The sequence below is a fragment of the Onychomys torridus genome, chromosome 7 (genome assembly GCF_903995425.1).
Source record: "Onychomys torridus chromosome 7, mOncTor1.1, whole genome shotgun sequence".
NCBI lineage: Eukaryota > Metazoa > Chordata > Mammalia > Rodentia > Cricetidae > Onychomys > Onychomys torridus.
Genome location: NC_050449.1, coordinates 103,483,104 through 103,549,503, shown reverse-complemented (window position 1 = coordinate 103,549,503; position 66,400 = coordinate 103,483,104). Strand labels below are relative to the sequence as shown.

Here is a 66,400-nt window from a genome sequence, read left to right as displayed (position 1 = left end):
AGGCTAGCCTGATCTACAGAGCAAGATCCAGGACAGGCACCAAAACTACACAGAGAAACCCAAGAAAGAAAGAAAGATCTAATCATACTTTAAAAGATATACTTAATAAACAGAAAGGTGTAATAAAGACACCCCCCCCCCCGAAAGATTACACGGTGCTTTATTAACTTTAACTTTTTAAAATGCTAGTGAGAAAGGAACAACAGCTGTGGAGAGACATTGGATAGAAGAAAACTTTGCTGATTTAAAAAATTAGAACAACCTGGGTTGGAGAGATGGCTCAGAGGTTAAGAACACTAGCTGTTATTCCAGAGGTCCTGAGTTCAGTTCCCAGCACCCATATGGTGGCTCATAACATCTGTAATGAGATCTGGCTCCCTCTTCTGGCCTGCATGGATACATGCAAACAGAACACTGTATACATAATAAATAAATAACCCTTAAAAAAATTAAAACAACCTGTATACTTTACAGATGTGTTAACCTCAGAATGGAAACCTGGGTATGTGTTACATTGGGGAAGAAGTTTTGCTTTTGTTTCCATAGGAGAAGAAAAACTATGCATACCATCAAGATTGATAATGATTAGATTTGAACAAGAGAGACTTCTTGATTTGAAAAGATGATAGTTCATCAACTAGCATGACCTTTTGATCTAAACTAATTTATAAGATTAACAAATGCAGGCTTGAAAGATGGCTCAGAGATTAAGAGTGCCGACTGCTCTTCCAAAGGTCCTGAGTTCCATTCCCAGCACCCACATGGTGGCTCACAACCATCTGTAATGAGATCTGGCACCCTCTTCTGTGTACATAATAAATACATACATACATACATACATACATAAATCTATCTTTAAAAAAAAAAAAGATTAACAAATGCTTTTCATTCGATAAGATATGACTTGCCAAAAAGGAAACTCCCCAAAGTTAGGGAGTTGGGGCAGAGTTTTGTTTTTGTCTTTGTAGGAGAATGAAGGCATTTAGCTAAGGAATCTAAAGACCACTGGACAAATGATCAAGAAAAAAATGTCCCAAGAAAAAGAATAAATTAGCCTAATGATATAGCACACTTCCAATTGGATAAAATTTCATGAATCTTCCCAAATGTTTGCTTCTGCTGTTCTCTACAGACATATAAGGCAAATGGTCTTTTTATAGTCCCAATTCAATTAAAAATTAAAACTGGCTTTGGATCTGAAGTGTGGCTCTCTCCTTTAAATCCAAGCATGTTTGTTAAAGAAAAATCCAAAATATCCATCTCATATCAGAAGAGCCACCTGATATGGGAGAAGAAAAACCAAAATGAAGGGACTATTCTATTGCTACTAATCTCATAACCCTTTAGTTTTATTTTGACTCTTTAAGACTTTTCTTAAGGTATAAATATTATCTCAAAATTTATAAGACTATTACATATTTTTTAAATTTCTGTTGTGATATTAATGGTTATATAGAGTACTTACTAACTAATTCTAGAAATAGGCTTCATCTAGCTTCTTGTATGTGATTTTGGACTTGAGTCTGAAGCAGGTAGCAAGGGATTAAGTCCTTTAACCTCTCAGAGATCTGTTGCATATGACATTTATAATGTTTAAGTTCTCTGCAGTGAACCATGACCATTCCTGGCAGTGACCTTTGAGGTGTCTAAGAAGATGATGGGACCTTGCAACAGTGAATCTACCTGGATTGTGCTAACACAGCTAAGCTGATAAACACCGACCAAAGATCAGCTTTGGACTACAAACTGCTCAGGAGAACTTCAAGGCAGTCAGCTAAGATGGTCCGGCCTCACAGACTACTCCAGTCAGGACTTGAGATGAGTCCTACACTTTCCCAAGTGCAGACAACAGCTATCTCTCAGGACCTGACTTTATCTCAGTTTTCTCAGGGTCCCCTAAAGATCACCCACAACAGGAAGTGATTTTAAAAACACGACACTCACATTCCCAAGAGATGGTCTAGGTGGTTTTTGGTCGTTTGTTAGATTATCAATGTTCGTCATCATTTAATGGACGTTGGTTGCAAGTTGTTGTTGGTCATAGTCAGGGAGGAAACTAAACAAAGGAGATTAGATTCAGGGATCTCATTCTGAAAAGAAAAAGAGGGGATATAGGGGTTGGGGGAAAGGGTAGGCTATTGAATCTACTTTTAAACACACAAACAGAAAAAGCAACTAGTGTAGATGTAACTGTCTTGTTAAATAAGAAACACAGAACCAACTGCAGAGTTAAAAGCCATGAGGTCAGAGCAAGAGCGGAAAACCTTACCCTTCACTGCTTCTGCTGTCCTTCCTCTCCCCAAGAGACCTACTACTGTGTGTCCTGTCTTTTTTATTGACTTTCTGTTCTGTTTTCTCATTGGTTGTAAACCCAGCCACATGACCTCCTCGTCACTGCCTGTTTGTACAGACCTCCAGGTCTTCTATGGTTGGTATTGAGATTAAAGGTGTGTGTCTGCCATGCTGGCTGTGTCCTTGAACACACAGAGATCTACCTAGCTCTGCCTCCCAAGTGCTGGGATTAAAGGCGTGCACCACTACCGCCCCGTTTCTGCTCTGGCTTGCTCTGACCTGAAGGCAACTTTATTAACATACAAATAAAATCATATTTCAATACAAAGAAAATATCCCTATAAACTAGTCTTAAATATTTTACATCGGTATGGCTTTTTTATATTGATACAAATTTAAGGTTATTTTTATTGAACTATATGTATGTTTCTACTCTTGTTTAAGGTATTGAACCTATGCAGCTCATTCAACATTGTAATGTAAAGTTCTAGTCCTTGAAAATTATTATTACAAACTATTTAGGATAATTAAGAAGTAAAGGTTAGTAGTTAGTCATCTATAACAATCAAGTTTGTGGCTGTGTTAGGTATATCTTCAAGATATAGTTTAGATAGATAGAGTCCTTCAAACACTTCACAGACCTACAGAATATGTCATTTAAGTTGTTTTAGTAACATAAGGGTTTTCACGACAGTGAGACATGTCTACTCCTGGCAACACCAATTTACTTCACAAAAAAGATGAGGAGATGATATTAGCCCTGGGGAAGATCCAGTCATATCTGGGGATAGTTTGGTTGTCACAGCTGAGGGGTGGCCGGGGGTACAATTCAACACCCTGTAGTGTAGTGTACATAGCAATCCACGAACCTTTGATTCACTCTCAGCAAAACAAGTTCAGGGAAGAAACGTTTATTTCAGTTCACAGTATCAGAAGCCAGGATAAGAAAGTGAAACAGGGTGGCTTCCATCACAGTAACCAGAGAGCAGAGGGAAGGCATCCCTGATTTGGCTGGCTTTCTCCTTTCTTCCCTTTTATTCTGTTGAGGACCACCAGCCTATGCGGTGATACTGCCCACATTCAGGGTGGTTCTCTCCCCCACCATTTGTTAGCCCTCTCTGGAAATGCTCTTCAATGTGTGACTAATCTATTAGGGGCCTCTTTTAATCCAGCCAACAAACTGAAGGTTAAGATTAACCATCATATCCTATAGTAAAAATTTCTCCAGTCCAGAATGTTCATATAGTCATTGTGGGGGTGTAAAAGCCAGCCCTAACCTGATGGCACTGTGTTATTGCCTGCTCTATCCCAGTTAGTGACACTTTCCCCAGAGAGCTCAGATCATATAATAATTTACACATAATTCCCCTGATGACTAAAGGAACTTAATATGTTACTCAGCTTCCCTTAAGGGCTGCTGACCTTTGTCCTGGAATGCCTGTGAGATCCTAGTGGCCTCAAGAGAGATAAGAATAGGATAACGTTTGCTTTCTGCTTTTGTAAACTCTTATTGCTGCAGGACTGGGATGGAAGAGTCTTTTTCTTTATTATTTCTTATTTAAGCAACATTTTTTTCATTTCTTGTACATATCAACTGCAGTTTCCTTTCCCTCCTCTCCTCCCCCACCTCACGCTCCCCATCCATCCCCCTCCCCATCCATTCTGGGGCAGGCCTCCCTTGGGCTTGAGCAAAGCATGGCACATCTAGTTGAGGCAGGACCGAGCTCCTCCCCTTGTATCAAGGCTAGGTGAGGTAATCCAGCATGGAGAACAGGTTCCCAGAGTCAACTAAGTGACAGGGACAGGTCCTGATCTCACTGCTGGGAGCCTTACAAAGAGACCAAGCTACACAGCTGTCACACACATGCAGAAGACCTAGGTCAGTCCCATGCAGGCTCCCTAACTGTTGGTCCAGAGTACATGAATTCCCATGAGCTCAGGTCAGCTGTCTCTGTGGGTTCCCTGTCATGACCCCCTGGCTCATACAATCCCCACTTTCTTCCTTCAGCAAGACTCTGGGAGCTCAGCCCAGTGCTTGGCTGTGGATCTCTGCATCTGCTTCCATCAGTTACTGGACAGAGTATCTCTATGACAATTAGGGTAGTCATCAATCTGATACAATCTGATTACAGTAGATGGCCAGTTCTCCACTATTGCTAGGAGTCTTAACTGGGGTCATACTTATGGATTCCTGGGGGTTTCCCTGGTGCCAGGTTTCTCCCTAACCCCAAAATGTACCCCCACACACACACACACATCAGGACATCTCCCTCCATCCATTCCCCAAGCCTCCTCCCAAACCCTGAAGCGGTCTTTTTATTACTATACAATGGGAAAGAGGAACTGAGGGAGTGAAACAATTTTCTTGCCCAGCCACGGATTCCCTAGATAATTATATTGCACACCTTTGATATCCACCTTTATAAACCCTTCCTTCAGCCCTTGGGCATGACATGCTGTTTTCCTCTAAGGCTGCCTGCCATCCTTCTGCTGTCAGTAAGAATAAAGTCATCTAAATTTGAGTTGTCTAAGTCCTGTGGTCTTCCCATTTGAACACCACAGCTCTGCTGCAGTACCTTCGATTCACTGTAATGTCATGAAGGAGGATTGTAAAGCATGTGATGAAATGGTGCAGATTTCTGCATCTGACTCCAGACTCATGGAATATTCTGGATTCTTTGCACCGCCACAGGTACTTGAACTCTCCCCAAACAGTGTTTTCAACAACATATGCGTGTCTCTCTGTCATGTCTACTACCTTCTTCATGCCACCCTGAGTCCCAGCAGGGGTCAGAATGCCCCTCTCTCAGAACTTCTCAGGGCCATGAGCAGACCTGGTAGCCATGTGTCAGCTGCTCCCTAAAGGCTGAAGCGACTTTAGATCATGGCAGTACTCCTGGTTTTTAGTTTATTGTCTGAGGGGTGTGGTCTCTTACCCCACAGGAATTACAGGGAACTGCATTGGGAATGGTGCATAGTGTTGACACAAATACACAACTCTCACCTCAAAGGGGAGAAGAGATAGTTTATTCTAGTGTCAAATATGAGTGAATGGCCTGGAGCACAGAGTCAGATCACCTCATCCGGTGGTTTGAAGGGGAATGCTCCCATTGGTTCAGGCACTTCAAAACTCGGTCCCTTGCTGTCGATGCTATTGGGGAAGGTTTAGGAAATGCAGCTTTGGGGTGGGGGGAGTGTGCCCCTAAAAAAAAGTCGAGGCATGTCTCTGAAGAGAAGAGAGTGCTAGGAGGCAGCAGAAGCACCAGCAATGTCAAATGCTGCAGAGATGTGAAGCAAGATAAAGGCGGACCAAACAGGCCCTGGCCACGGGTGCCGTCAGAATGCTTGACCATTCAACCCTGTCTGGTTTGTTCTTGCTCATTCATGGCATCAGGGCACAAGGACACAGTCTCCTTCCTCCCACAATGCCCCACCTTCGTCTCCAGAAGACAGGACCAGCCTTGTGGGTTGGAGGTGCTAGCTCACTGGGATGGGAGCTCCTTCCTGGCAGCATCCTTTCCAGTGTGGCTATCGTGTGGCTGAGTCATTTGAGACAAGATGGAGACACAGGCTGTGGATTCTGGGTAGATAGGAGCTAGCTCGAGTCATGCCCTTAGACACTGTTGGGCCTGGGGCAGGAGTGGCAGTACAGGCCCAGAGGAGCTTCAGGGACTATTCCTGGAGGGGGCTGGCAAGAAGCAGCCAAGATCTTCACAGTGCCCAGCTGGCTTACCTGGGCCTGGGCCTGGGCAGGACCCAAGACAGTCATGGAGGCTGCAGAGAAGGCCCCACCAAACCCTTTCCCTACATAATGAAAATGGGTCGCATTTTATTAAAAGGATTCTCTCTCTCTCCCTCCCCTCCCTGTGTGTGTGTGTGTGTGTGTGTGTGTGTGTGTGTGTGTGTGTGTGTGTGTGTTTTACTGGGAATAGAATATAGAGCTTGCCACTGGACTGTATTACCAGCTCCAAAAGAAATATTTTTAAACGAGAATGCTTTGTGTGTTGCTTTTGTGTATGTATGTATGTACATGTTCATATGTACGTATCCATATGTGCATTTTGTGCACATGTTTGTCCATATATGTGGAAGCCAGATGTCAATCTTGTGTGTGGTTCCTCAGGGCACCTTATTTGTTTGAGACAGGATCTCTCACTGACCTGGAACTTCCTGATTCAGCTTGGCTAGCTGGGCAGTGAGAACTCGGAATCTGCCTGTACTACCATGCCTAGATCTTTTTACATGGGTTCTGGGGACTGATGAGGCCATCTCTCCAGACCCCTATGTTGCTTTTGTTAACCTCTGTTCACAGAAGAATCTCTTCTCATTCATGTGAGATATGGTTAGTATTGAACCTGTGTCTGTCCCATCCAACCCATCCCTGTGAGAACTGGAGAGTAACTGACTTGCTAGGAAAGTAAGAAAAGAGGGAGAGCTGGAGAAGTGGGGCTGGGAGGGACTTCTTCATTCCTCTCTGACCTTCTCTGCACTCAGATGACAGTAGCCAAGCAAATGATCAGGTGCAGCAACAGGCAGTGTGGCCTCACAGGACATGTGACTTCCTCTTTTAAATGTGCTCAAGCCCCTGTGGGTTCCCTGGACTTACGACACTGTGGGTTTGGAAAGTTTTCATTTCCATTTCTTGTTACTTTGGGGAAATACAATTTTTAGGAAGTCTAGAGCCCTCCAGGGTCACAGAGAATGCTGTGGGACCTGCCCAAAGGCCCACTTCAGGGCCATTGCATCTGCCTCCCTCAGTCTGTGCTCCAGACAGTGCCACCTCACAGGAGACAGCTAAAGACAACTGCTGGTGTGGGACTTCAGGAACATGGCCTGGTCACCACTCACAGGACAGCCCAGGGACCACCCCAGCTCCACAGCTCATGTAGGGCCAGCTGAGAGTTCGGATGTGACCACATTATGGTCATTTCTCAGGAAGGGCCACCACAAGCCTCGTGTGTAAAAAGACTCCCTAGTCTGGGTACTTTGCGGTAGGACCTTTAGAAGGTAAAACCTAGAGGAAGATTGTGGAGTGGTTGGTGACTGTGTTTGGAGGGAATGTTAGGGTCCCAACCCCATCTTCTCCCCCTTCACCTCCCTGCTAACATTAGGCCACTAGCTTTCTCTGCCATGTGCTCCCACCATGAAGCACTGTCTCATCACAGTCCCAGAGGTGATGGGCTGGGTGACCATGACGGACACTTCTGACAGTCAAAGGAAACTTCATTGCCTCAAATATTGTGTCACAGTGATGGAAAGGTGACTGAGACAATGGCTCTGTTTGCTTTCAGATGCCAAAGCAAGCTTTCCTCAGACCTCTATGTCAGAGATGTATTTCCTTCTCTCCCATAGCCTTAAAGAAAACAAATAACAAATGCTGGTGTGGATGTGAGGAGACAGGAACCTTACACTCCTGGTGTGAATGTAAGCTGGTATAGCCAAGATGGAAATCAGTGTGACAGCAGGCGGGGGCCAGGGGCCAGGGCAGGGCCGGGGGCGGGGCTCAGGGATAGAGCACTTGACCAGCATGTGGGCCTATGCTCAATCTCCAGTAGTGGCAAAAAAATAAACAAAAAACAATATCAGAGTGGAGGTTACTCAAAACAAACATACAAACAAACAAAAACAAAACCCTAAAAATAGAACTACCATGTGACTCAGCTGAGCTACTCTTGGGTAGATACTCAACCGACTATGTCACCAGACCTCAGAGATCCTTGCACAACCACATTTACTGCTGCACTATCCTTGAAGTGCATCTAGGAAGTGGATCCAGTCTAGATGCCCATCAACAGATGAATGGATAAGGAAACTGTGATATATAGGCATGATGGAATTTTATTCAGCCAGCAAAGAAAATGAAACTATTACATCTGCAGGAAAATGAAACAGAAAATCAGAGTGTAAAGTGAACTAAGCCAAACTCTGAAATACAAATCTTGCGTATTTTCTCTCATATGTAGAATCTAGACCTAAATGTGTGTGTGTGTGCGTGTGTGTGTGTGTGTGTGTGTGTGTGTGTGTGTGTGTGTGATATGAGACTAGAAAGGAGGCCATGAGAGGAGAGGAAGAGATCTTAAGGGAAGAACAAGAGAAAGAGAGGGTGATAGAATCCGTGACATGGAGACAGAAAGAGAGACAGCTTGGGGGATAAAGAGGACCAACAAGAAGGGACAGGGAAGGCAGAGCCTTAGGGCTGAGGACAGAGAAGAGCAAAGACAGTGACTCATGTATATGACTGTGTCATAATGAAACACACTATTTTGTATGCCAATCTGAAAAAAAAAAAAAAATCCTATGGCCTGAGTGTGAACAGCTGGAATGCTGGGAATCAACCCCAAATAACAGAGCACTGAAAGTGAAGACCACATGATGGAGAAGTTGGAGTGACCTGAATTTACAGACTACCCCCTTTCCTCAAGAGATTTCAATTTTGCATCGCTATATGACACGAAACATATAGGGTGCCTGCTATCCCCACCCCACTTTCCCATCTAATGAGCAGTGTGTACGCCAGTGAATCGGCCCTTGGTCTGGGAGTGAACTATGAACCACTTAGCCTGCTCACTCACAGGCCAGGTGTCGCCATGTGACTCCAAGGCATCTAGCTGCATAGGGCAGAGACCTCAGGAGGAGGGTGACAGCTGACACCTCCTGGTGAGTCCCACTCACCCTTAGATGCTCCCCACCAGTGGGGGAGCCTTATTGGGAAGCTCTTCCATTCTCCGTTCTCATACAACCAAGCTATGTTTCCCTTTCTGCCAGGATGCTTGGAGCTTAATGCTCAATTGTGTTTATCTTGGTTCTGTTCTTTTGATATTCTCTTATTAGTCTCCTCATTATCTATTTCTATTTTTATAGGTACACTTTCTGTATCATGTGTGTCGGACACGTTTTTGATAATGCAAAGGATGTGCCTAAATCAGAGACATCCACTATCCCAGATTAGTTCAGTCATTGCCCGGGGGCAGTTCATACCTTTTTCCCCCAGCTCGCCTAGGCTTTTCTTCCTATGATCCCCACCTCCAATGTGCCTTTCTCCTCTGCCCTATCCCCACCACTCAAGGCCAGGCAACTGTCTTCATCCCCACTCTCCACATGAAGCAGGGCCTGACCTCACAGTATTTCCCCACTGATCACGCCCCACCTGATCACGCACGCCCCACCCATTCTCACACAGGATCACCTCCCGGGGCTTTCCCTGAGCAGGGTCAGCCATGCCAAATGTCCCAGCACTAACTGCTTCCTTCCGGCTGCTTGCAACACTCTGCTTTCCTCAGGAGGGTTTTCCACAACAGCCAGGCATTCAGCAACACTACTTCCCTGTCCCCCTCTGTTCCCAATGTCCTTGCCTACTGATATCACTCTAGCTCCCATGTTCCCCAAATCAGCTCTAGCACTCTATCCACCAACAAAAATGCATGGCAGAGAAAACAAAGAAAAAACCAACACCCACCACTCACTGTGTTTCCCCTGCAGATCACTAGTCCCGGCCCTGCTTCAGCAGAGAGGCTTTTCACCAGTGCTGGTGTCAGCTGACTTGAGGGTCGGGACTCTGGTGAGTATGGGCACTTTCGTGCTCTGGAAGCCGATATCTACTCAAGAGAACTTATGTCAGAAGCCGCGGGGGCGGGGCGGCACAGCTCAGCTTCTGACATCACCCTCTTATTATCACGGCAAGCAGGCTTGACTTAGCACCCTTATCTGAGGCAGCTTGGAGGACAGCTGGCTAAAAGGTACCTGGAATCAAACATGGGATACTGGGAGAGGGAGAGACGAAAACAACGTCTCAGTTTCTCCGAGGCTGACAGAGGCTCCTGAGAGCGGCTTCAGAACTTCTTTCCAGCTGGCCCTTGAAAGCGGTGCCTGGAAGGGCAGAGGCTCAGAGGGATAAACAGTGCTGCTGTCTCCAGCTCCTCGGGGTCAGGAGCAGCCTGCTCAGAAGGAAGTGGCATTCCTCTGACCCCAGTGTTCCCACAGCCCCCCACCGGATGGTAGATCGTGGGGCTGCGCCCTTCCCCACCCTTGGGAACTCCGTCAAGTGGTAATCTTTATCTTGCCAGTTTGTCCACGTGCTTGACCAGTGGGGTTTCACTTTTGCAAACATTTGTTTATCTCTTGAGAGAAAAATATCAAGCAGCCTGCCCCAAGAACGCTGTTTCGCCTGTTCCAGTTCAAGCCGTGAGCAAGGTAAGGAAATATTTTTAAATAGTTGGGAGGTAGGAGGAACACCAACTTCTCTGGTTGTTTTTAACTCTTTGTTTCCTTAGGTCCTATCTCCTATTAATCGAGCCTTGTTTTAACCAAAAGAATCCAAGCGACTGTAATGTCCCTGGCTCCTTTTGTGCCTGGCAGATCTGTCTCATTACCAGCTCAGTCCCTGGGTGCTTAATGGGTAGACTGAGTAGAGCCACCACTCTGGGGACCGGGGGCATGCTTACTTTCAATCTTTAGCTCTAGGGGAGGGAAACATAATCTTTGGTTTCCCCACAGGGCAGCCGGAGATGGATAATTACACAGCGTCCCCAGAGGATGAGTATGATGTCCTCATAGAGGATGACCTGGACAGCAGTGAGATGGACCCAGTCCTCACCCCCAAGTTCCTCTCTGACCAGCAGGTCCTGCAGATCTGCTGCACTGTGTTTGCGATGGGTCTCCTCACCAACGCGCTGGCTGTGTTTATCCTGGTGAGATACAAAGGATTCAAGAATGTGTGGAACATCTACTTGCTTAACCTGGCGCTTTCCAGTGTGTGTTTCCTGCTTCCCCTGCCATTCTGGGCACACACTGCTGCACACGGGGAAAGCCCTGGCAATGGGACTTGTAAAGTTCTTGTTGGACTTCACTCCACCGGCTTATACAGCGAGACACTTTTCAACATCGTTCTCCTCATGCAAGGGTACAAGGTGTTTTCCCAAGCGAGGCTGGCCTCCATCTTCACGAAGGTGCCCAGTAGTGTTGCTATAAGTGTCCTAGCATGGGTCACAGCTCTTGTACTTGCTTTGCCTGAAGCTGTGTTTTATCAGCTTCAGATGGAAAGTCAGAAGCACAAATGTGCCTTTGGCAAACCTCACTTTTTGCTAATTGAGGAGCCATTCTGGAAGCATTTTCTGACTTTAAAGATGAACATTTTGGTCCTTGGTTTTCCTCTGGTGGTTTTTATATTCTGCTGTGGACAAATGAGGAAAGTGCAGGCCTTCAGGGAGAGGCAGAACGACCTTCGAAAGCTGGCCTTTGTCACGATGGGTGTGTTCCTTTTGATGTGGGCACCCTACAATATTGTGCTCCTCCTGTCCCAGTTCCAGGAACACTTGTCCCTGCAGGATGAGAAGAACAGCTCCCGCCTGGATGCAAGTATTCAAGTCGCACAGCTCGTGGCCGCCACCCACTGCTGCCTTAACCCTCTCATCTGCTTGCTTCTTGACAAGGCCTTTGCGAGCTATCTCTGCAGCCTCTTCCCACGCTGCAACGACGCCCCGTTTCAAAGTGGTGGGGACTCTCATCGAGCAGCGCCAAGGGGAGGTCGTGACCAGCCCATTGAGCTCTACAGTAGTTTGCATCAAAGGCAGGACACATAAACACGGCTCCTTGTCTCTTTGTATTATTTTATGTAATTTTTTACATGTTTGTATAAAAATAGAATATAAGAAGAAAGAGCGCTGGCTAGTGAATATTTGCTCGGAAGCCTTGAATTTGTCTCGGGCACAGGGCTAAGCTATTTGTAAGGGTGAACTCCACTCCCCCTCCTTGCTAGTTGTCTACATTGTGGGTGGTGTTAGTACCATATCTCTAAGAAAGAAACTGAGGCTCAGTAATTTGTCCGATGTCATTCAACTACAAGGTGGCAGAGCTGAAGTGCAAACCCAGACATCATTGGCCCAGAGCCTGTGAGTTATCCAAGTATGCCAACCTTTCAATAATGGTCATCCGGGAGGAAGGCGTATGTCTGTAATCCCAGCACTCTAGAAGGCTGAGGTAGGAGGATTCCCACAAATGCAAAGGTAACCTGGGCGACATAGCAAGACCTCCCCAACCCCAGTTGAATGAATATATAGTTTTAAAGCCCAGTTTGAAGGTTGGGGTGTAGTTCAGTTGATAGGATGTCAGCCTTGCATCCCTGGCTTTGATCCCCACCACAGCATGGACTTAGTATGTAGCCCTGGCTGTCCTGGAACTTTCTTTATAGACCAGGCTGGCCTTGAACTCAGAGATTCCTGTCTCTGCCTCTTAAGTATGGGGATTAAAGGTGTGTGCCATCATGTCCAACTCTGTGGTGTACATCTTAATTTTAGTTCAACTCAAGAAGTAGAGGCAGGATGATCAGAAGTTCAAGGTCATCCTTGGCTACACAGTGAGTTCAAGGCCAGCCTGGGCCCATTAAACCCTATCTCAAAAAGAAGAGTCCTTAAACCCAATTTGACTGCATTCTAAATTAGAAGCAAACATTAGCGTGGAAACAGTTTTCCAGATACATGCTCCCTCAGGTCATGAGAAGAATTAACTTCATGGAGGTTGTGGAAACCAAAGGTAAGGCAATTGGTCCCGTGGGAACATGCTAGGCTTTCTTGACTAGTACCCAAGCTTCTCAGGTTCTTCCAGCCTGTGAGTCTTCCAAGAGTTACCTGCCTCTGACTATACCATGAAGGCTGTGGTGTCTTAGGAAATTTAACAAGAGTAGATGTAAAAGTTGGATTTAATGAGCACTGTGGTGCACATCAGATGTACATTAGAAACGTTGGATTTAATGAGCAGTGTGACCTTTGAAATATAACACATACCTCAGGCCCCATTAACCTGTGACTACAAATAATTTCCCACTTCCTTTTGTAGCTGAGTTACACAGCACGGCTTCCACCTGCCAGTCAGCAAAAGAGGCCAGCTCTTTGCCGGGGGTGACACGTCTCTGAGCGCCCGAGACCGCCGAGTGACCCCTCTTTCATTTACAGCTGCACTCCACACCCCGTCTGGGCTGAAGGCTTGTGGCCACAGCTCTTCTTTTAGGGCTACGATGGGGCTACAGGCCTCCAAATGGGGCCAAGTGCAGGCAGGTTCAGAGACTGAGGAGAGCGTTCGCCCAGGAATCCTCCCCAGGACAAAGGATTCTCCCATGTCATCATGGGAGAATGTCAACGACAGTCATCATCATAACAGAAGGAAGGAAAAAGAAAAGGCCATGGAGAGAGCCCAGTGAAGACGCTTGCTGTGCAAGCCTGGTGGCCTGAGTTCAACCTCTGGAAGCCACATACAGGGGGGAGGAGAGAGCTAATTGAAGAGTTGCCCTCCAACTTCCACACGTGTGCTTGCCATATACACACACAGGCATGCGCACACATACCGCCCCCCCCCCCCCCCCCCCCCCACCACACACAACTGAAAGACGTTTTGAAAAGGAAGAACCTGATGGTGGCATCTCCAAGTAACTTAAACTGGAATTCTTGTACACTGCTGGTAGGAATACAAAATGGCACAACCAGTTTGGAAAAGATGGAAGTTTCTTAAAAAGCGAAGCATATCGTTACCTGTCATCCCACTTCCAAATGCTTACCCAAAGAAAATGAAGATGAAAACATGCCTTACACACACCTGGACACAGACCTTCATGAAAGCTGTATGTATAGAGCTGTCACCTGCCACTGATCCACCTGTCCCTCAACAGACAGATGGAGAAACAGTAGCAGACTACAGGACCACACAGTTTCATGGATGAAGTCCTAAAAGGCCGAGCAACAGATGACTTCTGCTCAGTTAGACTTTTTAATTTCCAATATGTTTATTTTTAATTTTATTTAGAAATTTTAGAAAGCACAAACTAACCCTTGGTGGCTGAAGTCAGTGGTTGTGAGGACCGCTTAGACAAGAGGGTCTGGGGTACAGAGAGAACAAGAGCATGAGGGCCTAGTGGGTGCGCTTGTCATCTGGACAGCGGTGTCTGCACTAACAGTCACATGTGCCCAAACCTTATTTGTAGGCTTTAAATATGTGATCTATTGTGCACCAACTGTGCCCCAATATGACTGATTTTAAAAGCCTCTGAAACCCAGCAGTGTGTTAGTGCAAGCTGTCTCAGAGTACACACAGGCTAGGGTCCTCTGCGGCCCAGGCTTCCATCACACACTCAGATAGCTTCCAAGCAGCATAAGGGACACCTGCCCATGGACCGCACCATCCCATCCTTGACAGGGAACACAGTTGCAAGAGAGACTTAGAGAGAAAGTATCCCAGGAGATATGCAAAGGGGTTTGGGAAGTTCAAGAAAGATTGGCTCAGAATATAATTTCTTCACAGATTTAAGGAAGTAGGTTTGGGCTCTCCACCCACTTCTATTCTATGTCAAACAGAAGTCTCAGAGGAAATAACATCATTCTCTGACACTTACTGACAGGGATGAACTCAAAGGACAGCCTTGTCAAAATTTCCAGAATGAAATTCAGAAAGTGGAAAGATCTAGAAACACTAATGGGAGCTGTAAGTAAGACAGATGCTGAGACTCAAGAGTGCGACATCCTCAAAACACCAAGTAGACTGTCCCCTAAAAATAAGAACAATATTTGAGGACCAGTGAGACGGCTCAGAGGGTAAAGGCAACAAGCCTGATGACCTGAGTTGGGTCGCTGGGATCCACTGGGTGGAAGGAGAGAGCCAACTCCCACAAGTTGTCCTCTGACCTCTATTTGTGCATTTTGGCAGACACACACACACACACACACACACACACACACACACACACACACACACATGCACGCACACAAGTAAACATGCAATAAAAATTAAAAATAACACTAGCTTTTCTATTTTTCTACAAATACTGTAATAAAAACTAACAAACTGTAGAAAGCAAACAGAAAATGGCTAGTATAGTTTTTAAAAAATCAGTAGTGCTTCTGTTTTCTTGCAAGTTACTTGCCAGTGGAAGCAACTGCTGGTTGGCTCTGTCTATGAGGAAGGTTCATCACTTTGGGACCAACTGTGGAATATTGCAGTAGGCATGAGTGAGGGCATTATCAGTCATCAGCCTTCAGTCTTACCATGGCAACCATACAAAGACAGACCTTCCTGTGTTTGGGCACTGAAATCCAACCTTCCGGCACTCCAGACCACACTGCCTCTACACATACCCAGGAAAGGGTGTAGCCATCTTGGCAGGAATGAAGACATGTATGCCTCTCTCCTTTTGGAGATCAGACTACTGAAACAATGGAGGGAACTGAAATTTCCCAGGAGTCTCATGATAGAGAAGGAGGAGCTGCTGTCAGCTTATAGGGAACTAGTCCTCTGGGAAGAGATTTCACACAGCTCTGAACACTGGTTAGACCACCTTGTAGGAGAGACTGGACTGGAGATGATGATATTTGGGACCACACCTTGACCAGGCATGGTTATACAGAGCTCTTGCTCCCTATTTAAACCTGAACCTCATGTCAGGACCCCAAGTCTAGACTTGGGTGGGTGTGTCATGTGTTACCATATTTATTAGGATCAGAGTCTGAGCCCTGACAGACCCCAAACAAACCAGGCTTGGTTTGCTTGAATTGTCCTCAACAAGTCAATTAAACAAAGAAGCAATGGGAGAGAGAGAGAGAGAGAGTTAATTGATATGCTACACTGCGGTCCTGTGTCCTTCTTTGTCCCTCTGGGTCCTAGTCAGGTTTTGGTTTGAATAGAAGGCAAGAGGCATGCGGCAGGACAGGCTGGGTTAGGGTATAGTTCTGCCCATCACCACTGTCCTAGCTCACTTCTACTGCAAGCCTGAATATGGCTTGCCCGGGGGTTGTCAGGACCCACATTTTGAAGCTAACAGCTCCAGGTAACAAGGACACCTCTGAAGACTTTGTACAGAGGTCCCCAGAGCCATCTCACCTCTCTGAAATGGCACTGTGAGACGTCCTGTGGGTTTTCCCAGCACGGTGGCACTGTTCCTGCCTTGTACAGGGTGAGGGAGAGAAGCATAGGGAACAGTGTAGTACCCCAGGACTCTACCTGATTTGGGTTGTGCATGCTTGCCTTCTAATAACACTCTTGACATCCCAGCTCCTTTACCTACTCATGCTACACACACACACACACACACACACACACACACACACACACACACACACACATGCCTCTCTCTGAACAATGCAACTAATAACCTCAGACCCCACATTTGTCAGGCTATACCTTCACCCCTCTCTGAACAATGGGTATGTTTCTCTTCTCCATCCAAATCTGAAAGTTTCTGTTCAAAAGTGTTCCTGGTGCATCCTAGCTGAGGGTAAGTTCATCAAGCCTGAACTGGATTTGAGTGCATGTGCGTTAAGGCAAAACTGTGTCCCCAAGTGAACTTTTAGGGAGAGTCCCCCGTGCTCTAGTGGCTTTTCTGATGCTGTGACTAAACATCCTGACCTAAATCAAGTTGGGGAGGAAAGGCTTGGCTTACAGGATATAGGCTGTCAGTGAGGGAAGCCAAGTCTGGAATGGAGCAGAGACGATGGAGGAGCTTAGCGGCTTGCTGTTCCTTGCTTGCTCTGATACCTTGCTTGTACAACCTAGGACCACCTGTCCAGGGATGGTGTGGTCCACAGGGGGCTGGACCCCTCTACATCAATTAGCAATCAAGAGCATGCCCCACAGACATGCCCATAGGTCAGTCTGATGGACACAGTTCCTCAGTTGAGACTGCCTCTTCCTAAATATGTCTAGGTTTGTGTCAAGTTGACAAAAACTAACCAGCACGCCCTATTTATCATTTCATGCCTGTGTATAACTAGGCATGCATATGATCAAAATCAGATGCATCTTGGGAAGAAACATGCACAGTAGAAGAAAATGACTATATGACTTAATCTATCAGTTAAAACAGAGGACCGCCCTCAGTATTCCCCTAGTCACCAAATTCCTCCTTCTCTTGAATCCAGTCAAGCGAAGTCCCAACAATTGGGGCCCTTGAGCATCTCCACTCATGAGGCCGCTGCTCCTCACAGTACTTTCTGGTCTTTTCTATTGCTTTGCTCTAAATGAAGTTTCCTTGCAATTTTTGCAAATTTGTATAAACTTTCATTTCAGTTCTTTGGATAAGAGGCCAAGAACCTGGAAACATTTGACCCTCACCCCTACCATGGGTTAAGAGGGCATTTGTAGGCATGAGCCCTGCCAGCAGCGGTTCAGTTAGCTTGAAGACTCATCAATGTTAGTCGGTTCTTTCCATCTTAGGAAGGTGTAGAAGGCATGACTTTCCCCACAAGGTCTGCTTCATAGCTGAAGAGATGCCTGATGGGCCATTTTTGGCTTTCCTCAGACAGTTCTATGAACTGGAAGCAGATGATGGGTGAGGAAGGGTGGGCTGGGAAAGGCAGGACCTGTCCTGGGTTCTTCTGGCTCAGTCTGTGGAGACAGCGAACGTGTTCTCACACTGTGGCTCTGGGTCAGTCTCTGCCTTCTCTTCCTTCTTCCCTGTTCCCTGGTCCAGAGAGAGTGGAGGGCATTATATCTAGTTGAATCTTTTCCAGTGTGAGTGTGCCACCAGGAAACAATGCCCTTGGCTCCACAAGGGGGAAACAGAAGCTAAGGGATCTTTTTAGTTCTTTGCTTGTTTGATTGTTTTTCTGCTGTGCAACTAACCTAATTAAGCTCTTAAAAATTCAACATTTAAGACAAGGGGCCTGAGGTAGAATCATAGACCAAGAAAATATTGCTTTGTTTTGGGTTTCTGAAGGCAAAGATCTGACATAATGTCAAGTTACATTTCTGACATTCTTCCACCAAGGGAGACAGGACAAGGGACCTTCTCAGGACTGCAAGGACCTTGGGGGAATTCAGTAGGACTTGGGTTCACTGTACCATGACATCATCCTGAGAAAGCCTTGAGACCCTGTCACAGGTAGAAACAGAAAATGATACTACAGATAGGCTGTGTTGAATCCAGAGTTCAGAGGTTTTCCTGAGGACGTGGGTGTGAGGAAATTACAACATGATACTAAGCAGAACCCATTCTGTGAGGATTAGTTTTCATTGTCAGAATGACTGGACTTAGAAACTCCATGTAGACACACTCCTGGGCCTGTCTGTGAGGGAATTTCCAGAAAGGTTTCACTGAAGGGGGAGGATCCACTCTGAATGTGGGCAGCACCATCCCTTAGGCTGGGTTCCTGTCTGAATTAAAAGGGAGAAAGTGAGCTGAGCACCGGTATTCATCATTCTCTGCTTCCTGACTGTGGACACCATGTGACCAGCTGCCTCACACCCCTGCCTCTGTGCCTTCCTCACTATGGTAAAGTATACCCTAAACTGAGTGAAAAGGAACTTCCTTAAACTGATTTTTTTTGTCACAGTAACTAGAAAAGTAACAGGAGTACACACTCAGCTGAGTGTGAGGATGGAGGAGGCAGGAGGCATGAGTCTGTGGGACCAGCATTGTGCAGAGTCCACATGCACACATCTAGATTTTACATGTATGTGTCTGTCTAAAATCGTTAACTAGAGGTATTATTTATTACATAGTGGTTTTCTCCCATAAGGCCATGAGAAGCACAGACCCCCAGCAGCCTTCACAGATGACTATTTCATCCACATCGGACTTCACAATTCTGATGACCAGTAAGTTTTGACTATATCCCTAGCAAAGCAGAAGCCAAGGGGATGAGTTTCCTCTTCTTTCTTTCCATCATCTATCTCTGCCTTCGCCAAGAGTGCCTACCACCTCTAATATCAGGGTATCATTCGTTCTTAAAAGTCAAGCAATATATCTTCAGAGTGCTCAGGACCTCTCTTAGGAGGACCCCAGACCCTGAGAGCCTTGATGTCCCCTGACTACTGCCTCCACCACCTCCCAGCCTTCCCCTGGGTTACCTCTCATCTCGGGATCCCTGTCCTCTCTCCATGTGCTTTTCTCTTAGGCAAACGACCTTCCAGGATCTTTGTTACCAAAGGAAAAGACGGAAAAGTCAACAAAGGGTGGCCATCCCTCCATCCTGGGTATCACTGTTAACACTCCAAGAGGGTCAGCTCAAAGGTCTCACTCTTGTCTTGAGTAACACACCTCACAAGATGCTTCCCTAATGGGCACTGGATCTAACGCTGACTCCTGGCTCCACCCTGCCATTCAAGCATTGCTTCTGGCATTTTTTCCCACTTCTGTTGAAACACTTGTGAGAATCTATTCCAGAGCATGGCACTGGGAGTCAGCTGTGCTGTCACTTTCAACGTAAGGGCCAGGGTGGCGCTCACGCCCACAGCTGCTGCAGGGGCTGGTGACCTGTTAATGTCCTCTACATTCTAAATTGTGAGCCTGAGGTAGAAAAAGTGTGTGTGTGTGTGTGTGTGTGTGTGTGTGTGTGTGTGCATGTGCATGCATGCGCACACTCACGTACACATGCAGGTGACTACTGAGATCAGAGGCATTGAATCCTCCTGGAGCTGTAATTGCCTGTGGCTGTAGATTGTCCAACATAGGTACTGAGCCATCTCTCCAGCTCAGTTACTATTTTTCTGTGGATTGAAGAGATGAGTGAGTGATTAAGAGCACTTTCTGCTCTTACAGAGAACCCAGGCTCAGTTTTCAGAATCCACATGATGGTTCATGACCATCTGTAATTCCAGTTCCAGGAGACAGGACATTCTTCTGGCCTCCGAGGATGTCAGGCATGCACATGGTACACAGACATAAATGCATGAAAAACACTCATACACATAAAATTTAAAAAATAATTTTAAATATTTATTCTATTTTTCTTTACATGTATGTGTGTGTGTGTGTCTTGGTAGACATATGTGTGGGTGACCATGGAAGCCAGAAGAAGGTGTCAGATCCCCTGGAACTAAAGTTACAGGCTCTGGGAGCCAAACTTGGGTCCTCTGGAGGAGCAGAAAACACTCCTAACAGCTGAGCTGCCTCTCCAGCCCCTTAGTTACTTTTCCTGTTGCTATGACCAATCCCTGAAAAGCAAATCACCTTACAGTTTGAGTCCATCATGGAGGAGCGGGAATGGAGCAGGCTACTCTGGTGGTAGCAGTGGGCAGTTGGGAGTCCACCTCAACTCTTGGAAGAACAGGAGGCAGAAAACAGACAGGAAGGGGCTCAGCTTTGTGGGACCAGGCTAGAAGACCCCAGTGACCCACTTCCTCCAGGAGGATTCCACTTTGGAAAAGTTCTACAACCTTCCAAAAGACTGTTGTGGCTGGGGACCATGTGTTTAACTACGTGAGCCAATGGAGGACATCTCATATTCCAACCACAACAGGGACAGAGACGAGCCCTGAAACTGAAATAACCCAAGGTTCTGTTTCTGATCCAGAAAGGAAGTGGGGTGGGTGTTCTGCTGGACCATTTCACTAACATGTGTCATGTGACTTTACTCGGCATTGAAATAATGGGGACCAAATAGAAACTTTAAGAGTTATTGTCTGGCACCCCCGCGTCTTCCATTTCCCATGTTCAAGGTCTAACAAGCCCCAAATGAAGATTTCTGCTTCATCCTGGGTTCAGCCCAGCGGGGCGAATGGCAGGACGCTGACCCATGGTGGCCACAGATGCCAAGGGAGGCATGCTTTCTTTGTTGGTTAGCCAGCAGGGCTCTATCTAGGGTCCTTGACTCCAGCTGTGTAGCTTCTAATAACAGATGACACTGGATTTTCATTTCAGCCAGGGAACAGGACTTCATTGGTGGGTGGTTTTTGTTTTGTTCTTTAGGGGTCTTTCAGGGTGTGTGTGTGTGTGTGTGTGTGTGTGTGTGTGTGTGTGTGTGTGTTTTGGTTTGGGTTTTTTGTTATTGTTGTTGTTTGTTTATTTGTTTGTTTTGAGACAGCATCTCACTATGTATCCCTGGCTGTCCTGGAACTCATAATGTAGACCAGGCTGGCCTCATAGAGATCTGACTACCTCTACCTCCCCGGGGCTGGAGTTAAAGGTGTGTGCCACAACATCCAGCTCACTGATGGGTCTTTAATTTCACTTTCGTATCTGATTGATTCAAAAGGACTTACATTGTCTATTTGTCATAGAGATTATCTAAATTATTCTATTATTAATAAAAACTCGAGTGTCAAATATGGGGTTAAAACCTGGTTGATCAGAGAAGCAGTGAGAATCAACCAGTGACCTCCTCTCTCTCTCTTTCCTTGATGCAAACTGCCCAAAAATCTTTCTAATCCCTCCTTAGTATTTCCTGTGTCTCTCTATATGTCCTGGGTCCTCCAAAACCCCTATGACTGATTCTGGTCAGCTAGTAGCTAGCTCCATCCTCGGACTCAAGGTAAACTTTATTGGCAGTCTTAGAAGTATCAGAGTGTGGTCAAAATATCCCACAACAAATTGTCATGTTTTACATTTGCAAGCATTAAACTCTATCATCAAATGTTTCTCATATAATATACACCTCAAGATAGTGAAGGACAGCACATCTGGCCTTAATTCAACAAAGCAAATGAAAAACAAAAAAGAGTCTGGTCTCTTTTCTGAAAATTCCAGAAGGATCTGCAGGTGGCAACAGAGATGCCCATTTTTGTTAGCAATCATGAGCATTGGGCAAATGCATGATGAAGCAGAATTGTAGAATCATCTGCACTTTGAAGAGCAGTCTGAGGGGGCATTTTCATTATTAATGATTGATGTGAGAGGTCCCAGATCACTAGGGGCAGTGCTTCTCCTGGGTAGGTAGTCCTGGGTGCTGTAAGAAGGCAGACTGAGCCAGGCGGGGTAGCACACACCTTTAATACCAACACTCAAGAGGCAGGTGGATCTTTGTGAGTTCGAGGCCAGCCTGGTCTACAGAGTGAGTTCCAGGGTTATATATAAAAACCCTGTCTTGAAAAACCAAAGAAAGAAAGAAAAGGAAAGAATATAAAAGAAAAAAGAAAGAAAGCTGAGCAATCTATGGGGAGCAAGCTAGTAAGCAACATTCCTCCATGGTCTCTGCCTTGGTTCCTGCCTCCAGGTTCCTGCCTCGGGTCCCTGGCCTTGCTTCCTTTCCCAATGGACTGTAAGCTGTAAGATGAAATCAACACTTTCCTCCTCAAGTTGCTTTTGGTCATAGTGTTTACCACAGCACTAGAAAGAAAAGCAGGTCAGTCTCTTTCAAAAGAAAAAGGTAGATGGTGCCTGAGCAATGACATTCAAGATTGTCCTCTGGCCTTCACATGCATGTGCACACACATGCATGAGCTTTAGTGTGAGGAATACACACAGTCCTATATGCAATCAAATGATGAGGTATACATATACAGGCACACATGACCTGGGACACACACACACACACACACACACACACACACACACACACACGTTCTGCAATATCTATGTGAATTAACCAGATCCCCTTGGGAAGGAAATAGTCACTTGGCTTGTCCCCAGATTCCAGATCAATGGGCATCATGCCCAGAACTTCAAGACAAAGGGAGGGCTGGGCCTGGAAAACTCCAAAGGAAAGTCCAAGTGTGCAGGCGTTTGGTCAGACAAACAATTTCAGTGTAAAATTTGAGACATGATGAGTGACATTTCATATGACGAGAAAACCAACACTATTTCTCACTTTATTTCTACCTCAAGTGACAGTAGGGAGTTATAAGAACAGATGATCAGCAAAGCTCACTTTCTGCAAGGTGCCAAGACGCCATGGATCTGGGCTGAGGCTCCCTGGGAAGGCTCGGCCATTTGCTTGGTATTTTCACTGGGTAAGGAAAGCACAGGCTTCCAGGAGTGCTGGGGGACATAGAAAGAAGGACATTCAGGAACAGGCTTTTTTTTCTTCCGAATCTATAAATCAAAAAGGTCAGGAAAACAATATCCAAGCCCCTGCCCCACCACTGTGAGTTAGGGCTTGCCTCATCTGTCCATGTGTTTTCTACTGACTTTTCTAGCAACTGTGGCCTCCTGGGAACATAGGATATCCCTCTGCTCTGACACGAGGGGCACTTGACTCCACCTCTAAATGAATCAGTTCACAGCTCTCAGGTTAACAAGACACTTGTGGCCCTCTGATGTAGGGATTCAAGAGGCCACTGTGCACAGGAAATCAGTGCATGCTGAAGCTTGAGGATCACTTATGAAAGCCTTTCAATAGTGTGTGTGTGTGTGTGTGTGTGTGTGTGTGTGTGTGTGTGTGTAAATGTATAATATGTACTTGAATTTTTTTTTTTTTTGAGATAGGGTTTTATGTACCCCAGGCTGTTTTCAGTCTCCATATGTAGCCAAGGATGACTTTGAACATCTGATCCTCCTGGCTCTACCTCTCAAGTACTGGGATTATGGTATGACCACTACACTCATTCACTTCATACTGTGCTAGAGATTGAACCCAGGGCTTTGTGCATACTAGGCAAGTGCTCTACTAACTGAGCTACATCTCCAGCCACTGTTATAGTTTTCAAGGATTAAATTATATGCTTTCCTACATTTGAATTTATTTTGTTATGTGTATGGGTGCTTTGCCTGTATCATGTATGTCTGAGCACCATGTGCATGCCTGGTACCCACAAATGCCAGAAGAGGGTGTTAAATCCCCTGGAAGTGGAATTACAGACATTGTGAGCTGCCACGTGGGCAGGTACTTAGAACTGAACCCAGGTCATCTAGAAGAGTAATGAGTGCTCTTACCCCCTAAGCCATCTCTTTGGCTCTACATTTTAAGTTTTTAAGTAATTTGCATTTCTACATGCATTTTGTCCTCTGAACCTTGACTTTCTGTTGTGGAATACTACTTTAACTATATAAAAATGTGTTACATTTGTTTATGTTGCAGAATATTACTTTAACTATGTAAAGGTGTGTTACATTTATTTATGTTGCAGAATATTACTTTAACTGTGTAAAGGTGTGGTGTTACAGTTGTTTATGATGCATTTGTTTAACTATGTAAAGATGTGTTGCTGTTTCATCTTGCCTGCCTAAGGCACTGATTGGTCTAATAAAAAGCTGGCGGGGCTGATGGGCAGAGGGAATAAGGAGGGGGAGGAGAAGAGAGGGAGAGAGAGAGAGAGAGAGAGAGAGAGAGAGAGAGAGAGAGAGAGAGAGATATGGATGCCTGGGACCAGCCAGCCAGGCAGCTACCAGCCAGCCAGAGAAGCAGGGAAGTAGGACACACAGAAGGAAAGAAAGGTAAAAAGCCCCAAGACAAAACATAGATAAAGAGAAACAGTTTAAAATAAGTTATAAAAGCTAGTAGGACAAGCCCAAGATAAGGCCAAGCATTCATAACTAGTTAGAAGTCTCTGTGCCATGATTTGGGAGCTGGTTGGTGACCCAAAAGAAAGCCTGCTACATTCTCCCATGTTGGTTCCTCAGTAAATATATCTAGAACCCACTCACGGGAACTTGAACACTGCTTCAGATTAGCGGTGGCTGTGACATACTCCTTTCCCAAATACTTCACATATGTTGTTTTGCCATGGAGTTTAGCCAGACACTCAGTGTTGTCATTGAATAGAAGATTTTTGGTCTCAGACTGGAACATGCAAAACTCCCCTGGGCACTTTGATCCACTCTTTCCAAACTGATCCTGTGTCAAAAGAGCCAACAGTCTGTGAGTAGATAAAAAAGAGGTGAGCGTGGGGATGGGAAAGTCAAGGGTCCTTCCATCCTGGGTAAACAGCAAAGCAAAAAATCAGCAGTATTCCTTTTCCTGCTGGGCATAACTCTTCCCTACCCACGCTCCTGGTAGCATGCCCACTCCAGCCAGGGCCCAGGCTTTATACCACTTCTGAACTTGTCTCCCACATCTTTCCTCCTACTGAATCTATTATCTCTTCCTGGAGAATATCTCGCTGGTGATTAGAGGTCAGATGTCGATTTCTAGAACACTGTAGTATTCCATCTGTCCAGAGGGGCAATTTGAGTAGACTGACAGAGATAAACCGGAGAGTCTGGGACCAGTGTGGTCTGGCCATGCAGATAGCACAGAAGTCACCAGGCTATTAACCACATCAGTTCCCAGTCTTCTTGGCAGAAAACAGGTTATACATCTCTTCTTTGAAGAGGTAATACTGTGTTTAATAGTTCTGGTTTCCCTGGGGCTTATCTGCAAGCCCAGGGGCCTCATATCCTCTAAAAACAGAGTGCATTCTGGGATTGCTGCTTTATGGATTTTTGTCATAAACATCATCTGCTTGGCCTGAGTTCTAGTATGAGTCATGGAAGGAAGAAGCAAGAAGAAATGGTCAGAACTGTCTCTGGGCCATGACACAAGTTCAAGTCCAGGAGCAAAGAGTCTATCTAGTTGATCCCCTAGAAAGACTCACAACCTGAAGCAAATGCTATCCCTTCAACTAAGCAGAAGGGCTAGAAAGAAAGGCTTAAATGGATGAAGAGCTCCTGACGTGAGCCCACACAGTAAAGAACTTGCTGGAGGCCCTGGTGGTCCATACCTGTTGGTCAAACAGCACCTGCTGAAGGATTTCCACCTTGTCTGTCCGAGATACCACAGCATGATTTGGGGCTATGGCGAGGTGGCAGTTCTTAGCCTCAGTCACAGGCTTCCGGGTGTCATCAAGGCACAGTAGCTCAAAATCCTCCAGCCTTAAGTTCCTAGCCCACTCTTCAGTGTTCTTTCCTGGTGAGAGAAAGGTGTCATTAACTGCTTGGTCTTTCTGCATTGGTAAGACTCTTTTGAAAGGCATATGTGGGCTGTGATGATATGTAGGAGACAAAATGAAGCTTTATCCTATACAAGCTATTCAGGCTACAAATATGCCAAGCTGCCGGGCGGTGGTGGCTCACGCCTGTAATCCCAGCACTCGGGAGGCAGAGGCAGGTGGATCTCTGTGAGTTCGAGGCCAGCCTGGTCTACAGAGCGAGATCCAGGACAGGCTCCAAAGCTACAGAGAAACCCTGTCTTGAAAAAAAAAATATACCAAGCCTCAGTGCTTAGCCATATGGGATAGAAGTTCATACATGTGGTAACATGGCTGAGACTCAAAATCATGAATCTATGTTGAAAGAAACCAGCTACAAAAGGTCACAAATGACAATTGTATTTATGAGTACAGGCAAAGCCATGGTGACAGGAAGTAGATATTGAAATAGCAAAGATGGAGGGGGTTCTTCATGTTGTTCAAATAGGTATTGTGGAGTTGGATTGTGTTGGTGGTTTATCACTCTGAATGTGTCAGAGCCCACTAAATTGTACACAGACAATGGATGGGCTCTGTAATATTCAAGTTGTATTTCAGTCAAGCTGTTAAATGATCTTTTAAGTATTTGTGTGTGTGTGTGTGTGTGTGTGTGTGTGTGTGTGTGTGAGAGAGAGAGAGAGAGAGAGAGAGAGAGAGAGAGAGAGAGAGAGAACACATACATACGTACAGATGTGCTTGCCTGTGTGGAGGTCGGAGATTGACACTTGGATATCTTCCTCAATCACTTCTTCACTCATTTGTTGAGACACAGTCTTGCACTGAACTCAGAGCTCATTGACTCACCTGTGTTGACTGGCCGAAGGCTCAGGATCCACTGATCTCCACCTCCATCATCCCCAGAGCTGGGATTACAGGTACATGACACCTTGTCTGCCTTCTTACATTCAGGTCTTAATGTTTGCATGACATACACTTTACCCACTGATGTATCTTCCCAGCCCCCTCCTTTTATAAAAGAACTCCATCTATCCATATATTTTCCAGAAGGATCCAAAAGAAAACACAGGTTGAGTATCCTTTATTCCAAGTGTTTGGAACTAGAAATACTTTTACTTTGGAATTTGTTCAAATTTTAGAACATTTGCATATACATGATGAAATACTGTGGAGGTGGCAATGCAAAAATAAACAAAATATCCCGTTATGTTTCATAGGCAAATTGCAGATGTCACCTGAGAGTGATATTGCACAGTGTTTCGAGAGTGATTACAACCAGGCTATGACTCATCACAGGATGTCAAGTGCAGGATTTCCCACATGTTAGTTATCATGTCAGTGTTGAAAAAAGTTTCCAATTTTAAAGCATTTCCAAGCTCAGACTTTCAAATAAAGACAATCTTTTCCCTCTCATTTCAGTTCAACATGGAAAACATGTTTGGAACTTCAGAAGTTTATCAAATGTGTTTAGTTAATTCCAATAAATATAGGTATTTAAGTACCCGAGAAGCTTCAAATTAAATTTAATATCAGTATGATCCCTGAACATCACACAGGCTGCCATAAATTCCAGATGTAAGTGTAAGCATGCCTGAATGTGCACACAGGCTCATCATTCAAGCTTGTACTTGACTCTCCTTCCTTGGGAAACACCTCACCATCCTCCTGGATCCCTCTTCTTGGGAAACACCCCATTGTCCTCTGGGATTTTCTCTTACTACCGATCATTTCACACTCAGAGGTTTCCTAGCACACACATGACTACCCAGAGACAACGGGCAGGGAGAAGGGAAAGGAAGAAGAGGCCGGATGGACAGCTTCCTGAACAAAACAGCAAGTCACCTGCAGAGGCAGAGGTGGGGAGGCTGAGAAGCCCTAAGAAAGAAAGTGCAGCTTGGAAAGTAGCAGATGGTTGACAGCAGCTGAACACCTAGCTTTGTTTTCCCAGTCCGGAGACCAGAAGAGGAGGTTCTTGTTCAAACCACGGCTAGTACACCATCTTTCATACCCTCCATGTTCCTGTGGATTTTCACTCACTGACTCTCAAGGAGTTTCTAGACCAAGCTGAAGGAAGGCCTCTATTAACTTTTTTTCAAAAGGAAATTTGATTTACATACATTCAGTTATTATTACTCTCTGTACTTGTTTCATCTGGTGGACAGACAGTGAGTTTCTTCACAGGTGCTACCAACTATGGCCGGTGGTGTGAGTGCATATGTCTGTGTGAATGTGTATATGTGTGTGTGTATGTCTGTAACCGCATATGTGTGTGAATGTGTATAATATATGTATATGTGTGTGAATGTGTATATGCATATGTGTATAAGTATGTATATGTGTGTATGTATGTGTGAATGTGTGTATATATAGGTATATGTGTATGAGTGTGTATGCCTGTGTGTATATGTGTGTATGTCTGTGTGAATGTGTATATATCTGTGTGTGTGTGTGTGTGTGTGTGTGTGTGAACTGCTTCAAAATCACCGTGACACTACAGATGTTCCCATGCTGTCTAATACAGTAGAGACTTTAGAATTCACCAGTTGGAGTGGTTAATGCCTATAATTCCCAGAAATCAATTTGCCAAGACAGAAAGACTTCCATGAGTTCAAGGTCCATGTGAGGTACATAGTAAGTTCTAGATTGAGTTACAAAATGAGACCCTGTCTCAAATAAATAAATTGAAAAGATTTTAGAATTCTTCTAGCCAAAAGTCTGAAAATAGTTATGCTAGCTTCTCAAACACAAAACCAAAGATGAGGGGGTGTTACGTGCTAAAGACTGCTCTGAAGAAGGAAGTGAAACGTCTTCACGTACCATCAGTGTTCTGCAAGACAGTGGAGTCCTTCAAAAATGCAACATTTCCTGCTTTCTCAGCCAGGCACCTAAAATATTTCCCAAAATAAATATACCACAAGAGAGAAACCATTAGAATTTTCATAAATATTTGTGACACACATTCCAAAAACTAAAACATGGAAATAAACATGCAAAAGCTGAAACTATTTCCAGGAATTTAAGATTTAAGATGGCAGATTAAAAGCATCTGTGCATCTCCTCTCCTAAAACTCCAAAGAAATGACACCAATGAGATTTTTCTTTTTTAGCCTATATATTTATAAAAGAGAAGGAGAAAATAATAATGACAACACCCTATGGGATCTGGAAAGACATTTGCCAAGCGGTACTGGACAACCTGAAGGAAGAAAGCTGTAACATAAGGTGGGGGTGGGGGCGGTGGATGAAAGTTGACTTGCACCAGAGGCGTCCGGAAAGACTTAGCAATGGGAAATGCCAGGCATCCTTGAAAGTACCTGAGAACAGGGTGACTGGGTGGAGCTTAACACGGGTGCCCTGGCATCCCCTGCAGCAATTCTCTCCATCCAATTGGAAGGTTGCACCTTAGCAATACTACAGTTCAGGGAAAGGAATCCAGCGGAAGGCAGACACAGAAGGGGAGCTGGGCTGAGTGGCTCAGACCCATGATCCAGCACTCTAGAAGCTGAGGCAAGTGGATTGCTGTGAGTTTGAAGCAAGCCTGTGCTACAGAGTAAGAACTCTATCTCCACATTCCCCCATCACCACCCATAAAGGAGTAAAAGGAAAAGTCTGTATTCTAGAAGATGAAGTCAGTCCCTGTGCACCACCCAGGCTGGTTATTAGGACTATACTTCCCAAGAGCAGTAAGATTCTTCATCAGCAGAATCAGATGAAGTCAAGAAAATATCCATCCACAGACTCTGATGTGAGCATGCTCACAATGAGTGCCATAACCCAAAAGCCCTGCAATGAGGCCCAGTACCAAACGTGGGGCAACAGGCTGAAGCCATCAGATATTTGAAGGGAGGCCATAAAAATTATCCCAAAAGAATTATACGCCCAAGATTCAGAGACAATATAAGGGAGAGGAGTTGTTTTTTGTTTGTTTGTTTTTATAAACTATACTTAATATCATTAAAGACATGAAAAGAACGAAGCATTCATGAAGCAAGTAGAGGAAGCTCCAAAAAAGAAATAGTTGTAATACAAATAGATATTAAGAAGTTAAAAAAAATAGAGGCTACAAGCAGACAGATCTCAGTAAGTTCAAGGCCAGCCTGGTCTACAGAGAGAGTTCTGGGACAGTCAACACTGTTGCACAGAGAAACCCTGTCTCGAGAAACCAAAAAATAAAGGAGGGGGAGGGGGCTGGATGGAGAGGTGGCTCAGGGGTTAAGAGCACTGGCTGCTCTTCCAGAGGTCCTGAGTTCAATTCCCAGCACCAACATGGTGGCTCACAATAATTTATAACTCCCGTTCCAGGGGATCTGACTCCCTCTTTTTGACTCTGAGGGTACCAGGCATGTTGATAGTATGCAAACATACATGTAGGCAAAATACATGTAAAATAAATAAATATGTTTTTAAAAGAAATAAATAATCCTCGACATTAAAATATTTTCAAATGATAAAAGATAAAAATAACCAAGCAATTTTTGCAGAAACTGGGAGTGAAGGGCCAGCTAATGAACAGTAGAAAATTAGATGGCAATCCAAAGGAGTCCATGGTTTAAAAAACAAGACTTAAAGAGAAGTTGCAGAAAAGAGGCTAGAAATTGTCAACAAAATAATTGTTTTCCCAGACTGAATAATTGAATGAAATGCCCACCCACTGCCCAATCTTATATGGTAGAGAGGATTCACATAGGAAATCAAGTGTCAGAGCACTTGGGATAAAAACATGGGCTGAGGAAATGGCTCAGTGGGTAAAAAGCTCTTGCCTCAAAAGCCTGATGATGAGTTCGATTCCTAGGCACCTTCGTGCCTGGCTAGGGACAAACACTCTTTTTTTTTAAGATTTATTTTGAGTCAGGCAGTGGTGGTGCACGCCTGTAATCCCAGCACTCAGGAGGCAGAGCCAGGCGGATCTCTGTGAGTTCAAGGCCAGCCTCGACTACAAAGCGAGTTCCAGGAAAGGCGTAAAGCTACACAGAGAAACCCTGTCTCGAAAAACAAAACAAAAAACAAACAAACAAACAAAAGATTTATTATGTATACAGTGTTCTGTCTGCATGTTTACCTGCAGGCCAGAAGAGGGCACCAGATCTCATTACAGATGGTTGTGAGCCACCATGTGGGTGCTGGGAATTGAACTCAGGACCTCTGGAAGAGCAGCCAGTGCTCTTAACCGCTGAGCCATCTCTCCAGCCCCGGGACAAACACTCTTATGTCACATACTTAATATGAAAACGATTTTGGAGTCGTCATGGTAATGCAAACATCGATAAAATGAGTCCAGGTGTTAAGATAGGCAGAGTTCGTGGTTGAGGTAGTAGGACAGACAGACAGGAGGCGCTGTGAGAGGCTGAGGACAGACAGACAGGAGGCGCTGTGAGAGGCTGAGTTTTACACCATAGCAGCAAGTCAGAAAAGAAACCGGAAAGGTAAAAATGAAGAACCAGTAGTTTTCGTATGCTAGTTATGAACCCAAGAATGAAACTAGCGCAGTCACTGTGGACGTTCCTTACAACCTGAAACTAAAATCATCACTGGCCCGGCTATACCACACCTGGCTATGTATACAAAGGGCAGAGATATTTGCATATCCATGTTTATAGCCGCTCTATTCACCATAGCCAAGAAAGAGAAGCAGTCAAGATGTCCCTCAACAGATGATGGGTAAAGAAAATGTTCTACATATTCACAATGGAGGTATAAAGAAAAAGGAGACCATTGTTTGTATAAAATGATGAAACTGGAGATTATTGTGTTAATAAGCCAGATTCAGAAAGAGAAATAGTACATGTTTTCTCTCAGATGTGAGCCTAAGTGTAAAAGTGTGTGTGTGTGTGTGTGTGTGTGTGTGTGTGTGTGTGTGTGTAGCCAGAACAAGGACCACGAGAAGGAAGGAAGAGATGTTTTTTTAAAAGACTTTCTATTTTATTTTATGTGTATGACTGTTGGCTTTAATGTCTGTGAGCCGCATGAATGCCTGTCAAGGCCAGAAGAAGGCTGTGAGCCACCATGTGGATGCTGAGAATCAAGCCTATGGCAAGAGCAGTGAGGACGCTCAACTGCTGAGCCGTATCTGCATCCCTGAAAGGGAGAGATCGGAAAGAAGCCGGGGAACGAGAGAGTGACGCAGCACGTGTAGCAGGGGAGCAAACACGGGATGAGCTAGGGAAGAAAGGGAAGAACTGGACAGAGAGCAGGGACACATACAACGCCGTGCGTGTCTGAGGACACGTGATGAAAGCCGATAGGCTGTCCGCTAACCTGAGAGAGATTTAGGTAGATAGAAGAGTAAACAAGTCTCCTGGCTCTGGCTCTTGATTCTGTTACACACTCCCAGTCTGGGTTCTAGACATCAATGGGAAGAAGATAAAATAGTGTCTTTTAGTGTAAACAGGAACACCGACGTGCAGATATTTTCAGAGAAACGATATCGTGGTGCAAGTCTGAGGAAAATGAGTCACAGGACTCCCTCGGCTTCTTGTAAACTTGTCTACCTCATATTTCTGAGCGGGAGCAAAATTATCGAATTTATACTTAAAGGCTCAAAGTCCAGTTCGACTATTGTCATCTGAGGACCTGTGACACCATCTAGTGGTAAAGCATACTCATAAGGGATGGGGGAAGGAGCCTCCACATGGGTCACACCCTCCCTACACAGGGCCAGGAGAACAATGCCCCAATAAATGTGAGTTGTACAGTCATTCTGACCCATGCAGCACTTAAAATGGACGAAATCTGAAAGCTCATTTTTCATAGGACTATTGGTGACTTTCTCCTTGTCACTTTTTTAAAGACCTATTTAAATCTGTTGTTTTGTTTTGTTTTGTTTTGTTTTTCAAGACAGGGTTTCTCTGTGTAACAGCCCTGGCTGCCCTGGAACTCACAGAGATCCACCTGCCTCTGTCCCTCCCCCCACCCCCACCCCCGTGGTGGGATTTAAGGCGTGCACCACTATTGCCCGACTACATTTTTTGTTTATGTGTATGTGTGTGTCTGTGTGTGCATACATGCATATGTGTGTGGGAGTATCCGTGGAGGCCAGAGGAGGGCATTGGATCCCCTGGAGCTGTGAGCCTGATAGGGGTCCTAGAACTGAATTCAGTTCTTCAGCAAGAGCAGCAAGCACTCAGCCGCTGAGCCATCTCTCGGGCCCTTTAAGGCCAAAGTCAAGGAGAAAGTGAAAACGTAAGATAGTATGATGACCTGATGAGGGGGAAGGTGGGGGTTATTAAATGTCTCCCCATAAAACACTGAAACACTCTCTACATGTTGACTTTGGGAAGACTGAGGCTCCGCGTGGGTTGCTGGCTGGACAGTTAAGCTGAGCCCCTGCAGCTCTGCCATCCAACCTCCACTCTCGGGGTGTCAGGTGTAGTAGGAGGCTCTTGCTTCTGCTATCGACTTGATTCTTGACTGTCCTATGACAGGCCACACCTGGCCCCCTAGAACCACATGCCACATGTTGAGAATGAGGGCTAAGGCCTTGGTGCACCCCGTCCCAGACCCACTCACCTCAGCGCCCCAGTGTAGCCATGGTATCTCTCTTGGCTGTTGGCAGCGCACTTATTCTCACCCTTCTCGTTGCCAACACACAGAGCGCAGAGATTGGATTTGGGGTCAGCCCCAGGGGCACAGCTTTGGCTGAAGAATTCATCTGGACAGGACGAAGAATGTGCATTAATTAGTGCTTTGGAGCAGAATCAACATGAGGTCTTTACCCTCAAATGATGCAGCTTGGTTTCAGCTCAGTCTGTAGACAGGAGAGGTAGGACACTCATCATCACAGAACGGCATTCTACCACCAGCCAGAGACCCACTGGGAATCAGAAAAGCTTCAGACTGTAGGCATGGACAGGATGTTCCTGGTACTTGGGGAGTCACACGGGGGCCCTGTTGTCACAGCCTTGTAGCGGGAACTCTGCTGAAGACCACGACATCAGGGTCTTGAGCAGGGCCACCTGCTGGCCACCTGTTCCACAATCTGACTTCTTATTTTATTTTTAAATCAGAAATAAAATCTGCCTTCTTCCTGGGTACCTGGCTTCTCAATAGAAAGAAAGTACCCTGTGGCTGAGTACACCCCTGTGGTGTAACACCAATGGTACTAAGTATAATGACATGTTCAGGAGTGCTGGGTGCCAACTCTCTGGAAACATTCTCCGGAAAGGCATGGGCTTTTTTATACACACTAAAACACTTGGAAATGTCTATTTTATTACATTTTTGCTTACATTAGAAAACTAAAGCTATCTAACTAGACTTATGATTACAAAAAGATACATCTAATTATTAATAATTCAGCTAGCTGCTAACTCATAAGGTTAGACATATTTTAATTTTTTAATTAAAAATGGTCATTTGCCAGGCAGTGGTGGCACATACCTTTAATCCTAGCACTCAGGAGGCAGAGCCAGGCAGATCTCTGTAAGTTCGAGGCCAGCCTGGTCTACAGAGCAAGATCCAGGACAGGCACCAAAAACTATATAGAGAAACCCTGTCTCAAAACAACAACAAAAACAACAACAACAAAGGTCATTTGTAATGATATTATTCATATATGATATTGTTCTAATTGATAATGTACTACAGAGGCTTAATAAACAATAAACATGCTGTTGGGGGGGGCTTGGCAAGGGCTGGGAAGAAAGTTCAGTCCATAAAGTATTTGCCATACAAGCATGAGAAGCTGAATTCAATCACCAGAACCAAAAACAAAAAAAAACAAAAAAAAAAAAACAAAAAACAAAAAAAACCTGGGTATGGCAGCATGTGCTTGTAATTCCAACCCTGGGGCAGTAGACAAGAGGTTCCTACAATAGGCTAGCTAGCCACTCTAGCCTAATTGGTGAGCTCTGGGTCTGTGGGAGACTTTGTGAGGATGACACCCAAGGTTGTCCTCTGGCATCCACACACATGCACACACATGGAGTGGGGGGGTGCACGCCATTGTCTCCTCTCCCTCTCTTTTCTTCACTCTGCATGACAAGGTAGAAACAGGCACTGGACCAGCCACATCCAACAGAATAACCAGATATGTAAGGCTCAGGTCCCCAAGCCCATGCTGTCACTGTACTAGCTCTAGATAACATATTTCTGGACTTCTCTTATGTGAGAGAAAAATAAGCACCCATCTTGTTTAAGGCTCTGACATTTGGAGAGTTTCTGTTCCTTGCAGCTAGACCTAACATGAGTGTATCCATTGTGTGATTTAACTCAAGCAAAGAGGAAATAGCCGGGCATGGTGGTGCATGCCTTTAACCCCAGCATTCAGGAGGCAGAGGCAGGTGGATCTCTGTGAGTTCGAGATCAGCCTGGTATACAAAGTGAGTTCAAGGACAGCTAGGGCAGAGAAATCTTGTCTCAAAAAACCAAAAAGAAAGAAAGAAAGAAGGAGCTATATAGAGGTGACACAAAGCCCTGTCCCTGAGCAGGGGTCTCTGCTGTCAGACTCCAGAAGCCTATGCTGCTGGAAGAGCCACACAGTGTGTCTGTCTCTGGAAAGGCTGAGCTTTACACTTCATGGCAGCAGCTGTCCATTGACTCAGGGGCACCATAATGATTGGCAAGAATAGTAACCATGTGCCCCAAATATGTCCCAACCAGAACCTAAGACCCAATCATTACACTACAGGGCTCACACCTAAGAGGTGCCGTGTGGCCTGGCATCGCCAAGCCTGCCACAGTTCACACTGACCAAGGGCACTGGATGGAGTGGAATGAGCAGACACAGGCTGGGCTCTAAGAGGAACGTAGGTACAATATGAGGGACACCAAGAAATAAAATGTGTGCTTCTCCAAGCCTGTAGCCATTCTTAGAACACAGGGAAGCAGGCTGATGTTGAGATCTGGATCTCCATAGGAGTGGGGTGGAGTTGGGGAAACTTAGGAAATGTTCTGTAAGAAACACCCTGTGCATCCATGGCTCCTTGAGGTGACTACAGGAGACCCTAACGATTCTAAAATAGACCAGCAAGCCACAGCCAGGCAGCAATCCCCCTGCCCACTCCCTTCCCTGAGGCTCCACAGTCTCAAGTACTCACCCCTCCCTAGGATGGCCCTCTCCTGAGACCGTCCCACATTCTTACCAAATTTGCAGGATCTGGTCTGGTTGACGAGCAGGCCTACAGGGATGTTCCAGCCTGCAGTTCTGTCCACAGCAGTGTGGCAGGACTTCTTGCCTATCAGAGAGCTCCAGCTGAAGCCAGTATCTTGCTTTCTAACTGCTGCTACTGCAAAGTACCCTGTACAACAGAGGACAGAGAGGTGATGTTAACCTCCAGGATGCACATGGGTTCTAGTTCTAGTATAGTGTCTCCAAACCAGGCCAAAAAACAACAGGTTTAGATTATTAGATTACCATAGATCTTTGGCCATTGTTAGGAAGATAGATAGATAGATAGATAGATAGATAGATAGATAGATAGATAGATAGATAGTGTTGATCTACATTGTTCTATATCAAGGGAGATTGATCTGAGCTATGAAATGAAGAAGTATGTAAAATTGATCTTAAAAGGTAATTTCGAAAAAAGTGATTACCGAGAACTATCCCCAACCAGCCACATACTGTTGCTGCGGTCTAAGCCTTTATCATAGAACCATGGGAGTGGCCTCAACAATGCACAAATGCCACCTGCAGCTGCATCAGGCAAAAGCAGTCATGACCACTAACTAGACCAGCTGCTGCAGGAAAGCTGGGGGCATGCGCACCCAGAGCTGAGCGCAACCAACCCAGCATGGTGAGGAAGTTAACGTGACGGAGTCCTCCTTCTGTCAAAGGTATCCTACACCCCCTCTGAGGCCAAGTACCAAGTCTCCCAAGGCTTCGCAAGCTCCGACTCTGACTAGCAGCTGGAGCTAGTGCACAGAGCCACAGGCTTGCTGATGCTAGACGTCCTGGTACCAGCATTGTCTATAGCTATGAGTGAGAGCCGAGGCACTGGGAAATTCTGCAGGCCACTGTTTCCTCATATGAATCAAATGGGGGAGTAACATTTCTCTTTCCACCTGCCCTGCACTGAGTGACCATATGGAAGTTCCCCATCCAGTGTGAAGGTCCATACAAACATTAATTATAATTATTCCTCCATGAATTATTTGAAGCTGTCGATGATGATTTCCAGACTCAACCTCTTTCTGTGATTAGGTTATGCCTCTTCCTAAGCAGTGACTTATATTTTGACCCTGACTCACCTTCCACTGGTCTATCCACACAGCCAGAGCCAGTGCTTTGGGGTGATTCTGAAAGAGCAAAGACAAGCAAAACATCATTGAATACCCAGATTTACTGAGAGGCCTCAAACTTTTAAATCCCCACAATACAAGATCAAATTCAAAGAGAATGACTTGGCATTTCAATGCAAGAGAAATAAATAGACGTTTCCATCATAGACAAGGACATGGCTGGCCATAGCAGTATTGTTCATGAAACCACCAAATGGAAATTACCCAAATTCCATCCATAAGGACAATGGTGAAGAATTATGGTAGAGTCACATAATAGAATATTATGCAACTATGAGACTGGTTAATCAACAGCCACACATTTATATAAGTGAAAATCGCAAAAAATAATCCTGAGCAAGACACAGCAGACATTAAACATGCAATTCTTTTTCCCTTAATTTAAAAGAGAGTTGTGGTGATCTGTATCTTTGGAAATCAGGAGTCACTACTCTTTAGGAGTGTGCTGATAGGAGGGCATAAGGTGACTTCTGAGGCTTGCTGACTCCTCAACTGGGTGTCAGCACATGGGTACAATTTGTAAAATGCCACCGAGGTGTTTACTTACATATTTTTCTATGTTGTTTTTATGGAAAACAGTTTTATTTATTTATTTATTTATTTATTTATTTAGTGTGTGTGTGTGTGTGTGTGTGTGTGTGTGTGTGTGTGTGTGCAGGTGCACATGACATGTGTGGTGCATGTGTGGTGCCAGAACACAATTTGTAGGAGTCGTCTCTTTCTGGGCATTGAACTCAGCTCATCAGGCTTGTTAGCAAGTGCCTTTACCAGCTGAGTTATCTCACCATCCCAAAAAATGTTTTTGTTTTTGTTTGTTTTTGTTTTAACAAGAAGTAAGCTACCCACGATTTGTCAGTTGGGGAAGATGGGGTGGCAAAGCAGATTACAAGGCCTCCTTCATTTACTCTTTCTTCTGATTCTCTCGCCCGTCTTCTCCAGGATCTAGTGAGTGGGGTCATACTTCCCCATTCACATGTCAGCCTCGTATGGATAACCCAGAAAGGATATCAACTCCACTTACTCTGGCTCTCCGCCAGCACAGGAACTAAACCACACTTGCCCGCAGTGTAGATATACCCTCCATCCAAGCTCATGGCATCAGCATCTCCTTTCTGTGGGGACAAAGAGGGTCACACACACTACAGACAGTGGTCTTCCACCCTGCTGTCTTCACAGCTCTGAGGGATGGCCTCAAGCCACACGTTTGAACCAAACACCCCAAGGAAATACCACAGGCACTCTCAATCCTCGGCCGGCCCCGTGGCCTTTGTACCGGCACCCACGCACCTGAGACACTAACTCTCTGTGACTCCTTTTTGAATCAGCCTCATTCATTGAAGAGAACATAATGAGAACAATTGCTCTTAGCTAGCGTCTGTTTATTAGCTCAACACAAAGTAGTACCCAGAAGTTGGCTAATCAAATTGACTCATGACTAGAATGAACAAGCTACACCCCAGTACAGAAACACAGATCATCAAGGTTGCCATGTTCCTTTGCCCAGGCGCCGTCTTTTTACAACTACATTAAAAATAATTAGAGGCGGCTGGAGATTAGCTCAGCAGTTAAAGGTCCCACTACCTGAATTCAGTTCCAGCAGCAACATGGCAGCTCATACCTGTCTCTAAGTCTAGTTCCAGGGACCAGACACCCTCTTCTGGCCTCTGAGGGCACTGCATCCATGTGGTACTCACACACACACATAAAATAAAATAAACATTAAAGAATGTTTCCTGCACATGCCTTCAATCCTGGCAGAGGGAGGTGGATCTCTATAAGTTCGAGGCCAGCCTGGTCTACAAAGTGAGTTCCAGGACAGTCAAGGCTACACAGAGACCCTGTCTTGAACCCCCCCCCCACACACACACACACACACGAACACGCACACCAAGTTTCCCAAGAATAACTATTGATGTGGGGAAACCATGATATGCTGTTTATTTTTAAAATGGATCCAAGTATATAACCCATGCAATCCAGAATTGCTCTAGGTTGCACACACAAAGGAACCTGGAATGGGGAATTTCACAACTTCCATTGTAGATATCTCTGTATAAAGCTACATACGTGTGTGTGTGTGTGTGTGTGTGTGTGTGTGTGTGTGTGTGTGTGTGTGAGATGAAAATAATTTCATGTTTTCCAAATCACCCCAATAACCCTAAATTGTTCTTTTAATGAAAAGAGAAGAAATTCCACAACAAAATTGCCTCTCAAACCTTGAAGGTGCTCCTTCGTGCAGCACATGTGCATGTGTGGCCCTAAGCCCACCCTCTCTGGGTATTCCTCCTTCCCAGTGGCCTCCTGGGTGACCAACCTCACTGTAAGTAGACGACCATGCCTGTGCCCAAGAAGCCCGCTGCCCACATCACACGTGACACTGGCTCCCTACCATGATTGAGATAATACAGTCTTCCGTGGTGGGGAATGAGGTGCAGGTCACTCTGCCATTGCTTGCTCTGTTCCATAGATCACACTTGCGCTTCTCCTCACTGCTCACTGCACACCACGTGACCCGGGCACGTATGGCTGCCACATCCTGTTCCTCTGTGGGAAGGGACAATAGTGAGGAACACTTTGCCTCATTCCCACCTCTGTCCTCCCTGGGGACCAGGTTGCTGCCCAGATCTTCTGAGACAGAAGAATCTGTGTGAGACCCATTCATTCTTAACTTCCCCACATCACAGCTCCCAAGCCACTTCCGGCCTTAATGAAGGTTTTCAATGTTTCTCACTCCTGTTCTTTTGGTGGGTTTCCTGGCTTCTGACCCATCCATCAGTCCTTAGTGTAACCGTGTGTCTAATGTTCTGTCCCTTGGAATAAAAGCTCCATGACATGGAGACTAGTATATACCCCAACAGCTGGCTTAGAAGACTCAGCCCTGACCACCCATAAGGCCATAGTCACCATCACATACCACAGCATAACCTCTTCATTCACTCAGGCTCCCTAAGTCCCAACAGTAAGATAAACATAGCCAGATTCATTCAACCTATTGTAATCTCCCCAGCCAAGTTCAAATCCCAGCACACAAGGGGGCTCCACCTAGCTTCTGGGGTAATCCCCCCCAAATCCTGGTTTTCTTGGTTCACGTCTCTGTTTCTCACTTTATAAGAGGCCTTGGGATCCTGACATACACAGAGGAACATGGAAACATTAATCCAGTGTCGGGGCAGTTTTTGGAGACACTTGTCACAGTGGCCTTGACTTGACTGACAGAAGACACTTGGGTGTGTGTCCGTCCCACCCCAGAGCAGAGGTCACCCACAGGCTCCTGCCTGCCCAGGGAACCCTTGGGTCCGTGCCTGGGCCTCACTTACTTCTCCTCAGGTTCTGGATGGATGTGATATAGTTGAAGGTCAGGTAGAGGCCAACATCTACCTTTGGGGGAACCCTTGAAAACCCAATGGCAGAGTCCTTGAACAGCAAGTCCTTTGCCTCAAGGGAGGCAAAGAGCTGGAATTCGGAAGTCTTGTCCTTTCCAAATTTCTCCTGTTTGAGGAAAAGTCAGATTATGGTCATCAGCAGTAGGCAGAAAGGAACTGGGAAATGGCTACCCAGGACTTGAGGAAAATTCTAATGGAGCAGGAGGCGTAGTTGACATCCTCACTCACAGGGACTCTTCCCAATACAGAGGCACAAGCTCAGCTATAGCTTACTCCCGAGAAAATTGTTTTGTCCTGTGTCCTTGGGGACCTAAGATCACCTTGTGCCCCCCCCCCCCCCCCCGCACATGCGCGCTTCTGCTGGCGCCCAGGAGAGCCTGCCAGGGGCTGACACTGGATAGGTTCCAATGTTTCTACTGTCCAGAGGAGGGTCAGAGCCCACAGTTAGGCTACAGAACTCTCTCTGCAGAAGTTAGCGACGGACAGACCCTCTACACCCCTACACTTGAGCAGGCCTGGGGGACTGAGGGTGGGTGTACCTGTGCCTGGCTGAGAAGTTTCCAGATGGCGTCTTCCTTGCCGTTCACACTTCGGGCCACAACAGCGTGAGAAGGGACTTGGGCCAGGTGACACTCCTTGTACTCCTCCACTGACTTCCAGGTGTTGTCTGGGCAGAGCAGCTTGTACCGGGCCCGTTCGGCTTCATCTGGTAGCTCCTCTGCGGAAGGGACAGGTGAAAAGATGAGCCGACATTAGCCGTGACCGTGAACTCTGGCTCCCCTTCTCCCCGACAGAATTCTGACCACGGGGTTGACAAAACTGAGTAAAAAAGACTGAATTGCTTCTGGATGCTCAGAAAGGTAGAGAGACGTCTCCAGAAAGTCCCTGGGTATGCTAAGCTAAGCCCTGAATCCTGTGATTCAAGGAGGAGGATTGAGTTCTGTCAGGGTCCCCACAGCCTCTGACAAAAAGGTCATTACAATGTGACAGCCTGATAAGTCAGTTGTCATGGTACACGCACACAATCCCAGTACTTGAGAGGAAGGTCAGGAGTTCAAGGCCGGCCTTGTCTACATAGCAAGTTTAAGGCCAGTCTGAGCTACATGAGACCCTGTCTCAAAAAACAGAAAGAGGAGGTGATGGGGGAGGGGTGCCAAGGGAAGTTATGTCACCTCTAGAAGGGTATAAGTGACACAATTGTGGACCTGAGGAGATGGCTCGGTCATTAAAGTGCTTGCTAATGAGTGGGACAACCTGAGTTCAAGCCCTCAAAACTCACTTTTATAAGGGGATGGGGTAGGGTATGCACTTATAAACCCAGTGCTGAGGAGGCAAAGACAGAGAATCCCTGGAGCTCACTGGCCACCCAGACTAGTCGAAAAGGCAAGCTTAAGGTTTGGTGAGTGAGCCTGTCTTAAAAACCTGCTCAAAAAAGAGCAGTAGAGGAAGACTCATGAAGTCCTCCTCTGGACTCTGCCTGCACACGCGCGCGCGTGCACACACACACACACACACACACACACACACAAAACTTCTTTGTTTTAAGTAAAAAGAGAAAAATGGTAGGTGCTGGGGATGTAGTTCATTGGGGGGTGGGAAAGAGAGGAGAGAGAGAGGCTTATAAAACCAACAGGCTACTTTAAAACTAAAAGCAAGTTCAGAAGGAAGATGTTACAGAGCCAACCTGTAATACTCAATAATTTCTTTCTTTCTGTCTTTTCTTTCTTTTTTTTTTTTTTTTTTTTTTTTAGACAGGGTTTCTCTGTGTAGTTTTGGTGCCTATCCAGGATCTCACGCTGTAGTCCAGGTTGGCCTCGAACTCACAGAAATCCGCCTGCCTCTGCCTCCCAAGTGCTGGGATTAAAGGTGTGCGCCACCACCACCCAGTTCAATAATAATTTTTAGTAATAACAAAACACAAAATAATACAGAATTGGGTACTATAGCAACTAACTTATATAGAATAAAGATAATTCAACTCAAAAACTGCACAAGATCCACAATAAGAAAAAAAATGCACAGCCTGTCAAATAATATTTTTAAAGGGTGTAGCCTGGCATTGTGGCACCTGCCCTGAAGTACCAGCACTTGGCTCAGGAGTTCAAGGTTATCTTCGGGTATGTTTGGAATTCAAGGCCAGCAGGCCGTGTTATGTTCCACCTTATTTTAAAAGAGAAAACAAATCAAAAAGGGAGAAACCACATTCTTGTCATAACACTATAAGTAAGTTAAATTTTCATAGATCCATTTAAACTCCATGCAATCCCAGTTCACATGGAAGTGTTATTTTATAAAGAAGTTCAGCAAAATAATCTCACCACTGTGCCTTCTGAGTGCTGGGATTAAAGGCATGCACCACTGTGCTAGGCTTCTCTGGAGATCCTGGGATTGTGGAAGCCTAGCCCTTAGGGTCCTAGGACTGCGGTGCCCTGTCTGGGGTCAACCTGGGCCAATGCTGCTTTCAGCCTGTACATACCTAACAATCATGTTCATAATGGAGACCCTATGACAGCACAATAAGAAGATAGGCACATGGCTGTGGGTGGCAGAAAGGAGGACAATGTCCCTGACTGTCCATCAGTAGAGTGACAGAGAAGTAAACTATGGTGCACGTGTCCTACAGGTCACTCCTCTACGGTCAGAACCAATAAGCTGCCCATAGATTAAAACCATGGACCAATCTCTGACCCTCAAGGATGAGTGGACAACTTTGGGCCAGCCCACCTTCTAGCATTCAGGGAAATGTGTGTGAACTTAGAATCCAGAGATACGGCCAGTGAAGGGCATTTTGCAGAGCCGTGTACATCTTGGAGAAGACATGACAAGCTCTTTGGTGGGCATGTCTCGGGAAAAGGGAGTGGGGGATTTCAAGAGCATGAGGTGGGGGCTAGAGAGGTGACTCAGTGGTTAAGAGCACTAGCTGCTCTTCCAGAGGATCCGGGTTCAATTCCCAACACCCACACAGTGGCTCACAACCATCTGTAACTCCAGTTCCAAGGGATCTGATACCTTCTTCTGGCCTCCTAAGACACCAGGCATTCCCATGGTGAACAGACATACATGCAGACAAAACACCCATGCACATAGCATAAAAATTAATTTTGAAGTTGTTTTTTTGGGTTTTTTTTTTTTTTTTTTGGTTTTTTGGTTTGTTTGTTTTGTGGTTTTTTGTTTGTTTGTTTGTTTTTTGTATGTGGAGCTGAGGATTGAACCCAGGGCCTTGTGCTTGCTAGGCAATCGCTCTACCACTGAGCTAAATCCCCAACCCCAAGTTTTTGGTTTTTTAAAGAAAAACTTAAAATAAGGGCTGGTCCCTGAAGGCAATTTGATAGTAGTGTGGCTGGAAATGGAGGGCTCTGGTGATGTGCATGTCAGAGGATGAAAGGACCTAAGAGTGGGGGCTGCACCCACAGCTTCTCCCTCGCCCTTACCTAATATCGTGCTTCCCCTGGTAAAAGCCACATCCCCAACGTTGTCTCTCAGACACCTGTGGAGCAAGACAAAAGCAGTTAAAGATTGGTATCCCCTACCATGTGGCTCTTTCTATCGAGGCTGAGTGTGCAAATGTGCTTGGGCCAGCAAGGAGGTAGGGAAGTCACTCTACCAAAGTGCCTGAGTGCTGAGCACCAGGAGTAGCCTGGAGAGTGGGTGCTGAGCCTGGGCAAAGGTGGAGAGGGTGGAAGAGAAAGTCACCCAGAGGTCACACTCTCCTACTCTAGAGAGAGGCCTGAGTTGGACAAGATGGCAGGGCCACAGTAGCTGCCCTGCCCAGATGCGAGAGAGCAGAAGCTGGCAGGCTAACCCAAGACAATAGGACAGCAAAGCCAGATCAGAGGTGGTCAGAAAGGGCCATACCCAGGTTGGCTTCTACCAACGTGGTAAAGAGTTTGGGGCCTTGCTGGACCTCTAGGGGCTAGAGAGGGAAGTGCAGTAAAGAGGCCAGCCAGGTTGTTGTTGTTTTTTTGTTTTAAGATTTATTTGTTACATATACAGTGTTCTGCCTGCATGTAGCCTGCAGGCCAGAAGAGGGCGCCAGATCTCATTACAGGTGGTTGTGAGCCACCATGTGGTGGCTGGGAATTGAACTCAGATCCTCTGGAAGAGTATCCAGTGCTCTTAACCTCTGAGCCATCTCTCCAACCCAAGGCCAGCCACTTCTTAGGACTGGGGTTCTCAATCCAAACAGCAGTAGAACCACATCTCCATCCCCCAGCAGGCTGTGCGTTAATGGGGGACAAGGGAAATGGCACCCTGCCCTGAGGCTGTATGACCATGGACGACCCGTGGGGAGAAGAAAGCAGTATCACTCACTTGAAGGCGCCGGCGTAGCCAGAGTATGGTTCCTCCGGGGAAGAGGTGCACTTGTTTGTGCCTGTCCCTGCACACAAGCTACACAGGTTGGGAAAGCGGTCCTTGTTGGCACCAGGAACACAGCTCTCTGAGAAGAACTTGGACACCGCTGTCAAACACAGAAAAGTAGACACAGAATGTGAGCCAGTCCCAGCCACTGCAGGCCTGTCTCCCAGCAGTGGTCCCCACAGACAGTCGCCTTCCTCCATCCTGCAGGACAGGACAGCACTGATGTGGTCTTGGGAACTCAGACATGCGTCTTTGCCCAGAGAGTACTCACTGGCATCTCCCAGATCTGTTGGTGTGATGGCCCTTGTTTCTAGTTGGTCAGCTACCCTCTGTCCAAACTTGGACTCATCCCACATACACACCCATCCCAAAGTGGCCTGTGTCTACAATGAGGATAGAAACTCCCATCTGGGCTGGGCGGTGGTGGCGCACACCTTTAATCCCAGCACTCGGGAGGCAGAGCCAGGTGGATCTTTGTGAGTTCGAAGCCAGCCTGGGTTACTAAGTGAGTTCCAGGAAAGCTACACAGAGAAACCCTGTCTTGAAAAACAAAACAAACAAACAAACAGCAACAACAAAAAACCCTCCCATCTGAGACCACCCAGGATCCCCCAGGCCATTTTACCTTCCTCAAGGGATGCAGGTGGCCCATCCCAATTCAAGAATGGACGAAGTGTCCCTATGGGGATCTTCCACCCAGCACTCCTGCCAAGGCCTGTGTGGCAGGACCTCAGGCCTCGTAGTTGGTTCAGATGAAAGTTACTACTTTCCTTCACAACCGCTACAGCGTAATAGTGAGTCCGGGGTTCTGCAAAGGAACAGAGGAAGTGGGCAGAGCTTAGCCTGGGTGAGAGAGAGAGGAACAAATCACTCCACCCAAACCACTTAAGGAAGGGGACCCATGCATCAGAAAGATCTGTCTTCATCCAGAGTCCAGAGACTTGGTTCCCCAATGTAAGATGCTGACTAGGTCGGCCTCTTTGTGCTCATGCATTCCAACTCCACAGAATCTGGTCCACAGCCACAACACAGCCACTAGGCTTCAGAGTCCCTAGGAAAAACTCACGCTCTTTGGTCCCATAGACTTCTGCTGCTATAGGCCGCAGTTTGTAGGGGGGTGATCCTGCATCGAACATCGAACCGCCATCAAGAGTCATAGCATCAGCTTTATTTGTCTGAAAGAAAATGTACCAGACACCAGGTAGTGGAGACACATGCCTATAACCCCAGCTCTTGAAAGGCAGAGGTAGGCGGATCTCTGAGTTTGAGGCCAACCTAGTCTACAAAGCAAGTTACAAGACAGCCAGAGCTGTTACACAGAGAAACCCAGTCTCGAAGAAAAAGGAAATGGACCAGACATGCTTCAAGAGAAAAGCAGCCCAACTCTGCAAATGGTATTTTGGGGCTCCAGAATGAGTTAGCTAGAAGATGATGGCACAGGTCAGAGGTCATTTGCTGCGAGGAATAAACATCCCCTGCCCCTGAACTCCTGACATTGTGTGCTCCCTCGACATATGCCTGTCCACTTCAGTCACTCTTGATCACACTGACACAATCATTTGTATTTGAGGTTGTTTGTTTTACATACTTTATCCCCTGTTTTGGCTTCATAAGCATTTTCAGTCTTGAGGATGTATGCAGTGTGTGAGCTCACACATGAACATGTGGAGGCCAGAGCTTGTCTTCCTCTGTCTTTCTCCACCTTACTTTGTGAGACAAGCTTTTTTGCCAGACCTGAAGCTCACCAGTTTGTCTAGACTCTAGAGGCCCTCCCGTCTCTGTTTCCTGGATGCTGGGACCATGTGTGAAAGCCACACAGGTGCTGGAAGGCCAAAGTGTATCTTTTTAATGTCTAGAATCCTGGCCATCCCTGTCCAACAGTTGGGATATGGCACCTATGCCTAGGTCAGGTTTATTTCTCAAGGATTTGGAGACATTACACACTCATCAAATGTGACTGCCTCTGCCTTGTTTTTTAATAGTTCTTATGAACAAGGTGAAATAAGAACCCAGTTGTGGTGTGTGTGTGTGTGTGTGTGTGTGTGTGTGTGTGTGTGTGTGTGCTGCACGTGCGTGCACATTTAGGAATTTGTGTCACACCTAGTTGCCCCATAGGTCTCTCAACATTAGTTTGTCTTTCTTTCAATGTCAAAGAGACACCAGTTCCGGCAGGCGAGGACTGCTCCCAAGTGACAGATGCCCGGAAATGAAGCAGAGGGAAGAGAGGTGAGGATTTCTGGTTGAACTCCACTGCTCTCCCTGCCTTCCTTTATTCGAGTTGGGGTATTAACTTACCACAATGGCCTGGATGCACTGGCTGGTGGAGGATCTCTTGACACAACTGAGTGGCTGGCCAGCCACTTTTTTCATCGCTTTCTGCCACATGGAACATTTTTGGGCTTCAAATTTTGACACGGCACACCATCTAACAGTTGTTGTCCTAGCCAGACAGGGTCCTGGGGAGAAAAGAAAGGAGTTAGGAGCCCAGCAATGTCTGTGGAGGAGACCTCCTCACCGTCTAACGGAGTTCTGTAGACTGCCCATGGCCACTGCCCTCCGCCGCTCCATGCTACATGTCATGGCCAGCTACTCTACTCTGGTTAAGCTAAGCTGCTAGACTGCAGGGAACTCTGTCCAGGCCAGAGGGCTGAGTTCAGTGAGAGGTGACAGAGCCCTTAGATTACTTTCCTTCTTATGGCAACATGTTTCCTACCTCCCAAAAGATGGTCCACTCTAAAAAAATCACTTTATTAACGTTTACCTGCTTTGTCCTAGATAAACCTGGCAGGGAAGCAGGGAAGGGATTGTAGCTCATGTTTTACTTATGTGCAAACTGGATCATAATGCTGCAAACATGGGAAACTTCATGCATTACTGAGATTGTAAAATGCTGTAGCCACTTTGGGGAATTGCACACAATTTCTATGTGCATTTTGGCAGTTGCACATAGAAATAAGAACATAGATTTCCACCATGTTGTGGTAGTGCACGCCTTTAATCCCAGCACTCAGGAGGCAGAAGGAGGCGGATCTCTGTGATTTCAAGACCAGCCTGGTCTACAAAGAGAGTTCCAGGACAGCCAGAGCTGTTACACAGAGAAGCCCTGTCTCAAAAAACCCAAAACAAACCACTATTTACATAAATATTTAGCATTTATATTCATAGTAGCATTATTTAGAATATAAAAAAAAACAAAACAAAAATGTGTAAGTACCTAAATTCCAACACTAGTGAATGGCCGAACAAAATGTTGTACATCCATTCAATGGGATATTCTTCAACTATAAGATGGAAAGAAGTACATATATGCTATACCATGAGTAAGCCTCATTTATTCTAGGTGAGGGAAGCCACGTACAAGACAAAATACTGGATGATTCTACTAATGGGAAAGGTCAGAAAGGCTTTTGGGGGGGGGGAACAAAATCTCTCTGTATGTAGCCTTGGCCATCCTGAAATTCACTATGTAAACCAAGCTGGCCTTGAACTCATAGAGATCTACCTCTGCCTCTGCTTCCCAAGTGCTGGAATCAAAGACGTGTACCACCACACTTGATCAGAAAATGTAAACTTATAGATCGAAAGTAAATTAATAGTTCCACTGTGTGAGTTCTGGGATTTGAACTCAGGTCTTCAGTCTTGGCAGCAAGCACCTTTACCCAGAGAGTCACCTTATCCACCCTTCAGTGAGATGTCTGTCAACACCCTCATAGTTCCAGGATCTTGTAGCTTTATCAAGTTATATGACTTTCCAGCTAAGTAGTGTTGGCTCTAGAATTTGAACCTAGGCAGCTGGGCTCCAGCACCACTGACCATTAGGCTAGCTTGCCTGTTTAAGATCCCTGGGTTAGATATGGGTTCAGCTGCAGCAGGGCTAAGTGAGGGTGTAGGGTCAGACTCCTTGGGGTCCCCAGTGCTGGTACAAAGAGGCTTTCTCTGGGGGCAGTGAAGCGGGGACTCATGAGAAAGGATGGAGATGGGAGCGCTGCCTCAGGAAAGGGCTGAGTGGGTATGCAGAGAAGGCGTGGCCAGAGGATCTGTGAGGGAAAGGATGGTCTGTGTGCAATAAAGGGTCAGCGCTGGGGACAGAGATGGGGGGGGGGTAGGAATAGGGAGCTGGGGTAGCTGGGTAATGGAGGAACTCTGGACATGAGAAGAGCCAGCAAAGAAGGGAACCAGGTCTCAAACCAAGGAGTGACAAAAGGGAGGGAGAAGCCAATGGGGGAGCTCCTTCCTGCTCCTGAGAGGTGTAACCAGGGTGCTGAAAGACAAAGTGTTATGTCAAGCTCCCCAATTTCCCACCTCACTAATTCCAGTGTTGAGTACTGAACACGCTCCCTCCCAGCCCTCTGTAGCCCTGTGCTGCAGCTGAACATGCTCTCAGCAGCCAGTGTTCTGGAAGGAGGTAGGCGTTCCCGCCATAGACAGGTATTTCCCGATGGAATCGGGTGCTGCCACAGCAGACTAGTACTCCCTGAAGCAGGTCTGAGTCTGCCCCTCTCACACTGTATCATTTTTTAAAGGAAGAACTTGGGGGTCATCATGGCAATGTCTTGCCACAGTAGCACAGTCCTTGCAAAAGCTGGTATCTGGACTCAGGTCCCCTGTGTGTCTTAAGCAAGCACTTCACCCTCTCTGAGTCTTATATTCCTCCCTGAACAGAACAGTACATTTGGTGCTGAAAGTTCTGGAAGGACATAAGGGGACAGCATCCTCAGAGATTCTATGGGGAAGCTCTAAGCAGCCCTAAGCATAACACTGCCCTAGATCAGTGAGGTGAGTTCCTGTCCATGCTCTAGACAAGAGCAGGCAGGACCGTGCCCACAGACTAACCATCTTCCAGACTACAGGTGTGAGGACTCATGTGGTCAAACCTTTAGGTAAGAGTTCAAGGTGCCTCCAAGCAAAAGCAGGGATGGGGAAGCCCACCTTCCCAGCAGGTGACATCTGTCTGTACTCACCAAGGGCCTCAAGGAACAGCAGCAAGGCAGAGATGAGCAGCCTCATGTCTGTGGTCTTGGGGACCTAGAGAACAAGCCTGGCTTCTGCACCCATCCTGGGGCCCTTTATCCATGCTGGATGACCTCACCGGACTGGCCCTGCCCTGTTGCCCAATTGACCTGCCTCCCATCCACATTCCCCTCAGCCAGGTATGCTTGCTCTTAGAGGCCAGGCTCCTGGAGCCAGGAAGGAGGAAGCAGGGACTCCAGCCCCTCATACAGTCTCTGCTGGTGCAGGAAACCTAGTGATTTCCTCAGTCCCCACCCATCTTGTGCAGGGTCATTGCCACAGTCACAGTCCCCAGTTATTACCCTTTCTCTGTTTCCATTGCCTTCTAGAGGTGGGATGTGGGGCAGGGGTCCTTATTTGTGGATCTCCTTGATCTGTGACATGTAAGCCACGTGGAGCAGGCAAACGCCTTCCTTCCTTGGCCGGACAAGGAGTGATGGCGTCTACAAAAGAGCCAGTGGCTCAGGCCTGGACTCAGGCCTGGACTCAGGCCTGGACTCAGGCCTGGACTCAGGCCTGGACTCAGGCCTGGACTCAGGCCTGGACTCAGGCCTGGACTCAGGCCTGGAGACAGCTGCAGGGGCAGGAGAGTCAGCCGAGACCTGCATACAGGCTTCCTGCAGGGTCCACGCTGCCTTGTTGAAACCTGCAATACAGTCCCTGAAACAGCCTAGGACCTCAGAAAGAAATACCACCCAGTGCTGGGCTGTGTCTCCTCATGTGCTGGTGAGGAAGAAGCCCTGGCATTTGATTTCTTTCCTTCTTTTCTTCCTCTCTCCCTCCCTTCCTCCCTTCCTCTTCAAGTGTGTGTGTGTGTGTGTGTGTGTGTGTGTGTGTGTGTGTGTGTGTGTATCTGTGGTGGGGATATGGTATGGTATTGTATGGTATGAGGATAAGAACATCAACTTCATTTTAATGAATGTCTTAAGTGTCATATTAAGGAGAAGCACTTTTAAAGATATATTTATTTTAAATTATATGTATGTGTGTCGAGGGGTAGTGATGGGATATGTGCACATGAATGCAGGTACCCATGGAGGCTCAGATACTCCTGGAGCTGGAGTACAGGCAGTTGTGAGCCTCACAACACAGTGCTGGGATCTGAAGTCTAGTCCTCTGCAAGAGCAGTGTGCACCCTTAACCACAGAGCTGTTTCTCCAGCCCCCATGAAGATGTCATTTCTAAATTCAAAAGCTAGAATACTGCTTCTGAGGACGCATCTTGTAAATATTCTCCCATGATGCACAGGGGCTCAGGATCAAGGGTCTTCAGGCATAGCCGTATGTCATGCACCCACCAGAAGCAATAAATGTGTCATTTGTGGAGTAGGACCTCAAGTGTGGTGCCCATACATAAGTATACATACATAAGGCCATATGGGCCTTCAGAGAGAACATGGTAACCTTAATCTATACAGATAAGAATTTAGCTCAAGAGTTCACATATGAAGATGTGAGGCACTATACTAAGGGGAGTCCCAAGTCACCGGGACACCTCTCTGTGACTGCCATCTGCTTTTCTGCAGAGGCCAGCGTGGACAATGCTTAGGTTGCTGGTAATAAAGAACACTGCCAAGGGTTAGCCTGCAGGGCCACTCAGCCCTAAGGGGCCTCCCGTGTCCGGGTGTGAGTCTTGATGAGGCACAAACATGAGGTCAGATCTCAGTTCCTGCATGTTGGACTCAAGAGTGGAGTCTAGGTTTGTGCTAGAATCCCCAGCAGGGGTTTGGGTGACAGATTCGGGGTCTCTTGTTTGGAAACAACATAATGCAACATCAAAGTTGCTTTCATCAATAATTGCAATGAGCCATTTCAAAAAGGGTGAAGAAATACACAGTTGACTAACTCTAGGTGCAATGAAGCATCTTTGTACCTGAACTGGCCTTGCTTTTTCATGATTATAAAAGAATTAAGAAATATCACACCCCACATCTCTGAGAGCCGACTAGAAGAGGGCGGGTTGGGAGGGGTCCTGGTTGGTTTCTGTCATCTTAATTGGCCTACAAGCAGGTCTGTGGGGCATTTCATTGGTTAATGATTAATGTGGATGGATTTGTATTTAACACATCACTTCTTAGGAGATTTTACTTGGTTAATATAAAGATTTCTCTTTTAACATTAAATTTCTTTTCTATTTTTATGTATTTGGTACTTCGAGTACATTTTTATTAAACTTCTATTCCTCAGACAAACAAGGTTCAGTTTGGGGCTATTCAATATACAAGTGCAATGTTAACTTGGAATATCAAACAGAAACATAATAAAAATATGGGGCAGACCCTCTGGGATTCCTGCAGCGTCGGTGACGACCCAATCATCTGCTAGACTGAGCACTCTCTTCTGAATTCGTGAAATGATATACATGCAAATTGAAGCCATCTTAATGTAACTCTTCTTCTCAGCAGCAAACACAGATTACAGGCTGCATTCTTGACGTTCTCTGCGGGAAAGGAAACATCTGTCCTCTCATTTAGTCATTATCTCTCTTCTCAGACCATCTTGCAATGAGAGATTGGAACAGAGACAATGTTGGTGGGCAGGACCGCACCTCAGCCAGGACTGCTTAGCCATGTGTGCCTCTTGCCTTCTATTTGAATCTGGATGTCATATCAGGACCTTGAAGATGGATTTGAGGCGTGTGATTTTAGCTTTAACTGTCGCCTTGACACAGCCTAGAATCACCTGGGAAGAGTCTCAGTGAAGGGTTGTCTACAGTCCTACACTGGATAGACTTGTGGGCATGTCTGTTGAGGGGACTTACCTTAATTAAAATTACTGATGTAAGAATACCCAATGCACTGTGGGTGACATTATTCCCTATTGGTGAAATTATTAAGGCAACTCCACATAGTTAAAAGGGAGGTGTGTGTCGGGGTGAAGCCTAATTCAGAAGGGTCCTTTAAACCACATCTGTCCATTTTCTGCACACACTTCCAAGCAAGCTCAAATGCCCGCGATGCTGAGAAACAGGCCTAATGAGAACGGTCGCGTCTCCAGTTTCTGCTGGGTCAAAACGCACAACCAAAATCAGTGAAGTAAGGACTGAGGTTGTGCTGAAATTGAAGCCGTGGTGTTGAGAGCCTAAAAAAAAAGATTTCTTTATTTCTGTTTTATGTGTCTGGGCGTTTTGTGTTTTGTCCAGATGTATCTTTGTGCATTGTGTGCATGTAGGGCCCACAGAGGCCAGAAGGTGTCAGATCCCCTGAAACTGGAGTTACGTCCATTGTGAGCCACCATGCAGGTGCTGGGAATTGAACCTGGGTCCTCTGGAAAAGCAGCCAGTGCTCTTAACCACTGAGCCATCTCTCCAGCCCCTAATGTTGGGATCTTGGGGGCTGAGCTTTCTGAAATAAAAGTACATAGTATTTGGGTTCTACTTATAAGTAAAGAGATAGGTTACAGGGTCCAGGAGAAATGAAGTGCAGTCCAGTGGTGTTTTATGGAGGACTCCACTCGGTCTACCATCCAACATCCAGGATTACCAAGAACCAAGAGAGCAGCATATCTGGATCCCGGGTCTTAGACTTAGTGCTGAGTCTCATGGTGCTGGCAGAGCTGTGGCTCAAATCTCCAAAGTCTGAGGTGATGCGACCCACCCTTCTGGCTAGGGTACCTTTGGAAATATAAATCTGGGAGGCTGCATGTTTCACTAAACAAAACCTGCAGTCCTTGGCACAACAGAGTGAACATAAACCTAAAGCAACATGCCACGGACTCTGCTGTGATTGTCTCTGCCTCACCAGCTTTGGTCATGTCTGAAGGCCATCGTCCTGAGGGAGTTTCTGGACTGCCTTTGGTGGCTGAAGATGAAGGTCAAAAGAAGACCAAGGGGGTTGTGCTGCCGCTTAAGACGACATCAAGAAGGGCTCTGCCAGGGCTGGAGAGATGGCTCAGAGGTTAAGAGCACTGACTGCTCTTCCAGAGGTCCTGAGTTCAGTTCCCAACAACCACATGGTGGCTCACAACCATCTGTAATGAGATCTGGTGCCCTCTTCTGGCATGCAGTAGAACACTGTATACATAATAAATAAATAAATCTTTAAAAAAAAGAAAGAAAGAAAAGAAAATGAGACACTGTCATCATGTCCATCCCAAGAGTCCCTGTGCCATCTGTAATAAAGACAATAGTATCACCAAGGCCTTCCAAAACATCCCTGGTAATTCTTGGCTTTGTGTAAAGCAAGCTGAGCATTTGAAACTTGCTCCTGGGGCGGAGAATGTCCTGAGGCTGCTTCCTTCAAGAGAAAGTATAACCCAGAGTAACTATAACCCACTCACAAGATAATGGATGCAGGCCTTAGCAGAACCTTGAAAAGCCAGACATGCAAAGAGCCTCCCATGCACCTCACCTCATTAGAGTCACTGCTGAGCCACTTGGGAATCCTGTTGAAGCTGAGTCCACATGCAAAGACGACTCACAGGACACCATATGCTAGAGCAGAAGCCCTGGTTGAAGAACATGAAGGTGGTAACCAAATCAGCTGAGGGGCTGCACACAAGGAGCTACAAGCAAGAAGCCCATGGAGAGTTAGAAAGGAAGACAGCGGTGATGTCAAGAGGAGGAAGAAGCTTTAGGGGGACAGGCTACAGATGCCCAGAAATCTGGTGAAAGGAAAGCTGCTGTAGCAGAAAGGCCAGATGTGCCATTCCATAAATGAGCTAGAGACAGTCCATCAGCATGAAGACCTCACAAAAGATGCAGTCAGGGAGAAACGGGTGCTTGTGAACAGTGATGGCTGGTAGACTCCGACTCTGACTCTTCCTCCTTTATGTGCATTGATTTATTTGCATGTATCTCTGTATGAGGGTGTTGGATCCCCTGGACCTGTAGTTACAGACAATTGTGAGCTGCCATGTGGGTATTGGGAATTGAACCCAGTTCTTCTGGAAGAGCAGCCAATGCTCTTAACCACTGAGCCATCCCTTCATCCCTGACTGGTAGATTCTTAATAAGCCATCCATAATTTAATGTGATGTGACTATTTTACTAGCCTTGTTTTGGCTGAGTGTGGTGGTATTTGCTTGTAATGGCAGCAGAGGGTGAGGCAGGAATCACAAATTCTAGGCTAGCCTGGGCAAAAAGTGAGACACTGTCTCAAAAAACAACAGGTAGACATAGTGGTATACAACTTTAATCCCAGCACTCAGAGATGTGTGAGTTCTAGGCCAGCCTGCTCTACATAGCAAGAATAATAATAAATAAGTAAATTAGCTGGGGTGGTAACACACACCTTTAATCCCAGCACTCAGGAGGCAGAGGCAGGTGGAGCTCTATGAGTTCGGGCCAGCTCAGTCTACAGAGTGAGTTCCAGACCAGCCAAGGCTACATAGAGAAACCATGTCTCAAATAAATAGGTAGGTAGGTAGGTAGGTAGATAGATAGACAGACAGACAGGCAGGCAGCAGGCAGATAGATAGATAGATAGATAGATAGATAGATAGATAGATAGATAGATAGATGTAAAAAAATCACTTCCTACCATTTGCCAATTACTGTGGTGTAAAAATTCCCCACCTTGGCTGATTGCCAATTACCAACACAGGTGGCCACTGAACTAGGAACAGAACAACAATTGCACACCATCATTTCCACACCACACATCTACAATTGACTCAGGCAGCCTCAAGAATCATAGGAATTCGAGTAAGGGAAGGTCAGAGGGGCACAAAGCTGGCAGGCTCTGGGTGGTTTAACGCCGCCTCCCTGGGAAGGAGGGGCAGGAAAATGATTGACAGGGTGGGCAGGAGTAAGCTGTGGGCTAGTAATGATGTTGTTTGGTTTTATTCAAGTCTGTATTCCTAGACTTGGGGTATTATTACTTGGTTATTGTTCATTTTGTGGCAATTCATCTATCTATAGGGATATGAGCTATGTGTGGTTTTAGACATATATTACACGTAGATATAAACATTTGTCTGTAAAAGCCACCGAGGGTGGACATCAGATAACCTCAGCCTTGTGAACTGTGTCCTTGCGCCCCTTGCCCTCTGGAACCCACAAAGCTTTCCTTGAAATGGGAGCCTCTCCTTTCAATGCCAAGCTTGCCAATGGCTAAAGAGGGAAGGAATGTCAGGAGGGGCCCAAGGGGTGGGTAGTCAGTGCTTGCAGCCAGCCGAGGCCCCATGGGGTAGGAATCCGAACTGGAGCTGAAAAGAGAGAGGAGGAACGAAGAAGGAACAAGGATGTCTGGGGGAGTGTCCCCTGAGCCTGGGTGCCATTGTGAATACTCGGTGGGCAAGACCCGTTCTCTCTCAGCCTCCCCAAGAAGGAAGCCCTGTGACCATGCCCCAGACCTCACAGATCATGAGCAAGTGAGGGAAAGCCACCCATTCCTGCCTGTGTTCTCTCTCCATACCCCACCCTGGAAACCTGTCTGTCTCTACTAGGTAGGCAGTGCCAGGAAGAGCCCACAGTGTTCCACTGTCCTCCCACACTAGAACTCAGCCCCTATGGTCTGGGGACCCCAGCACACTGCCAATGCTGCTGTTGGTCAAAATTAGCTGCACTTAATGAAACAAAAACATCAAAGGCCTCGGGAGGAATTCAGAAATGAAGAAAAATCAGTTAAACATTCCTGGTGCCTGCTGAGAACTGAAGCCACCCAGTTGGCCTCATTCCATCCTCCCCATCATTTCCTTGGGGCACAGAGTTCCACTCCCCCAACACCCTCAGGGGCTGCCAAAGGGTCGAAGGGTTTAGAAGCCTGACCTCTAAATGATGTCCCGTGCCTGGCAATCTCTTGTCTCGGGTATCTGGAACCAGCAATTCAGTGGCATAGCCAGTTCCTGCATTTTGACAGGAGAAATAAATCTTTTATCTTCCCAGAAGGTAAGCTGATTGGATTCTGGGATAACCAGGCCCCAGTCCAGAGTCCAAGCTGGAGTGGGAATCAGGAAAGTTAGTAGCCAATAGCTCAAGGGTACAACCTGGCTAGCAGGCTCTGAGGCAGGTGACCAGAAAGAAGATCCGCTGATTGGGGCATGGTGAGCTGTCTCAATCCATAAAAGAACATGCCCCAAAAGCATCCCCATGTTGAATCCCTTAGGACCTATATTTAAGACCCAGACATAGCCTGGGCGGTGGTGGCGCATGCCTTTAATCCCAGCACTCAGGAGGCAAAGCCAGGTGGATCTCTGTGAGTTCCAGGCCAGCCTGGTCTATGAGATCCAGGACAGGCACCAAAGTTACACAGAGAATCCCTGTCTTTAAAAAAAAAAAAAAAAAAAAAAAAAAAAAAGCCAGAATACAGCATGCAAACCAAGGTGGATGGCTCCTAAGGAGTGAACCCCAAGGTTGACATCTAACTACCTCCATGTACCTGCACTCATATGCCTGTGCACACATACACACACAAAACCTGCTGGCTGAACCCCAAACCTTGTCCTCCTCCAGTCCACTATGCGTGTGGCTCAAGAAGACTGTGAGAGCTGTGGAACACACCTTACTGGGGACCGATTCATGACACCTTACTGGGGACCAATTCATGACACCTTACTGGGGACCAAGAATGAGCAGAAGTCCCGAGGGAAGGGACTGGGGTGGGAGGCTCTCCTGAGCCCTTGGGGAGGACCAGTGAAAAGGACTCTGTGGCAGGAGTGTTAATCCACCATTGTCACAGCTGAAAGCGTCAAGGGAGGTCAATATGCCCCCTTAATGCCAGTCACAGGGGCACTGTGGTCGCACATCCAGGCTAGGGAGGGAGGGGCAGGCAGAGGGCACACCACGGCCCCTAGGGAAATGGCAGGCCTCCACACAGCTAGGTAGCAGCATGTGCCTAGCCCCAGAAGCCTCAAACCAAACTGTCTCCCTGTCCATGCCCTCACTCTTCACAGAGCCCGTTCATGTTGGCTGGCTCTGTTGCTGCCCACGGGTGTCCTTAGTCACACCCATAATGTCATGTTGCAAAGCCTGAGGTTCAGGCTTCACTCAGGTAATGCTGACATTGGTATATTGCTGACTATAGCTCCCATCTGCCGTTATAGGATGAAGGCCTAGCTGGGTCTGCCACTGAGGCCTGGCCTGGCTGCTGGGGTGGATCAGGGCCTGTGCTGTGGCCCACTGTGTGAGGAGCTTCCTCAGCCTACACCACACACTCACTTCTCCCAGAAAGAGAATCCAGGTCACAGGATGAACCGCAGTGAGGACAGCTTCAGAAAGCCACCTAGCCGCTGTGCGCTTCCCCTGGAAAAAACACAGGAGGGACCCACAAGAACCAATTCCCAGAGAACTTGCCTCAGACTCTTCTAAGGCCAGTGGCCATCATGAAAGAAGAAACCAGAAAGGTGAGAAGATGGACTAGTTGGGAAGGAGTATCGGGGTTTGGCTTCTCACAGCGAGCTTTTGCACTAGGACCTACTGAAGACTCACCCTGCCCTAGACCTAGAATCATAAGTATCTGAGCTGAAAGGCCCTGAGAGGACTTGGGGATGTGGGTAACTTCTAAGCTAACAGCCACAGTTCCTGCAAAGCCCGGCCAGGGGAAAGAGGGAGTCCAGCTCAGCCCCATGGGCAGAACCAAGGCGCCCTCTAGAGGTGGGAGCTTGCAACCTCTGTGTCCCTGTTCTTCCTGTAGACAGGCAACGTGTGGGTCCTGTTCTTCACTATGGTCTGGTCAGACCCAGCAGAGACAATTTCTCCCAATTTTCAGAAACTAATGTTCAGGAAGGCCAATTTCTCAGCCCTCAGACACCTGGTTTTGGTTTTGCTTTGTTTTGTTTGCTTATTGAGACAAAGTCTCATCATGTAGCTCGGGCTGGCCTCAAATTCAGAGATCTGCATGCTGGTGCCTCCTGAGGGCTGGAATTAAAGGTGTGCACCACCACGCCCAGTCACAAACACTGGTTAAAACAAACATTTTGTTTTGGCAAAGTTTTACAGAAACATTGCAAGTTAGTTAGAGGGCTCCCTTACATTCCCTCATTAGGATCTCCTGGTGTTACCATCCATTCCCAAGGTCTGTTAATTGAAACAAGCTGTGGGCTGGAGAGGTAGCTCAGTGATTAAGAGCACTTGTTCCTGCTGAGGATCCCATGGCTGTCACAGCCATTTGTAATTCTAGTTCCAGGAGATCTAATGCCCTGGGGGCACCAGGCACACAGGTGGCACACAGACATACATTCAGGTAAACACTCATCCACATGAAATAAAATAAACAAATTAAGAAAAAGTAGCAAGCTGACATTGGTATACAACTACTAACTAAACTCCAGGCTTTCTTTGGAGCCCACCAATTTTTCCATTAAAATCCCCTTTCTGGTCTAGGACGGCATCCAGCAAGCCACACTGTGTTCTGTCGCCAAAGTCTCCTCAGTCTCCTGTGTTCTTTATTAGGGTTCATGACCTTGCCCATCTTTGGGCATCCTCTCCAGACCCATGCTGGGTCTGTCTTCTGTTTATCTGCTGATTAGATAGATGATAGGTTTGAGGAAAGAGTACCACAAAGGTAAAGCCCCTCCCACTTCATGTCCTATCAGAGGGTGTGTGCTTCCTGCATAAGTGAGGCAGCCTTCACTTCTGAGACTTTTTTTCACTGTAAATAAAGCTACTGTATGGATTGATGTATTTATTTATACTTTAGATTATAATCCAATACAGTCTTGGTTAGGGCTACTATGACAAAATACTATGACCAAAAAGCAAGTTGGGGAGTATCTTAGGTGTCTATTGCTGTGAAGAGACACCATGACCACAGCACCTCTTATAAAGGAAAACATTTAACTGAGGTGGTGGCTTACAGTTTCAGAGGTTTAGTCCATTATCGTCATGGCAGGGAGCATGGCAGTGTGCAGGCAGACACAGTGCTGAAGAATTTGACCTCTCAATCCAAAGGCAGCAGAAAGTGAACTGAGACGTTGGGTGTGGCTTGAGCGTATATACACGAGACCTCAAAGCCTGCCCCCACAGTGATGCACCTCCTCCAAGAAGGCCAAATCCACTCCAAGAAGGCCACACCTCCTAATAGTGCTACTCCCTTTAGGGACCATTTTATTTCAAACAACTACAGGGAAGAAATGGTTTATTCAGCTTACACTTCCACATCACTGTTCATCATTGAAGGAAGTCAGGACAGAAACTCAAGCGGGGGCAGGAACCTAAAGGCAGGAACCTGAAGGCAGGAACCTAAGGGCAGGAACCTGAAGGCAGGAACCTAAGGGCAGGAACCTGAAGGCAGGAGCTGATGCAGAGGCTGTGGAAGAGTGCTGCTTACTGGTTTGCTTCTCCTGGCTTGCTCAACCTGCTCATAGAACCCAGGACCACCTGCCCAGTGATGGCATCACCCACAAGGGCTTGGCCCTCCCCCATCAACTACTAATTAAGAAAATGCCTTACAGCTGGATCTTCTGGAGGCATTTTCTCAATTGAGGTTCCCTCCTTTCAGTGACTTTAGCTTGTGACAAGTTGACACAGACCAGGCAGCACAAGTGTTGTGCTGTTATTTTATTGCACAAATCATTCCAGCTTCACTCAATAAAATGTTCAAGTAAGCTTCTGGTCCCTCTGTGCTCACACTTTTCTTGAGCAATTTTCTATTTTGTTGAAGGAAGGGTTTTATTATGTACCCAGGCTGGCCTCAAACTTGCAGCATACTTCTAGTCTCTGCTTCCTGGGTGCTGGGATTACATATGTACACATTTCACCCAGATCTTCTCCTCCTCCGGGGACTTCCCAGTGCTCCAGGCTCTTCTCTCCCCTAAGGCAGTGTTTAACTTCTACAGGAAACATGAACCAAAAGGTGAGAACTGTGTGTGTTAATCTCTCTGAGCAGGCTGCTATGCGTATGCTAACTTCACTGTGCAGTGAGCTGTCAGAACAGTCCTGCAATGAGCAGTTTGCTGGGCCGGGCCTGTTTAATCTTTCCTTCCTGTGGCTGGGATACCCAGGGAAGTTCTTGTCCTGTGGGATCTGTTGTTTTAGTATTCCTACTTCAATAGCCTATTAGTGAGAGGGAGGGACACACACACACACACACACACACACACACACACACACCTCTATTTAGAATATCTCCTCTCCTGATATGCTCTTCAGGGGTGTAGCCATTGATGAGGTGCACATTCTCCAGTGACCAAGCTCCCACCCATGCTATGAACAACCCTAATAAAGTCACAGAGACACACATGGGGGGGGGTGCAGGAGGGGGATGAAAGAAGAACCACGGCTCCCTGGGAACAGGGAGAGAATAGTGAGGGCAGGGAGGGGTCAAGATAGGATAAGCAAGGGTTGCCTGTGGAGGTAATGCATTATGGACATGTGAAAACGTCAAAATGATATCCATTATGATGTTTAGTCATAGACACTAATAAAGACTTTTAAAATTCTTGTTATTTGCAGTTTCACATATGTACACTCTGCATATTGGCTACTCTCACCTCCAATGTCCACCTTCCCTCTGCCGCACAAATCTCTCTTGAGTTCATGACTATTTTGTTTTGTTTTATGACTCACCAACCTACTGCAGGCCATCTGTGTGACTGTGAATTTGGAGTTATCTGCCGGAGCCTTGTGGGCTCAGCAGAGGGTCCACAACTAAAGACAGTGAGGCAGTGATTCCCCTCATCTATAAAAATGTCATAATGAAATACATTATTGTATATAATTAACATATGCTAATAAAATATTTTTAAGGATTTCTTTTTATTTTATGTGTGAGTGTTTGCCTCAATGTACATCTGTGCACCACATATCCTCCTGGTGTCCTTGGAGATCAGGTCTCCTGGAACTGAAGTGACTGATGGTTGGTTGTGAGCCTACAGCAAACAGCCTGTTAAGCTTTCTTGGCAGAGGGCACTAAAAATCACTGTATGAGGAAGAGTACTGTGTAGTCAGAAGTTTTCCTGTGTCCCGCCCAGCCTGCAGTCAGGACAGATCTCTCCCACTCGCATCCCGAAGCTGCTTAGTCCCAAGTAAACACACAGAGGCTTATATTATTTACAAACTAGATGGCCTATGGCTCAAGCTTCTTTCCAGCTAGCTCTTATAACTTAATCCATTTCTATTTATCTGCAAATTGCCACGTGACTTCATGGCTTACTGGTACTCTCACATCTTGCTTCTCCCGGTGGCAGACTGCAGCATCTCTCCCACCTCTCCTTCCTCTTTCTCTCTCTCCAGTTGGAATGTACCGCCTCACCTTCTTCTGCCTCACCATTGGCCAAACAACTCTATTTATCAGCCAATCAGAGCAACACATATTCACAGCGTACAGAAAGACACACCACAGTGCTCCTGCTTGAGGCCTCATCTCCAGCTAACAGACTTGATAGCAAATGGCAACAAAATCATTTCTACAGTGTAGTCTTCATCCTCTGGTCAGGGCTCAACTGGCCGCGAGCTCTGAGGCTGTGGTCTCCTCACGTCGCCCTCGTCGCTGCGTCTCTCTGTGAAGCTGGCGTTCATGTACTCCCTCCAAGCCAAAGGTCAACTCAGAGCAAACAAATCTTGGGCAGGTGTCCATGCTGAGCCATCTGCGTGTGTATGTGCAGATTTCTTGACAACATGAAATACAAATGAGCCCGTATAAAATTGAATACAAGAGGCCATGTCTGTTGCTCCTGTCTTCTGTCACAACTAGATCACAAACTGGATGGTTTAAGACAATAAAAATTTAATCTCACGGTTCTGGAAGCCTGAAGTTCGAGATCAAGCTGTCTGCAGTCCTTCTGCTCCTCCAGAGGCCCTAGGAAGAATCTTTACTTGCCTCCTCAGGTTCCAGGCATTCCTTTGCTTGTGACGATCTAGCTCTAGTCTCTGCTTCTGTCTCTAAATGGCCTTCCAATGCATCTGTGCAACACCTCCCTCTGCCTCCCCACTGTAAAGACGCCTGCTGTTGGACTTTTGACCTAGCATCAGAATCATCTTGTAATACAATTTTGCTTAATGTGTTTTGACCTAGCTTTGACTAGCCGAGGGCTTGCTCAGTGTTCCTTCTTCAACAGCTGGTCATGTCTATGCTCCAACTGTTCCTCATCTATCATCTTGTGAACCAAAAGCCTCAAGCCCCAATGCAAGACAATTAAGGGCAGATGAGGTATAGCCCTGATGCTCCAGAACCCTCGAATTTATTCAAATGAGCCTATCCGGGAGAATCCTAAACAGGCTAATGCTGTAGAAACCCCAATTTCCGCCGAGCGGTGGTGGCGCACGCTTTTAATCCCAGCACTTGGGAGGCAGAGGCAGATGGATCTCTGTGAGTTCAAGGCCAGCCTGGTCTACAGAGTGACTACAAGGACAGCCAGGACTGTTACACAGAGAAACTCTGTCTCAAAAAAACAAAACAACAACAACAACAACAAGAAACCCCAATTTCCGATTGTAACTTCCATTGCCATTAATCAGAGTAACTGTGACTGAACTCCCTCATACTAGGGATTCTAGGAGTGGGTCGTTAGACCCTCGGCTGAGATTCCAGCCTCTCCCTCCTGGATCCCCTCCCAGTCATACATAATTCCACCCCAACTATACACGATCTCAGGAGGTGTCATAGTATAGAGGCGATGGAAAGTTAACCAAAGGGGGAGTGCCATCTGTACAGCTAGGGGGAACTTGTCACCCGTGCTGGGGTCAGACTTTTCAGTGACTGGCCATCAATCCCTCACCCGTGTTCCTAAGTAATCCCAATAGACTCCCCGGCTCACCAAGCTAGGCTCTGGTGAAAGGGTTGCTTTGGTCTGCAGCTGTTGCCCTAGCTGGGGTGAACTCGTTTTCCCAGGAGAGACTAATGCAGCCCAGGGACCCTCATGCCAGTGTCACACCTAAACTGTGCCCTACAGCTACACTTAGTTGTTCCTTGTTCCTGGACACCCTGTGTGGGCTCACCTAGCATCCTTGTCTTGGTCAGGTTGTGAGTGACAAGCAGCTCAGCCAGTTGCCTGGCTTCTGGTGCCATGTTGTACCCTGGTGGTCACAGAAACATTAAATCTTCCAAAGCAGGTCTTTTCTCAGGTCCTTTATCACATCTGAAAACACCATGATTTCCACACACATCCACAAGTAGACGACTTATTCAGGCTGTCACAATTCAACCCACTTGGAGAAGGCCTGCACCAGTTCCTAACCACAGGCTGATGAGAGAGAGGGGAGCTTTGGACTTTGATCTTGGGGGACAGAACCAGAAGACACAGAGGGCCTGGGAACCCTGCAGGATGTAGGATTGCTGGCTAACCATACTAGGTGTTAGTAACTTTCTGAAGGCAGAGACTTAGCTCCCCCAACTCAGCTCTCCTATAGAACGCAAGAGAGAAGGCCAGCCACAAGGTGGACGAGAGAGAGCATAGTGTGTTCTCACTGCTCACCGTGGTCCCAAATGTTGTCTTGAATATAAAGTCTTTGTTCCTAAGGGGGCTGCCATTAGGTTCTTGCGATCACATTTCAGTCACGTGATCAACATGAGCCCCTGTGTCCTCTTTGTTTAAAGCTGCCCTATTTTGTTTGCAGCTGTTGACTTCTTAACATTGAGTCCACGGCCAACAACACGGGGTAACTGGGACCTGAACAAAGCTCCCTAACGCTTGTATTTTCTCTATTAGAAACACCGAGGCCTTCCTTCTCTTGGGAACACATCAGCACCAGCCCTGGGGTCTGTCTTACAAGGTGCCCAAATGTGGGAAGAACATGGCACCATTGACCACAAATACAGAAGTTCTACTCATGGAAAGCTGGAGTGAGCAAGCAGACAGCCGATGGACACAACATAGTGAAAGAGGCTGAAAGGAGAAAAGACACACAAAAAGAAAAGAAAAGAAAAGAAAAGAAAAGAAAAGAAAAGAAAAGAAAAGAAAAGAAAAGAAAAGAAAAAAGAAGCTGAGCCACCTCCCCAAATGTAGTTAATTTATAACTGAGCAAATAACATTGAGAAACTAAATGGGGGCGGGAAGGAATGGGCCCACCGTGATCTATGATCTGCAGGTCTGGATGGGAGGTTGTTGTGATCTTGGGCAGAGACAGTGGAGAGATCCCCCACCCCCACCCCAGCTTGGTTTCCAAACGTCACAGGAAGCCCTCCCCTTGCTTCCTTCCTTTCTCCCAGGCTGAGGAGCTTCCAGGCTGGGAAATAGCCAGGGTGATAGATCAATGTCCAACTGGATGGTAGGAAAACCCACCTATCTGTGGATGGAGCCTTCTGGCGTAGACACTCAGAATCTTGTCTGCCTCTCCTCCAGTGCTGTCTGTTGCAACACTGCCGGCCTCTGCCTGGCTCTCCTTCCCTTCCTCAGTCTGGGGCAATAGTGAAACTTCTCGTGGAGGAAGGTGATGGATTCCTCTTGGTCTTGGGCCAGCAGCCTCCCACCCACCTAGGGACACATCACCTAACCTCCTGGGCACACACACTCTACCGACTTTGATTTCTGGTAAGTGGAGAATCGGGCCTGAGACCTGTCTATGCCTGGTAGACAGGGACAGCTGGGTGTCTGCAGATCACCATCCTCCTGAGGAACTAGGTATAAATGAGGACTTCACAGGGTGTGGGAATCCCAGGGAGCCCCTTTTGCCCCTAGCAGGAGTCCAGCAGCCCAATGGGTGAAGATTTTCATATGTCAGAACCGGCAAAGGCAAGTGTGGTTTCCACCATTCCAGGGGTTCTGTGCCAGAGGCAGCTCCTTCCAGATTTGGACTCCAACTAGTATATTGAGACATGAAAATCAAAGCTCCCCGAGTTGTGTGATTTCTTGTGGTGTCAACAACTGTCCTCTGAACTACGGAACAGACTCAACTGACCTTCGTCCCTGGGACAGAGGGAGCTGAACAACAGTCCCAATTCAAGGTTTCGGGATTGCCAGCCTGAGCCTTCTGAAGTGGATGATCTTACCTCCTGCCACAGGTCTGTCTGGGCCCAGGAGACCCTGCCCCTACCCAGGAGACCCTGTCCCAGCCCAGGAGACCCTGCCCCTACCCAGGAGACCCTGTCCCAGCCCAGGAGACCCTGCCCCTACCCAGGAGACCCTGTCCCAGCCCAGGAGACCTGCCCCTACCCAGGAGACCCTGTCCCAGCCCAGGAGACCCTGCCCCTACCCAGGAGACCCTGTCCCAGCCCAGGAGACTCTGCCCAGGCCCAAGAGACCCTGTCCCAGCCCAGGAGCCCCTGCTCTTACTCAGGAACCCTGCTCTCACTCAAGAGACCCTGCTCTCACTCAGGAACCCTGCCCTCACTCAGGAACGCTGCTCTAACTCAAGAGACCCTGCTCTCACTCAGGAACCCTGCCCTCACTCAGGAACGCTGCTCTCACTCAGGAGACCCTGCTCTCACTCAGGAATCCCTGCCCCAGCCTAGGCACAGCACTGCAACCATGATGGAAGAAGACATAGAATTATGGCAACAAGTTTTCCAGGAGCTGATTCAAGAAGTGAAGAGGAGATTGGGCAGGGATCCCCCATCTCTACTGAAGCTGGAATTCCTTCCTGTATTCCTCCGTGTGCAAGCCTGGACAGAGGAGCAAAGTGAGAAACAAGCAAGGGCTCTGGCATGAGACAGACCATCGGGCTCTCTTACCTGGCAAAGGTCTTTTGCTGGTATTGCATCCATCCTGGCTTCAGAACATCAGGAAGAAGGCCCTTGTCTTGTGTGAGGGTCCATTTGTGCCATGGTT

At 46.6% G+C, this 66,400-nt stretch overlaps 2 protein-coding genes across 2 annotated transcripts; one reads left to right on the top strand and one right to left on the bottom strand.

Moving 5' to 3' along the window:
• The first annotated feature begins 9,902 nt into the window (after positions 1-9,902).
• Ccrl2 (C-C motif chemokine receptor like 2) lies at positions 9,903-11,874 on the top strand. The gene is made up of 2 exons (XM_036193810.1): positions 9,903-10,482; positions 10,786-11,874. The coding sequence occupies exon 2, from the start codon at positions 10,797-10,799 to the stop codon at positions 11,868-11,870; it is 1,074 nt and encodes a 357-aa protein (XP_036049703.1). The 5' UTR covers positions 9,903-10,482; positions 10,786-10,796; the 3' UTR covers positions 11,871-11,874.
• A 10,936-nt stretch (positions 11,875-22,810) lies between these two features.
• Positions 22,811-49,822, bottom strand: Ltf (lactotransferrin). The gene is made up of 17 exons (XM_036193524.1): positions 49,769-49,822; positions 47,103-47,263; positions 45,874-45,982; positions 45,433-45,615; positions 44,760-44,907; positions 43,880-43,935; positions 40,988-41,166; positions 40,383-40,554; positions 39,455-39,609; positions 38,087-38,177; positions 37,015-37,062; positions 35,907-36,062; positions 33,334-33,475; positions 28,645-28,712; positions 25,624-25,808; positions 24,569-24,758; positions 22,811-22,963 (listed from the first exon to the last, which is right to left on the bottom strand). The coding sequence occupies exons 1-17, from the start codon at positions 49,812-49,814 to the stop codon at positions 22,929-22,931; spliced, it is 2,124 nt and encodes a 707-aa protein (XP_036049417.1). The 5' UTR covers positions 49,815-49,822; the 3' UTR covers positions 22,811-22,928.
• Between the last annotated feature and the right edge of the window lie 16,578 nt (positions 49,823-66,400).

Bases quoted from the DNA above. Each gene is read 5' to 3' on its own strand.
- Ccrl2 (XM_036193810.1), top strand. From the start codon at position 10,797: ATGGATAATTACACAGCGTCCCCAGAGGATGAGTATGATGTCCTCATA.
- Ltf (XM_036193524.1), bottom strand. From the start codon at position 49,814: ATGAGGCTGCTCATCTCTGCCTTGCTGCTGTTCCTTGAGGCCCTTG. The intron at 36,063-37,014 runs GTGAGTCAGGGT...TCTGTTGTACAG, and splicing joins TGTGGATAGACCAGTGGAAG to GGTACTTTGCAGTAGCAGCA. The intron at 24,759-25,623 runs GTATGGACCACC...CTTTTGACACAG, and splicing joins AGGTGCTGTTTGACCAACAG to GATCAGTTTGGAAAGAGTGG.